The 71567-nt window shown below is 40.8% G+C and overlaps 1 protein-coding gene and 2 long non-coding RNA genes across 8 annotated transcripts; 1 reads left to right on the forward strand and 2 right to left on the reverse strand.

Moving 5' to 3' along the window:
- The first annotated feature begins 8812 nt into the window (after positions 1 to 8812).
- ranbp3b (RAN binding protein 3b) lies at positions 8813 to 22456 on the forward strand. Of its 6 annotated transcripts, none has more exons than XM_070448747.1 (16): positions 8813 to 8917; positions 10778 to 10833; positions 10982 to 11015; positions 13939 to 14025; positions 14158 to 14235; positions 14459 to 14524; positions 15221 to 15420; positions 15634 to 15729; positions 15872 to 15960; positions 16189 to 16264; positions 18099 to 18198; positions 18246 to 18355; positions 18569 to 18689; positions 20288 to 20430; positions 21042 to 21222; positions 21702 to 22456. In XM_070448747.1, the coding sequence occupies exons 1-16, from the start codon at positions 8839 to 8841 to the stop codon at positions 21743 to 21745; spliced, it is 1560 nt and encodes a 519-aa protein (XP_070304848.1). In that variant the 5' UTR covers positions 8813 to 8838; the 3' UTR covers positions 21746 to 22456. The 6 variants fall into 6 exon arrangements, with proteins under 6 accessions (XP_070304848.1, XP_070304846.1, XP_023865595.1 ...); XM_070448745.1 differs by having other exon boundaries at positions 8815 to 8917; positions 18246 to 18400; XM_024009827.2 differs by having other exon boundaries at positions 8815 to 8917; positions 18276 to 18355.
- Positions 22457 to 39914: 17458 nt separating this feature from the next.
- LOC139029263 (uncharacterized) lies at positions 39915 to 40401 on the reverse strand. The gene is made up of 3 exons (XR_011481553.1): positions 40272 to 40401; positions 40066 to 40177; positions 39915 to 39971 (listed from the first exon to the last, which is right to left on the reverse strand). It is a non-coding gene; the product is annotated as an uncharacterized lncRNA (long non-coding RNA).
- A 902-nt stretch (positions 40402 to 41303) lies between these two features.
- On the reverse strand, positions 41304 to 41973 carry LOC139029338 (uncharacterized). The gene is made up of 4 exons (XR_011481651.1): positions 41903 to 41973; positions 41755 to 41816; positions 41585 to 41671; positions 41304 to 41496 (listed from the first exon to the last, which is right to left on the reverse strand). It is a non-coding gene; the product is annotated as an uncharacterized lncRNA (long non-coding RNA).
- Between the last annotated feature and the right edge of the window lie 29594 nt (positions 41974 to 71567).

Here is a 71567-nt window from a genome sequence, read left to right on the forward strand (position 1 = left end):
TTCCGCCCTCATTGCAGGCGCTGTCTCGCTATAACGTAAGCTGTATGTCGTACTAAAGTTATTTAAAAAAATCTAACACAGCGGTTGCATTAAGAGGTGACTTCTAAATGAAAATATTTGCAGATCAAATAAAATGTCCCTGTAGATCTAATTAAATTTAGAGGATTGGAGGATTCTAAATAAATATCTAAGGGGCATTTTTCGTTAGGGCAAATCTGGTCTGTGATACACTCTGAAGTTTCTAAACTGTTGAAATAATGTCTGTGAGTATAACAGAACTGATATGGCATGCGAAAACCCGAGGAGAATCCATCCGTAAATGTTTGTTGTTGTTGAGGTGACCACCCATTGAAATGTCTGTCTATGGGGAAAATCAAAGGAAATTCTCCCAGATTGCAGTTCCTATGGCTTCCACTAGATGTCAGCAGTCTTTAGAAAGAGTTTCAGGCTTGTTTTTTGAAAAATTAGCTAGAATATGTAGTTTTTCAAGGTGGCTCTCATTTTGACTGTAGTCTTGTGGTGCGTTTGGATGAGGGCGTGCACGTCTTTATTTATCTCCGGTATTGAATACACTATTCTCCGTCTTAAATTTGATCATTTATTTACATATTAGGGTACCTGAGGATTGATGAGACATTTTCTTTGACTTGTTTGGACGAAGTTTATCGGTAACTTTTGGGATTCCTTTGTATGCATTTTGAACGAGTGGAACAGGTCGATTACTGAATCAAGGACTTTATCGAACAAAACAACCATTTGTTATGTAGCTGAGACCCTTGGGATTGCAAACAGAGGAAGATCTTCAAAGGTAAGTGATATATTTTATCGCTATTTCTGACTTTTGTGACACCTGTGCTGGTTTGGAAAATGTTTTTAATAATAATAAAATATTAATAATAATTGTTGGATAACAGATCGGCTCTCGGAACTCATTAAGAGGCGACCTCTATCTTCAATATAATCATTAACTAAGAAAGGTTAAACCCATAGGTTTAAGGCTTGCAGTAGTTTCTATTAAACTGAAAATTTTAAATTCATCAAAAATCTCTTCCCAACTATTTTGCAATCTGTCCATTTTTTGGTCCTTAAATGAAACTGGTATATATTTTTATTTATCACAAATTTTCTTTAACCAATTTTGGTCTTTACTGCAGGGCTGACAGACAAGTTCCTTACTTTTTCTCCCTTCCTTTTGATAAAGGTTCCAATTGATAAAGTTATTTTTATTATGAATTAGTATATTTTAGTTTAGCCTCAATATTTGTTGTATTATTTGTTCTGTCTTTTCTTTTGGATTGAACTGAAATTGCAACCAACTGTCTATAGGCTTGTTTAAAAAATAACGATATTTTGGAGATGATTTTGTTTTCAAATAGCTCGAAAGTGAGCGGTTGTAATCTGAATAAAGGGAAAAAGGCCATTCTTGAACATGGGGAGGACTCTAGTGCCAGAGAAGAGAGACTCTCAGACTGAAAAAAACTCCATTAATTTACGAAAATATTCTCAATTTGTGCCACAGTTTAGACTACCGATAGATCAACGTTCTAACTCCCCCTTTTGATAGTGTGGTGCAACGCCACCATCTACCACTAATGGTCGCGGCATAAGCTCTAAACTTTAAAAGGAAGAACCACTGTAGCAAGTGTGACTTTGAGCAAGCAGATCATCATTGGCTGAATCTGGCTGACAGTCCCTCCCTGGTGGTTTGGATATTGTGAATATCCTGCAAGTTACAAATCAACATAAAAATAATGACCACGTGATGTTCTGTTTGTAGATCATTGTTGCAGTCCCCCTCTGGTTAAACTTGGTAGGCTCTCTGGAAACTGGAAGATCTGGGCAGTAACTTAAGCAGTTGTTAACAATGCACACACACTCACGAAATATATAATTACATTAATTCCACAATGATTGGCATTGTGGCACTAAGTGATGGTTGTATGGGGACTTTGTTTGTGGCTCTATCACTTCCTAAGTGTCAAAGGAACTGAACCGAAAAGGAATGAAAGCATAAACAAAAGATAGACCAAATATAGTTATCACACCAAAATCATCCAATTGGACTGTTTCTATACACATCCAATGTCCTGGCAAAATGACTTTATCATGACATTGTCTCTAATGTCATGTCTACAGTTTTCCTACTTGATGTGTTGCTTAGGCACTATCCTAAGTTGATAACTATATGATAAGTCTACAGTTGTAAGGTACTAGTTTTGTGCAGTCTACAGGGATGACCTACAGGGGTTCCTCCTTTAAAAGTTGCAAGCTTGCACCGCGGGACTTAGAGGTACCCAGTGTCACGGCGTCATTGCTCCAGACCACCACACGGGGGAGTTAGAGCACTCATTATGCATTTGGGTCCCAAGGTTTTAATATGACCAATCATATCGAGTGGTTCCAATGATGAATTTTGACGCGAGCCACCCTTGCCTTGGGGCGTTCTTCAACAAAGATGGCTGACATAACATTACGGTCGAACCAGATGTAATTTGTTATAACGTCATAACAAGTCAAACAAAAAATGACAATTGAGAGGAATATGTCAGAGACAAACGTTTGTGCATATTTTTTGTTATAAAGTTAATTTACGAAAATCGCTATTTAGCAAGTTATATGACTAGCTAACATTAGCCAGCTAGCTAGTGTTAGGAGAATGAATTTGTAATTTGTGTTGCTTAATGTTTCAGGGACTCCAGCAAACCAGGCTGTCGTCTTGTGAAATAGTGAATGTAAAGAATCTAGCTAGCTAGAGCATTTACTGCAAATTGAATGTGCACACATTGGTAAGCTTGCCTTGCAATGCAGCTGAAATAACATAGCTAGCTAAATATTTACTTGCTTATTGTGTAGTGGAGGATAAAAATAACTGTATGCCTATGGATGTGTAGCTAGCTACAGTATGTAGCCGATCTGTTCATTCAAGTCTGAATGGCATTAATGAAGCCCATGGACAGAGTAGAATATAAGAACTTTATTGTGCCAAGGATGCAAGTCCTATAAACACATGTACTGTAGTTATTACCATGCATAAGATTCCCATATTGTAGCCTGTACATTGAATATATTCACTGACCATGTACAATTCCTTGGCAAATAAAGGTGCTGTTCAAGTATGAATCTCTGAAACATTCTTTTTCAGTCATATCAAACTCCATTATTTGAATGATGCTCTGTCTGCATGTTTGTATTACAATTATACACTTCAACAGTGTTTACTGCTCCTGGGACATCAATGATTACACATTGTAACTATGCAATTACTAGAAACATGGTTGATTTGTAATTCATATACACAGAAAAAAAACTATGCGTATCTAACTCCCTTCATCTGCATTAATCTGAGGACACAGGACAGTATTTCAATGTGATACTTAATTTCAACCAGTGGAGAATGTGAAACGCTTTATTGAAAGAAGATCATTATCCAAGTGTTATAAATACATACAGTTGAAGCCGGAAGTTTACATACACCTTAGCCAAATACATTTAAACTCAGTTTTCACAATTCCTGACATTTAATCCTAGTAAAGAATCCCTGTTTTAGGTCAGTTATGATAACCACTTTATTTTAAGAATGTGAAATGTCAGAATAAAAGTAGAAATAATTATTTATTTCAGCTTTTATTTCTTTCATCACATTCCCAGTGGGTCAGAAGTTTACATACACTCAATTAGTATTTGGTAGCATTGCCTTTAAATTGTTTAACTTGGGTCAAACGTTTCGGGTTAGCCTTCCACAAGCTTCCCACAATAAGTTAGGTGAATTTTGGCCCATTCCTCCCGACAGAGCTGGTGTAACTGAGTCAGGTTTGTAGGCCTCCTTGATCGCACACACTTTTTCAGTTATGTGCTCAAATGTTCTATAGGATTGAGGTCAGGGCTTTGTGATGGCCACTCCAATACCTTGACTTTGTCCTTAAAACCTGTTGAGGATAGAGGGCGCTATTTTCACTTTGGGGAAAAATCGTGCCCAATTTAAACGGCCTCGTACTCTATTCTTGCTCGTACAATATGCATATTATTATTACTATTGGATAGAAAACACTCTCAAGTTTCTAAAACTGTTTGAATTATATCTGTGAGTAAAACAGAACTCATTTTGCAGCAAACTTCCTGTCAGAAAGTGAAAAATCTGAAATCGAGGCTCTGTTCCAGGGCCTCCCTATCAATTTGCTTGAAATTTATGACTAATACATGCACTTCATACGCCTTCCACTAGATGTCAATAGGCAGTGAGAGGTGAAATGGGGATTCTAGCTATATCTATGGTCAAAAGAGAGGTCTTGGAATGACAGGACCCCAATTTCCTTTGTTCAGGAAGACGCGGGAAGGACATCAGCTTTGGCTTCTGAAAAGCTTTCCTTATAGACGGCWAATATCTCCGGCTTTGATTTTATTTGATAAATGTGATAATATCATCGTAAAGTATGTTTTTTCAATATAGTTTTATCAGATTATTGAAATTTTTTCGGGAGTTTTGGCGTGTTCCGTTCTCGGCGTTTGGTGACGATGGACAGCTTCGCGCCACTTGGCAAGTTTTGGTTGCTAATTCGAGAGGGAAAAAGGACATTCTAAAACCAAACAACGATTGTTCTGGACAAAGGACCCCTTGTGCAAGATTCTGATGGAAGCTCAACAAAAGTAGGACCCATTTATGATGTTATTTCATATTTCTGTCGAAAATGTCGTACTAAAGTTATTTTTAGAATTCTAACACGGCGATTGCGTTAAGAACTAGTGTATCTATCATTTCCTGTACAACATGTATTTTTTTGTAAAGTTTATGATTAGATATTGGTCAGAATAGGTGAGTGTCAGAAATATATCTGGAGATTCTGGAAAATATTTTCTACGTTTTCACAATGTATAACCACGGATTTCAGCTCTAAATATGCACATTTTCGAACAAACCATATATGTATTGTGTAATATGATGTTATAGGACTGTCATCTGATGAAGTTTATGAAGGTTAGTGAAATAATTAATATATTTTGCTGGTTTTGTCGCTATCGCTACTGTTGCCTTGAATCAATGCTGTTGTGTGGTTGGCTATTGTAGTAAGCTAATATAATGCTATATTGTGTTTTCGCTGTAAAACACTTAAAAAATCTGAAATATTGGCTGGATTCACAAGATGTTTGTCTTTCATTTGCTGTACACCATGTATTTTTCATAAATGTTTTATGATGAGTATTTAGGTATTTCACGTTGGTCTCTATAATTATTCTGGCTGCTTCGGTGCTATTTGTGATGGTAGCTGTGATGGTAGCTGCAATGTAAAACTATGATTTATACCTCAAATATGCACATTTTTCGAAGAAAACATAGATTTATTGTATAACATGTTATAAGACTGTCATCTGATGAAGTTGTTTCTTGGTTAGTTTGGTTGGTTCTTGGTTAGTTTGGTTGGTTTTGTGCAAGCTACCTGTGCTGTGAAAGAAATGTCTGTGCTTTTTTGTATTTGGTGGTGAGCTAACATAAATATACGTGGTGTTTTCGCTGTAAAACATTTAAAAAATCGGACATGTTGACTGGATTCACAAGATGTTTATCTTTCATTTGCTGTATTGGACTTGTTAATGTGTGAAAGTTAAATATTTCTCAAAAATATTTTTTGAATTTCGCGCTCTGCCTTTTCAGTGGAATGTGGGAGGAGTTCCGCTAGCGGAACCCCGGGGATAGACAGGTTAAGCCATTTTACCACAACTTTGGAAGTATGCTTGAGGTCATTGATCATTTGGAAGAACCATTTGCAACCAAGCTTTAACTTCCTGACTGATGTCTTGAGATGTTGCTTCAATATATCCACATAATTTTCCGTCTTCATGATGCCATCTATTTTGTGAAGTGCACCAGTCCCTCCTGCAGCAAAGCACCCCCACAACATGATGCTGCCACCCCTGTGCTTCACGTTAGGATGGTGTTCTTTGGCTTGCAAGCCTCCCCCTTTTTCCTCCAAACATAACGATGGTCATTATGGCCAAACAGTTCTATTTCTGTTTCATCAGACCAGAGGACATTTCTCCAAAAAGTACGATCTTTGTCCCCATGTGCAGTTGTAAACCAAAGTCTGGCTTTTTTATGGTGGTTTTGGAGCAGTGGCTTCTTCCTTGCTGAGCGGCCTTTCAGGTTATGTCGATTTAGGACTCGTTTTACTGTGGATATAGATACTTATGTACCTGTTTCCTCCAGCATCTTCACAAAGTCCTTTGCTGTTGTTCTGGGATTGATTTTACATTTCGCACCAAAGTACGTTAATCTCTAGGAGACAGAACACGTCTCCTTCTTGAGCGGTATGATAGCTGCGTGGTACCATGGTGTTTATACTTGCGTACTATTGTTGGAAATTGCTCCCAAGGATGAACCAGACTTGTGGAGGTCTGCAATTTTTCTTGGCTGATTTCTTTGGATTTTCCCATCATGTCAAGCAAAGAGGCTCCGAGTTTGAAGGTAGGCCTTGAAATACATCCACAGCTACACCTCCGATTGACTCAATTTATGTCAATTTCCGTATCAGAAGCTTCTAAAGCCATGACATACTTTTCTGGAATTTTCCAAGCTGTTTAAAGGCACAGTCAACTTAGTGTATGTAAACTTCTGACCCACTGGAATTGTGATACAGTGAATTATAATTGAAATAATCTGTCTGTAAACAATTGTTGGAAAAATTACTTGTGTTACCTTACACTCTATGTTGGCTGACAATTTGTTAGCTACGCTGTCCTTATGAACCACATAGCATATCATTACAGCAGTATGTACCAGTATGTTAGCTAGCTACCTAACGTCAGTAGTTATACATCAAACTTGCAAGTATATTATCTATAGGCTATCTAACTACTCAACGTTTATTGACTTGATTATTCCCGTCATTCTTAGTTTAGCTAAATGGTATAGTCGTTGTGCTTTGTCAATGGACATTCGGGTGCTTTTGTAAATTCGCTCTGGCTATCTATAGGCTGGACAACAGAACGAGTCAAAATTCACACAAGGCTGAAAAACGGCTTAAGAAAGTTGGCTAAATTGGAACACTAGCGCGAGCCCATTGGAAATTAAATCTTAGTCCTGTATAGCCGAGTTGTCGTCAAGTTGCATGCATTTGAGAAAAGCAATATCCAAAGCCATTCATCAGTGTTGCAGAATTAAACATTTATTTTAGCACAGAGAGAAGCCTCAGTATAGGTTCACATACTGACCCTTGTATTAAAGAATGAACTGTCTGTTACTCTTCATGACATCAGTGAAGCATCATGTTTGCCCTTGAATTTACAAGTATGTCTTGATTGACACTCCAAAACATTGCAAAAGAGCTTGAAATATGAAAAAGTAAATATTAAATTTTTTCACTGTTCTTGATGAGCTGTTTGGATTCTCCAACTGAAAATGTCAGGACAGGTATGATGGATAATGACACATGCAGAAAAACAGTACCTGCCATACAACATATTACAGTAGTCGTACATCACACAGTCAACAATTATTGTAAAAATAATAAAGTATGTAGGTAGGACTACTGTTTGAATATTTTCACATCGGGCTAGGCTAGGGCCTATCTCCCATAGCGGTGAAATTGACACTTTGAACTGCTGCTAATAAACTAAAAATCATAAGTTAATATCGAACATATTGAATAATGTTCTACATTACCAGTAGCAGTACTACTGGTAATTGAGACAGGCAAATTTATACTGAACAAAAATATAAACGCTACATCAAAATCTAATTGTATTTGTCACATGCGCCGAAAACAAGCCCTTAACCAACAATGCAGTTTTAAGAAAAAATAAGTTAAAATATTTACCATATAAACTGAAGTAAACAATTAACTAGAAAAATAACGAATAATTAAAGAGCAACAATACAATAACAGTAATGAGGCTATACAGGGGGTACCTGTACAGAGTCAATGTGCGGCGGTTAGTCGAGGTAATTGAGGTAATATGTACATGTAGGTAGAGGGTAAAATGCCTTTGTGTCACGCCCTGACCTTAGAGAGCCTTTTCATTTCTCTATTTGGTTAGGTCAGGGTGTGATTAGGGTGGGCATTCTTGGTTTTCTGTTTCTATGTTGATGTGTTTGATTCCCAATCGGAGGCAGCTGTCTATCGTTGTCTCTGATTGGGAGTCAGATATAAGTTGTTCGTTTCCGTTTGGGTTTTGTGGGATCTTGTCTTTGTTTGTTGCACTACGAAGCTTTACGTTCGTTGTATTGTTTATTGTTTTTGGTGGAACATTAATAAAGAAATTGTACGCCTACCACGCTGCACCTTGGTCCGGTCATTCTACCAACGAGAGCCGTAACACTATGCATAGAAATAAACAGAGGGTGCGTTCGTAAATTCCCTCTGAAGCGCTCAGAGGGCACTCTTCGCGATCGTAAATTCAGAATGTTGTCAGATTGTCTGTTCTCGGAACGTTCAGAGCGCACGCTGGACGCTATGGCCGAAGAGTAGGGTTGATCCGAGCGTTCTGGCCTCACAACGGCAGTCAAGCACCTAAGTTAACTCGCTTGTTAGCTACTTCCAGACAACATTGAGACAATGTTTGAGACAATGCAACACAGTTACAATCACCAACGATATGGATAACGAACGCCTAGCCAGTTGGTGATTGTAACTGTGTTGCTGGCAACAATTGAGTTACGTTTCTTTGCCGACGTTTACTGACACCGGCCATGTTCAAGGCGTATTGAACGTTCATAAATTCATCAGTTATTCTGCGCTTTTGCACACTCAGACGGGAGTCCTCTGAAATCGGAGTAGATAGCCAGAGTGAATTTACGAACGCGCCCAGAGAGTAGCAGCATTTTTTTACAGAAGATAAACTGTAGAAATGGGCGGCGTTTATCTATTTTGCGCGGTGGGTTATGGGTGTGAGCAGAGAAGTAAAATGGCGGAATTGGCAAACGAAGGTGAGCAGTGTCCGTGTGAGGAAACAAAGCAAAACTGTTGAATTATCTGCATGGACCTTTACGTATTTATTTATAAAATATATATATATATATATATATGTCATTGCAATGAACGTAATGGTTTACAGCCTTTAAATAAAATAGTGGAACCAATTGTTGTTTCAGACCGGCTACATAAGAAAGAACATGTTAATTTTCACAATATAGGTAGCTAGCTACCATAGCAAACCAGCCACATCTAACTTCGGCTATTTAGGCGGGGATGGGAAGCTGGCTAACGCTAGTTAATCAGATCTGTTTGCTAACGTTATTTTAACTACATTTAGCAAGGTATATTGTAGCTAATCAGTTAGCTAGTTAATGCACGTTAACGCACGTTTGCCACCTTGTTAGCTATACGAGTTCTTAATTTGTTAGTCACAGCTAGGTTGCTAACAATTTCCTCAGTTAACGTTAACCGGTGAAATGACACTTCATGGGGCTATAGCTAACTTAGCTAGCTAGCTACCTTCCTCTTAATGCTAACTTTCTATATCATGTATTGGTATTAGTGGTAACTAGCTATTTGTCAAGGACATTGATTTAGCTAATAAAATCATGAAGTCTCTTTAAAGGTAGCAAGCTATTTGTTCACACCCCACTTGCCAGCGAGGTAGTGTTAGCCAATTTAGCAAATGTTGCTAGCAATCTTAGCTAACGAATGCTGCACATTCTGAACTGGGTGACTAATTGATCAAGTCTTGTTGTTGCGCAAATCCTGTTAGCTAACTAGCTTGTAGTTGACCAGCGCTATATTGTGACTGCATTTATATTACCCAGACTATCCTAATTTTGTAGTTAGCTAGCTAGTAAGGTTGGATATGTGGATTGGAAACTAGGCTATGATGTCACTGTCGTACACCACTACTACTGTTTGAAACAACTGTTGTCATAAGTGACAATCAAGCTACACATTGTTGGATCATGTGCTTGTATTTATTTACAAAGTATCACAGTCCTTTCTCTGACCCTGGCCTGCTGAGGTGCTAGTTGTCCTGGCAGTTTGTTGGCTAGGCCATGAGTTTTGATGGTCTAAATCCAATGCTCTTGTCAATGTGGTGTCCATACATGTAGCCTATGTTTATAATGGCAATTATTTGATGCACACATTGTCCTATTTGAAATGCCTAGTTTGATTTAGATATATTTGTTTTAGTAAATATAATGTCCCTTACCAATTCTAGGCTAGTATGGTTGTGTTTGTTTTTAAACTGATTGTTTACTTCAACCTCTGAATGGAATAAAGGATTATATAACGCAAGTTGTTTATTCTCAAACCTTGCATCATGGTCATTTGGCATCTATTCAGAAGTATCTCAACTGAATGGGGAGAGTTGGAAGTCTGTGTGATTGACCCAGTTAGCAGAAAGTTGGAGGAAGGACAAAACAAACAGTCTGAATACATGTGTTGGGATTCTTTTTGGCAGAAATATTTTGTCTGTCTAGGTTTATGGTTTAGCCTTAGCTAAATATTCCTGCATTTCCTCAAGTGGCACTCTGAACATCTTTGTGAAATTAGAAACACATGCCTACGTTAAACAGAGAATCCAGAGTGCCAGACATGGAATTACACAGATGTAGGTCTTCTACCTTTCTGAAAAAACATTATGGCAGAACCTGTGTCAACTCAAAACTGCTGCAGGGTGTTTGCTCATGACAAATGCTCATGACAAATGACAATCACTGTGACAATGTTTTTCATTGTTGACACAAACAACTGATTCACGGGCTGTGATGTCTTGATATTAGGCCTACACTTCATACAAGTGACAAATGTACTCTTCTGTATGGTAAAGCATGATTTCCCTCTTCATTAAACAGAGAAGCCTGCCATAGCGCCACCAGTGTTTCTGTTCCAAAAAGATAAAGCACAGAAGGTAAGCTAGACAGTATTCTATTCTTTCCCCTCACATTGATGGAAATCAATGGGCCTTCATGGAAATTCACTGTAAAGCTTCATAATTTGACTCAGTTGTTTCTAGTCTGAGAAACAAACAGTTGACCTAGTGCTGCTCTCTATTACAGAGATCAGCTGATGGATCGAGTGCAGAAGATGAAGGTAGGGTATGCATACATCGCATCTGACTGTTAGCCTATTTCATCAAATGATTTCCATCTGACCTTATAATGCCCATAATAGTGTTGTAGTTAATTTCCCAGGGATCAAATTATACTGCGTAGTAGGGCTGACCCCATTTAGTCCACTGGTCGATAGGCTGTTGATCGACCGAGATTGATTTAGACGAGCCGTTGCAAATAGATAATTTCTTTCATGGCATGCAAGACACCTGTCAGATTTGCGCCTGTCTCAGTGGACTAATCCATTGACGAGGCTGCGGGCATGCCATAGTCCAAGAAGAAGGGGAGTGTCGCTAAGATGCACAAGGCACGTCCCTCTCCAGAATGCACTCTCTCCCACCATTTCGTGTGCATTCATTGTTTCATAACTTCATTGTGTGAATTGTTTGCCTTTTGATTGTTAGTGTCTATCAATTCCCCATAACATATCACCAGTAGTACATTTACCGTTAATTTCCATAATTTCTAATCTTCCATGCTTGTTTGGTAATGGTAATTTCTGTTAATGCATTCAATATATTATTATTAAAGTCGTTTACTGTTCTCATTGTTGGAGTGGACACGTTGTTTGCAAAGCTCAAAACATATGCTACACTTGTGAGAAACAAGTTTTAGTGTATTTCGAAATAAACCAAAACTTGATTACTTCTTATCCCTTGCACAAATAGCCTTACAGCTGTGTCTGTCCCAAGCTCACTGGAGCGGGAAACTCTGAGGACCCAGAATATTTTATAATATTTTGTAAGTTTGCTAGTAGTGGTCGACCGATTAATCGGAATGGCCGCTTAATTAGTGCCGATTTCAAGTTTTCATAACAATCGGTAATCGGCATTTTTGGACACCGATCATGGCCGATTACATTGCAATCCACGAGGACACTGCGTGGCAGGCTGACTACCTGTTATGCGAGTGCAGCAGGAGCCAAGGTAAGGTGCTACCTAGCATTAAACGTATCTTATAAAAAACAATCTTAACATAATCACTAGTTAACTACACATGGTTGATGATATTACTAGTTTATCTAGCTTGTCCTGCGTTGCATATAATCGATGCGGTGCCTGTTAATTTATCATTGAGTCATAGCCTACTTTGCCAAACGGGTGATTTAACAAGCGCATTCGCGAGAAAAGCACTGTCGTTGCACCAATGTGTACCTAAACATCAACGCCTTTCTTAAAATCAATACACAAGTATATATTTTTAAACCTGCATATTTAGTTAATATTGCCTGCTAACATTAATTTCTTTTAACTATGGAAATTGTGTCTCTTCTCTTGCGTTCTGTGCAACAGAGTCAGGGTATATGCAGCAGTTTGGGCTGCCTGGCTCGTTGCAAACTGTGTGAAGACCATTTCTTCCTAACAAAGACAGCCAACTTCGCCAAACGGGGGATGATTTAACAAAAGCGCATTTGCTAAAAAAAGCACAATCGTTGCACGAATGTACCTAACCATAAACATCTATGCCTTTCTTAAAATCAATACACAGAAGTATATATTTTTTTCAACCTGCATATTTATTTAAAAGAAATTCATGTTAGCAGGCAATATTAAACTATGCTTTAAGCATTGCGCTGTTTATGACTTCAAGCCTATCAACTCCCGAGATTAGGCTGGCAATACTAAAGTACCTATTAGAACATCCAATAGTCAAAGGTATATGAAATACAAATGGTATAGAGAGAAATAGTCCTATAATAACTACAACATAAAACTTATTACCTGGGAATATTAAAGACTCATGTTAAAAGGACCCACCAGCTTTTATATGTTCTCATGTTCTGAGCAAGGAACTTAAACCTTAGCTTTTTTACATGGCACATATTGCACTTTTACTTTCTTTTCCAACACTTTGTTTTTGCATTATTTAAACCAAATTGAACATGTTTCATTATTTATTTGAGACTAAATTGATTTTATTGATGTATTATATTAAGTTAAAATAAGTGTTCATTGTTCATTCAGTGTTTTTGTAATTGTCTTTATTATATATATATATTTGTAATAAAGACTATATATATATATATATATATATAAAATCGGCCAATTTAATCGGTATCAGCTTTTTTTGGTCCTCCAATAATCGGTATCGGCATTGAAAAATCATAATCGGTCGACCTCTATTTGCTAGTGCGAGCTTCGGGGCCGGACCCAGTTGATTATCAAGTTCGTTGCAAACAGGCCTTGTGTAGCCAATGTGTATATCCAATAGGATATACATTTTGATCAGGATATTTTCTACCTGCAAGCTGCAGTGTTTTATTTGTGTAGGCTATTTGTACATAGTTGGCAATAGTTGCTTTTAGATTTGTATCATTGTCGTTAAGATTGAGATAAAATGTTGATTGACCACATGACAATTATTTTGAGATATGAACACTTTATTATAAATTAAAAATGTTCCACAAAAATGTGCATATGAAAATCATAACTGGCACGCAGATCGGTAGAAATAGTAAGATAAATTGGCACTCCAACTGGTAAAGTTTGCTGACCCCTGGTGTAGCCTATTACCGGCAACTTCAGGAGCGTAGCGGCAGCAGGAGGGGGGGGTCAGGCACAGTTTTTTTCTCTCCTGGTTAGGCAATCTTGATCTCTGGCTCCCTCTTGAGTGATTTGTGTCTTAATTATTTAATCAAACGATGTGCTTAAAGCATCAGACATGTTCAGTAGCCTTTAAAATGCATCTAGTAGCTTATAGTTGATTTTATTAAAACACACAGGCTGTGCCTATATATGGAAAAATACAAATTAAAAATGTTTAACCAATCGATTAGTCGAAAGAACAGATGACTCTCGATCGACCAGTAGGACAGCCGTACTGCGTATCTTAGTGCCCAGGTAGAGCATTTTAATTGGTCATTTCAACAGAAGGCTAAAATAAGACAATTTGCTTATTTTCAGGTTCAGACAAAGAGGATGGTGGCTACTGTCCTCCATTAAAAAGAGAGAGGACTTCATCTTTAACACAGTTCCCACCTTCACATTCTGGTAATGAAACACATTAGATAAGTCATTCCCTGCTGAATGTATTTTCCTCGATTTTTACTTAATTGTTGGAAAATAATATATTTTCTAGATTTGGTGTTGTGTGTAATGCAGCCTCTCTCCTGCTCTCTGCAGGGTCTAGTAAGAACAATGTCTTCATGCCCTCAAGTTTCTGCCAGTCTCCAACTGGGAATTCAGAGGACTCAGAACCAGGTGAGACTTGTCTACTTCTTCTAGTAACTCCTCATCATGAAGGCTTCACTCATGAAGTCTCCAGTGGTTGACTTGTATGTAATATGTATTGTATGCTTAAACTGTAGTCCAGCTGTGTTTATTTAATGATAAAATGTACTGAGGATACAATAATACTATGAAAGCTGCCGTTATTGATTTTTTAAACAATTCTACATGTTCTGTTTTTTCTTCCTCTCGCCAGATGAGAAGCCTGTAGGGTTTCGTTTAAAACCACCTACTCTCATCCACGGCCAGGCGCCTAGTTCAGGTGGGTATTGATGCCTGTGTATGTGTGGTTCTGTAGAGGCTGGTGGGAGGAGCTATAGGTGGACGGCCTTATTGTAATGGCTGAAATGGAATAAATGGAACTGAGTCAAACATGTGGTTTCCATATATTTGATACCGCTCCATGTTTACCATTACAATGAGCACATCCTGCTATAGCTCCTTCCACCAGCCTCAACTGGTGTGGTCTGGTATGTGGGGTTCTGACTTGACTAGAAGGAGAAAAACTGGGCCCTTGTTATAGCCCATGACTAGGCCCTATAAGTTTTCCTGGTCAGGTCAAGTAGTCAGGATAAACTCCTGGTCCAAGTAAATGTATAAACATAGATGGCAGTACAGCATGTTAATATGGATGGAGGTGCATGGTGGTAGTTCTGATATAGTACATGGTGGTGCATGTTTATTGTGATATAGTGCTGATGTAGTACGTGGTGGTGCATGGTAGTTGTGATATAGTACATGGTGGTGCATGGTAGTTCTGATATAGTACATGGTTGTGCATGTTAGTTGTGTGGTAGTGCTGATGTAGCACGAGGTAGTGCATGGTAATTGTGATATAGTGCATGGTAATTGTGATATAGTGCATGGTAATTGTGATATAGTGCATGGTAGTTGTGATATAGTACATGGTTGTGCATGGGGTAGTTCTGTAAGGCATTCAGATCCAATCCATTAGCAGATTGTGTTCCAGGCGTCCCCAGTCAGAAACCCAAGGAGCAGCAGCGCAGTGTGCTCCGGCCAGCCTTGCTCCAGGCCCCACCAGTCAAGTCCAACTCAGAGTCCACTAACGGGGTGAAGAAGTCGTCCGACGGAACGTCAGAAGGGTCGAGCATCTTCCAGAACAATACTGAGCACTCAGACGTCCTCGCTAAGTCACCGGTGAGGACTACGATCATGGTCCTGTCTAATATACAGAGGCAGAAGTGTAGTAACTGCCCAGACCTACTTTTTGGAAATCATTTACTATCAGAATCGTGCAGTTGTTATTTATTTTCGGTTGCCCAATTATTATTACTATTATTTAACAATAAATGAAAGCTGAATTCCCCAAACCCATCATGATGACTGACTGCTGTATCTTGCCTCCTGTAGAAACATGAAAGGGAGGATGGCGTGAGCAGAGAGAAGAACGATTGTTCTGCAGAGTCTTCTTTCGTGTTTGGGCAAAATATCAAAGACAGAGCAAAGGTGGTTATTTCCCCTTTAAACAATCACTTCAAATTATTCAAGGGTGATGTTTAAATATCCAATTTACTTTTGTAAAAAAAAATCTTAGCAAGAAACGTCAAAATATTTATTTTACCTGACGGTTCTCTTTCTCTCTTTCTAGTTGGAAGAGAATAGTAAAGATGGCAAGTTGTTACCCCTGGATTCTCAGGAGGGAACAAACTATTTCTTACAGTACATCGCCACCCCCAGGTAACATTTTGTCACTGGCTTTTCAGACCTTTGCTCTGGCAGAGAATCTGCTTCTTTATGAGTTCAGATCAGACTTGTTTTTTTCAAAATTTAAGGTTTTGCAATAATCGTAATATGATTGTTTTAGCTACCTTAATTGAATGCATTAATTGTAAGTTGCGCTGGATAACTGTCTGTTAAATTACTAAAATGTGCTAATATCTTCTTGTTCTTCTTGATTCCTTTCAGTTCAAAGAACGCCATACACAATACCGACAAGGGGGCCAAATTTGTCTTTGGACAGAACATGTCAGAGAGAGTCCTAGTGAGTAGAGACTGTTCGTTTGATTAGTGGGGGCGTTGCCCTTTAGGCCATGACATAGACCATAGAGATGGTGATCGAGCAAACCCAGTTGAACCCAAATAGAGATGGCTCCTGAGAAATGCAACAACCTGGGACTGTTATGGAGACGAGAGAACTGTGTGTGTACTGTGCACACTTATTTTGACTTATAGTGCATTCGGAAAGTATTCCGACCGCCTAATTTTTTCCAAATTTTGTTACGTTACAGCCTTATTCTAAAATTGATTAGATTTTTATTTATTTAATCAATCTACACACAATACCCCATAACGACAAACCGAAAAGGTTTTTAGATTTTTTTGGGGCAAATTTATTACAAATTACAAATAAAAAACTGATGCATAATTATTCAGACCCTTTGCTATGAGACTTGAAATTGTACTCAGATGCATCCTGTTTCCCATGATCATCCTTGAGATGTTTCTACAACTTGATTGGAGTACACCTGTGGTAAATTCAATTGATTGGACATGATTTGGAAAGGCACATACCTGTCTATATAAGGTCCCACAGTTGACCGTTTGTCAGAGCAAAAACCAAGCCATGAGATTGAAGGAATTGTCCGTAGATCTCCTAGACAGGATTGTGTCGAGGCACAGATCTGGGGAAGGGTACCAAAACATTTCTGCAGCATTGAAGGTCCCCAGTGGCCTCGATCATTTTTATATGGACGAAGTTTGGAACCACCAAGACTCATCCTAGAGCTGGCCGCCCGGCCAAACTGAGCAATCGGGGGAGAAGGGCCTTGGTCAGGGAGGTGACCAAGAACCTGATGGTCACTCTAACAGAGCTCCACAGTTACTCTGTGGAGATGGGAGAACCTTTCAGATAGACAACCATCTCTACAGCACTCCACCAATCAGGCCATTATGGTCAAGTGGCCAGACAGAAGCCACTCTTCAGTAAAAGGCACATGACAGCGCGCATGGAGTTTGCCAAAAGGCACCTAAAGGACTGAGAAACAAGATTCTCTGGTCTGATGAAACCAACATTGAACTCTTTGGCCTGAATGCCAAGTGTAATGTTTGGAGGAAACCATGCACCGCTCATCACCTGGCCAATACTATCTCTACGGTGAAGCATGGTGGTGGTAGCATCATGCTGTGGGGATGTTTTTCAGCGGCAGTGACTAGGAGACTAGTCAGGATCGAGGGAAAGATGAACGGATTAAAGTTGAACAGAGCAAAGTACAGAAAGATCCTTGATGAAAACCTGCTCAGGACCTCAGACTGGGGCAAAGGTTCCCCTTCCAACAGGACAGGAACCCTAAGCACACAGCCAAGTCAATGCAGGAGTTGGTTCGGGACAAGTCTCTGAATGTCCTTGAGTGGCCCGGACTTGAACCTGATCAAACATCCGGCCTTGAACCCGATCAAACATCTCTGAAGAGACCTGAAAATAGCTGTGCAGCGACTCTCCCCATCCAACCTCAGAGCTTGAGATGATTTGCAGAGAAGAATTGGAGAAACTCCCCAAATACAGGTGTGCCAAGAAGACTCGAGGCTGTAATCGCTGCCAAAGGTGCTTCAGGAAAGTACTGAGTAAAGGCTCTGAATACTTAGGTAAATATAATATTTATTTTTAATACATTTGCAAAAATGTCTAAGCCTGTTTTCGCTTTGTCTTTATGGGGTATTGTGTGTAGATTGATGAGAAAAGGTTTTTAATTTTTGTAATCAATTTTTAGAATATTTTCCCGAATGCGCTGTATCAGGAGTGAACTGTAGGAATGTACTTTATTATTGCACTGTAGAGACAATGCATGGTTGGCTGACAGTGTACTGTGTGTTTTCAGAGCCCTTCCAAGGGAGGGGAGGCATCAGTGGAAGACTGTAAAGTCTTACCAGCTCCCTCTGTGTCTGAATCCTCTTCCAAGGAAAACATACCAGAGAAGGGTAAGACTCACGTACAGCCCAGTGCTGATCCCTGTGTATATTTCTAGTTAACTTGTTACGTGTGTGTGTAATCACAGGTAACAACGTGACAGAGTCACTGGAGGAATCTGCAGCAGCGTACACCAAAGCCACAGCCAAGAAGTGCATCTTGGAGAAGGTAGACGTCAAAACTGGAGAAGAATCAGAAAGTAACGTTTTGCAGGTCGGTGTCTAGTCTCTGGCTGACGATATACGAATACATCAGGACCCATATTCACATAGCGTCTCAGAGTAGGATTGCGGATGTAGGATCCGTTTTAAATATTTAGATTACAAGGACGGTGGTGAATGTCTCCCCCCCGATAAGTAATGTGTATGTCTCCCCCCTCAGGTCCAGTGCAAGTTGTTTGTGTTTGACAAGACAGCCCAGACGTGGATAGAGCGGGGTCGAGGGCTGCTCAGGCTTAATGACATGGCATCCACAGACGACGGATCACTACAATCACGTCTAGGTAGGTACACACTCACCTGGACATACACTGGCCTGTATACTCACCTGTACACATTTAATTTTGACTGATCAGTAAATAATATACTGAACAAAAATATAAATGCAACATTCAACAATTTCAAAGATTTTACCGAGTTACAGTTCATATAAGGAAATCAGTCTAAATAAATAAATTCATGAGGCTAGTCTATGGATTTCACATGACTTGGAATACAGATATGCATCTGTTGGTCATATTTACCTTAAAAAAAAAAAATGGGGCATGGATCAGAGAACCAGTCAGCATTTCCTTCGCATAGAGTTGATGGCTGTTGATTGTGGAATGTTGTCCCACTTTGATTCAATGGCTGTGCGAAGTTACTGGATATTGGCGGGAACTGGAACAACCTGTCGTACACATCTATCCAGAGCCATCCAAAACATACTCAATGGGTGACAGGCCATGGACAAACTGGGACATTTTCAGCTTCCAGGAATTGTGTACAGATCCTTGCGACATGGTGCTGTATATTAGCATGTTGAAACATGAGGTGATGGCTGCAGATGAATGGCACGACAATGGGTCTCAGGATCTCGTCACAGTATCTCTGTGCCTTTTAAAATGCCATCAATAAAATAGTGTTTGTTGTCCGTGGCTTATGCCTGCCTGCCAATACCATAACCCCAATGCCACCATGGGAAGCTCTGTTCAGGCGACTCCGGGATGCTTGCCTTCTAGTCAGAGTTCCTCTGTCCAGTGTCTGTGTTATTTTGCCCATCTTAATCTTTTCTTTTTATTGGCCAGTCTGAGATATGGCTTTTTCTTTGCAACTCTGCCTAGAAGGCCAGCATCCCGGAGTCGCCTCTTCACTGTTGACGTTGAGACTGGTGTTTTGCAAGTACTATTTAATGAAGCTTCCAGTTGAGGACTTGTGAGGCTTCTGTTTCTCAAACTAGACACTAATGTACTTGTCCTCTTGCTCAGTTGTGTCCCGGGGCCTCCCACTCTTTCTATTCTGGTTAGAGCCAGTTTGCGCTGTTATGTGAAGAGAGTAGTACACAGCGTTGTACGAGATCTTCAGTTTCTTGGGAATTTCTCGCATGGAATAGCCTGACGAGTTTCAGATGAAAGTTCTTTGTTTCTGGCCATTTTGAGCTTGAAATCGAACCCACAAATGCTGATGCTCCAGATACTCAACTTGTCTAAAGAAGGCCAGTTTTATTGCTTCTTTAATGAGAACAACAGTTTTCAGCTGTACCAACATAATTGCAAAAGGGTTTTCTAATGATCAATTAGCCTTTTAAAATGATCAACATAGATTAGCTAACACAACGTGCCATTGGAATGATGGTTTCTGATAATGGGCCTCTGTAGATATTCCATAAAAAATCTGCCGTTTCCATCTACAATAGTCATTTACAACATTAACAATGTCTATTAACAACTGTATTTCTGATCAATTTCATTTTATTTTAATGGACCAAAAATTTGTTTTTCTTTCAAAAACAAGGACATTTCTAAGTGCCCCCAAACTTTTTACCGGTAGTGTACCGATTTTTTTTCTGTTTACATTTTTTATCTAACGTCCTTGACCCATATACCTCTGTGTGTTCCTCAAGTGATGCGGACCCAGGGTAGCCTTAGATTGATCCTGAACACCAAACTGTGGCCTCAGATGCAGGTGGACAAGGCCAGCGAGAAGAGTGTCCGYGTCACCGCCATGGACACAGAGGACCAAGGGGTCAAGGTCTTCCTAATATCGGTATGACATCACCATTGCCCAGCGTTTAGCCTGCTTCATGTTAGTCGTATCACACGCTTTGTGTATAGTTTTTGCATTTTATCTGGGGTTGGGTGTTGGAAAAAAACTAAAGAGCTGTATACATCTGTCACACCTTTGGGGGGGGAACCTAACGAACCAAACGGAAGCCAACAGAATGAAATGGGAAGGGACCTACCTGGATTTGTCCAATAGACTCTTGATTTCGTTATAGAACATTTTCCATTTGGAGTAACCGGTTTCCGTTGCAAAACTTTTTGCAACTGCTTTCTTTGTCTAAATTAAAATACCCCTGTGTTTGTACCTGTCCCTATTTAAATAAATGAGTTTGAAATGTGGTGTAGTACTCAGTAGAGACACTAGAGGGTGTACAGGGATAAGGAAGTAGACAGGTGCTTGAATTCAACACCTCATCAGCACAACAGTGTTTCTGATAACTTCAGTGTCCCTGTAATTATGGTTCAATTGAGGCTAGTTTTTAGGACACAGTGCAGCAGTTGTCTGTCTGATGTGTTGTTTAATCCCTATTATTGTTGTGGTGTTTTTAATGACTTCGCTCTGTCCGTCCTTGCTGTTATTGTCATCATCTTCAGGCTAGTTCTAGGGAGGACACAGGTCAGCTGGCAGCAGCGCTGCACCATCGTATCCTGGCCCTGAAGAGCCGGGCGGACCAGGAGCCCCAGGAGGCCCCGGCTGCAGACTGCGCCCCCGAGGCTGACTTGCCCCACTCTGAAGGGGACAGCGATGAGGAAGATCAGGTCAACAATGCTGCAGGTCTGATCAATAACTAGATACATCTCTATTGGGCTTACTGTGTGCGTGCGTGCATCAGTCTCTGGTTTAGACCAGAGATTGACATGTGTGAGTGGCTTTGGTGTCTGTCTGGCATTCCAGCACTTAGTGTGACTTCAAGGTTCTTCAACTGCCTCTGTGGTACTCCCTGACGAAGGCCATGCAGCCGAAACGCGTCGGTTTTTAAACAACTTTGTTTCTATTGAACATGCCATACTAATAAAGGCATTTTAATTAATTATATGAAGAGTGCCTTGGTCCTCCTTTCTTTTTGATGCCTCTGTGGTATATTGTGAATAATTATTCCAAACTGTGCCCATTGCTCTAGTTGTTGTAGTCTTCTCCCTGCAGTTAGCAGCATGTCTTCATGTATCTTTCCAATCACTATTTATGTACTACTAGTCTTTCTGTCCATCATACAGTAATACAGGTATTAACATTGTTGTTGCTCTGTCCCGCAGTTAACTCAGAGGGAGGAGAGGCCCAGGCTGCTGGAAGCACATAGCGTTAGTCCCCCTAAAGGATTGCCTGCCAGGATACTGCTACTGCTGTTTGGTCATTTTACTGAGGGCATCCCAACGAACACCCTACCCTGACCAACATGGGTCCTTCAGACCAGTACTTTTGGATACTCAGAAGTCTAGCTCCAGTTATTTTTTTCTTTACATTCAATCAACATAAAAACATCTGGAGTTGTATTTTAATTTTTTTTCATTTTGTTATATTTTAGTTTTTTCTATATTTTGTTTTCTCAGCTGCAAAAATAAATACTTATTTTTGCAGCTGAGACAAATTGTTGGGTTTGGGACTTGGCTGCTCATCATATTGATGAGTGTGGGGGTGTTTTCCTCTCCAACATTTTAAGGTATGACTGCAGTTTCTACCTTGGGACTTTTTTACTCACTAGACCACCACCACACCTTTGGGACCCAACCAACCACCCCAGGCCCCAGAGGAACTCCTGTCTGTCACCGTATACTGACCTGTCTTATGGTCAGTCATATGACTGGTTTCTACATCATCCCCATCCATTCAGCTTTCACATGGGGGCTGATTCCGACCTAAGCGGGCGTAAATGGAACGTAATTCCCTTTTTATGCACTTTTCTCTCTGACCTTGAACTTAATCCACTAATAATTCCACCACCTTTACACGTGAGGAAACCATGCATATGGCAGAAAACTGAAGTATATAAAAATGTCCCACAGTAAAGTTTATGAAATGTTGTGTCGTTATGCAGAATTTAAATTGTACGGCCTTTTAACTTGCAGGGATGGGCACTCTCAAAAGTCTTAATTTTAGGCTACCCCAACTTTCACTGTTTCCTATTTCTATCATGTTAAATATTAGCCACTATCAGTATCGACTGTCAGTAGGCCTAATAACCACACTTATACCATGGCGTTGTTAAGTACTAGTTTCTGAAGGGCATTCTAACGCACGGTAGAATTCAGTGGCTATAGTTCATCCTTATGTTTGAGCTGCATTGAAAGCAAAAGTCGAATTGAGAACATTGGCATTGTTGAATTCGATTTTCATAATCGCAAGCTAGGTCTGATGGTTTGGTTAGCTAAACTAGAAAGTCTGTTTTGTTACCAAGGTAACTACCTTTGCTATCTAGTGAAGTACCTAGCTACCTTAGTGGATGTTGAACACATTTCTAGAGGCAAACGTGTTAAATTATTGGCATGGTATAAAAGGGATAATCAACTCGGGGCTCTATGCTTTCTCTGGAAAATAATGCAACTCGTGGAAGGTCAGTTCCACTCTAGTGCGTCGTGGAACACACCTTCCACGTCGTTCATTGTTTTCCATAGAACGCATAGCCCCTCGTTGATTATCCCTTACCTATTCGTTCTGCCAATTTACTGATCACTTTAGTTGTAGTCTACTTTATAATTTCATTTAATTACATTGTTTTATACTACCTTAATTTGCTTCCTCTGTAAATGCAGTCATGGCCATGTGGTTGTTGCTGAGGATCGTTAGTAACAGTTGATAATATATTTTTAAAACGTGTAGGCTAATTAAATCATGATGGAGTTGAGCGCGACACAATACTTGGCCGTGTCGTCACACAGTTTCATGGTTAGTGCATGCAATAGACGACGGCAGAGCCTACTATTGTACACTATTCTCCCTATTATAATTCAATATACGCTAATCTTCCAACATTGCCATGGGTAATTGAATGTGGCAATTTTTAGAATGAATTAAACCACAGTTTTCTTTCGTTCATAAAGGCTCGCTAAACCAGTTTTTTATGATTCATAAATACTTTCCTAAACCTGAATAATTGACAAGATCAGTATTTTTCAATCTACCGACTGGTGCTGAAACACAGACAAATATGCATATATTTAGATGGCTTTCTTTCATTGATCCATAATATTCTGAACTCGTTCTCAATATATTCTAGTGAGTCTGTCGGCAAAATTCAAACTAAAAGGTACACCGTATTGGAAGGGGTGGTTTAAGATAAATGTACTGAACCCTATTGGATGAAAACTCCATGAGAAAATCTGTTTGCCAGCAAATGGGAGGGTTTTTGTGGTTTAAGTTTTTTCAGAGCGCGCAACGTAGGCACATATGCAGAGCGTGTTACCGGATTAAGGTAAGTCTGAATACCAAATACTGAGAAGTGTGTAGGAAACGTATGCGTTTCCTAACTCTGAATCTGCACAATGTTGAATAGTTTCCAGACATGTCATTTATTTTTGGTCATGAATTTCATGAGGCATCTAACAAAAAAATATGTTTCTAATGCTAGGGCTGGTTAGCATCTCTGACTTCGATAGCAGTTTCTTAGTTTTCCTATTGACTTAGTACACAAAGTACTAAAACAAATACATAACTCTCTTATGGGTTAATGCTCCAAGCATAACCAACGAAGCGGGCAGCAAGGGGCTTAACCCCCAATATCTCCTGAAGTGTGCACTCATTCACTACCCTCAAAGCTAAAAGCAATGAATTGGAGGCATGGGTTTCCACCACGTCTGTTACACCAGTTATTTCTATTCAAATCAGTGAAAGGAAGTGAACAACTACACACTTAAGGATGAAAGAGAATTGAGACAAAGCCAAGCATACACCTGGAAAGTTTCTAAAGTTTATATGGCTGAGTTGTCTACTCATTGGCTGTTGTTTTTGTTAGTTTTATGTTTCTCTAAATTAACCTGACAAATCTCTATACTGAACAAATATTTATATGCAACATGCAGCGATTTCACTGAGTTACATGCAGTTCATATGATGAAATAAATAGATTAGGCCCTGATCTATGGATTTCACATAACTGGGAATACAGATCTGCATCTGTTGGTCACAGATACTTTAAAAAAAAATGGCCATCAGGATTTCGTCACGGTATTTTTGTGCATTCAAATTGCTATCGATAAAATGCAATTGTGTTCGTTGTTCTGCCCATACCATAACCACACCGCCGCCATGGTGCACTGTTCATAACTTGACATCAGCAAACCACTCGCACACACAACGCCGTTACACATGGTCTGCAGTTGTGAGGCCGGTCGGATGTACTGTCAAATTCTCTAAAACAACATTGGAGGCGGCTTTCGGTAGAGAAATTATCATTAAATTCTCTGGCAACAGCTCTGGTGGACATTCCTGCAGTCAACATGCCAATTGCACGCTCCCTCAGCTTGAGACATTGGTGGCATTGTGGACAAAACTGCACATTTTAGGGTGGCCTTTTATTGTCACCAGCACAAGTTGCACCCGTGTAATGATCATACTGTTTAATCAGCTTCTTGATATGCCACGTGGATAGATTATCTAGGCAAATGAGAAATGCTCACTAACATGGATGTAATCAAATTTGTGCACAAAATTTTAGAGAAATAAGCTTTTTGTGTGGACAATTTCTGGGATCATTTATTTCAGCTCATTAAATATGGGACCAACACTTTACATGTTTCTTTTATATTTTTGTTCAGTATACATACATTCTGCATGTCATTGTTTTAATTTCTGACATATTGAGGATTTATATTGTTATTTAAAAAAAAAAAAAATTGATATGAACTTTTTATCCATTTTCATTTGAGATAAATGTTGGAATAAAGATTGATTTTGTGTGATTTTTGTTGTGTGCATTCAAAAAACCGTACTACCCTTGTACTGCATGTACATTTGAATATATTTTCCTTTAGTAGAACACAATGTTAATCAACTCCTCGCCCTCTTTACAAAATAAAACATTTTGGACTGACTTTTGTATTTTTCATTTTGAAACCTGTGATCCTTCGTTAAATACTCTTCAATCATTTCTCCCAGATGTAAAATAACAAATAGAGACAGTAGATTACATTTACTACACTTGCAATGACATTCATTCACAATGGGCAGTGGAAAGGAAGCTTGAGAAGTTTCCACTAATTTGACAGAAGTTTGTGTTTTTTCTTCCTTTTGGTGAGATATAATTGGTTCTTAGTGCACAGTAAGTAATCTGTAAGGACGACTACTGCTATACACACAGATTGTGTCCTGTCGAGACGTTTACACCAGGGAATCTTAATATATTTTAGGGGGGAATTCTGACCCGAGTTAAGCTTGTGTAAATAGAATGTAATTCCCTTTTTATGCATATACACTACCTGTCAAAAGTATGGACACACTTACTCATTCCAGGGCTTTTCTTTATTTTTACTATTTTCTACATTGTAGAATAATAGTGAAGACATCAAAACTATGAAAAAACATGTAATCATTTAGTAACCAAAAAAGTGTTAAACAAATCAAAATATATTTTAGGTTCTTCAAAGTTGCCACCCTTTGCCTTGATGACAGCTTTGCACACTATTGGCATTCTCTCAACCTTCATGAGGTAGTCACCTGGAATGCATTTCAATTAGGTGTGCCTTGTTAAAAGTTCATTTGTGGAATTTCTTTCCTTAATGTGTTTGAGCCAATCAGTCGTGACAAGTTAGGGGTGGTATACAGAAGACAGCCCTATTTGGTAAAAGACCAAGTCCATATTATGTCAATAACAGCACAAACAACTTCCCAGCACAAATAAGCAAAGAGAAACGACAGTCAATCATTACTTTAAGACATGAAGGTCAGTCAATGTGGAACATTTCAAGAACTTTTAGAATTTCGTCCAAATGCAGTCCCAAAAAACATCAAACACTATGATGAAACTGGCTCTCTGCTGTAGAGGTAACCACTACTAAAGGACATGAATAATAAGAAGAGACTTGCTTGGGCCAAGAAACACGCTCAATGGACATTAGACCGGTGGAAATCTGAGGTTTTTGTTCCAACCACTGTGTCTTTGTGAGACGCAGAGTAGGTGCACGGATGTTCTCCGCATGTGTGGTTCCCACCATGAAGCATGGAGGAGGAGGTGGGATGGTGTGTGGGTGCTTTGGTGGTGACACTGTCAGTGATTTATTTAGAATTCAAGGCACACTTAACCAGCATGGCTACCACAGCATTCTGCAGCCATCCCATCTGGTTTGCGCTTAGTGGGACTATAATTTGTTTTTCAACAGGACAATGACCCAAAACATACCTCCAGGCTGTGTAAGGGCTATTTGACCAAGGAGAGTGATGGAGTGCTGCATCAGAAGACCTGGCCTCCACAATCACCCGACCTCAACCCAATTGAGATGGTTTGGGATGAGTTGGACTGCAGAGTCAAGGAACAGCAGCCAACAAGTACTCAAGACTGTTGGAGAAGCATTCCTCATTTTATTTTACATTTATTTAACTAGGCTAGTCAGTTAAGAACAAATTCTCATTTACAATTATTCTGCAATGTAGAAAATAGTCAAAATAAAGAAAAACCCTTGACTGAGTAGATGTGTACAAACTTTTGACTGGTACTGTAATAATACAAATTGAATGGTTTCCAATCTTCCCATTTAGAATTTCTAAATGGAAAGATTTAGAAATGCCCTTATCCAGATGGTGTGACAAAGCATTTCCCAACAGACCTGCTAACTTTCTTTATTTTTACTTTTAAGGTTGGAACCGATATGCATTACCTCCAGCAGGAAGAGAGACAATAACCATTTGTCTGCCAGCTCAGGGACAAGCTACACAATTCACTGCCCTGTTCAATGTAATTTCATTGCTAGAATTTTTTGAAATGTAATGTATTGTTTTAAAAATGTACAAATAAAATTAAATGTATATATACATTTTTTTTACATTTTAGTCATTTAGCAGACGCTCTTATCCAGAGCGACTTACAGTAGAGTGCATACATTTTATTACATTTTACATAGTGAGACAAGGATATCTCCTACCGGCCAAACCCTCCCTAACCCGGACGACGCTATGCCAATTGTGCGTCGCCCCACGGACCTCCCGGTTGCGGCCGGCTGCGACAGAGCCTGGGCGTGAACCCAGAGACTCTGGTGGCGCAGCTAGCACTGCGATGCAGGGCTCTAGACCACTGCGCCACCCGGGAGGCCGGGTATATAGTGTCATGTTGATTTGTTTTAGCTGTTGGTGATAATTCCCCAAGTGTTAATACATTTGTGTTTACATCATTAAACTTCTTGTCAATAGGGGGGCGCTGTATTCACTTTGGAAGAAATCGTGCCCAAATGAAACGGCCTCGTACTCTTTTCTAGATCATACAATATGCATATTATTATTACTATTGGATGGAAAACACTCTCAAGTTTCTAAAACTGTTTGAATTATATCTGTGAGTAAAACAGAACTCATTTTGCAGCAAACTTCCATACAGGAAGTGAAAAATCTGAAAACGAGGCTCTGTTTCAGGGCCTGCCTATTCAACTGGCTTTTATTTATCGATATGCATGCACTTCATACGCCTTCCACTAGATGTCAACCGGCAGTGGAAGGTGGAATGGGGTGTCTAGCTTGATCTGAGGCCGAACAAGAGCTTTTGGAGTGACAGGTCCGGAATATTCTTTTGTCTTCCAAGGCGCGCGGCGGAGCTCGACATTGTCTTCTGAAAAGCGTTCGGTTTACATGGCGAATATCTCCGGCTCTGATTTTATTTGATACATATGATAAWAACATCATAAAGTAGGTTTTTTCAACCGAGTTTTATCAGTTTATTCAACGTTTACTGGGACATTTGGAGTTTTCCATTCTTTGCGTCAAGAGAGGATGGGAATGTTAGCAACCTTGGCTAGCATTGTGGCGCGAATTTGACAGAAGAAATGGACATTCTAAAACCAAACAAAGATTTATTCTGGACCAAGGACTCCTTGTACAACATTCTGATGGAAGCTCAGCAAAAGTAAGAAAACATTTATGATGTTATTTCGTATTTCTGTGTAAAATGTTGAGTCCTATTCTCCGACGTTTTGGTGAGCGCTGTCTCGCAATAACGCAAGCTGTATGTTATGGTAAAGTTATTTTAAAAAATCTAACACAGCGGTTGCATTAAGAACCAGTGTATCTTTCATTTGCCATCAACAAGTATTTTTATGTAAAGTTTATGATGAGTTCTTTGGTCAGATTAGGTGAGTGTCCAAAATATCTCCGGAGATTCTGGTGAATCGATGCTACGTATTCACAATGTATAATCAGGATTTGTAGCTCTAAATATGCACATTTTCGAACAAAACAAAATTGTATTGTATAACATGATGTTATAAGACTGTCATCTGATGAATTTGTTCAAGGTTAGTGATTAATTTTATCTCTATTTTGTCGGTTTGTGCAAGCTATTTTTTGCGGGGAGTAAATTGCGTTGTGTGTTTGGCTACTGTAGTGAGCTAATAGAAATATATATTGTGTTTTCGCTGTAAAACACTTAAAAAATCGGAAATATTGGCTGGATTCACAAGATGTTTATCTTTCATTTGCTGTACACCATGTATTTTTCATAAATGTTTTATGATGAGTATTTATGTATTTCACGTTGCTCTCTGTAATTATTCTGGCTGCTTTGGTGCTATTTGTGATTGTGGCTGCAATGTAAAACTATGATTTATACCTCAAATAAGCACATTTTCGAACAAAACATAAATGTATTGTATAACATGTTATAAGACTGTCATCTGATGAAGTTGTTTCTTGGTTAGTGACTAATTTTATCTCTATTGTGTCGGTTTTGTGAAAGCTACCTATGCGGTGGAAACATGGTGAAAGTATGCGGTTGTGTGTTTGGCTATTGTGGTTAGCTAATAGAAATACATATTGTGTTTTCGCTGTAAAACATTTTAAAAATTGGAAATGATGGCTGGATTCACAAGATGTTTATCTTTCATTTGCTGTATTGGACTTGTGATTTCATGAAAATTATATTATATGATATCCCTGTCCCGTTAGGCTAGGCTATGCTAGTCAGCTTTTTTGATGAGGAGGATCCCGGATCCGGGATGGGTATTAAGTAAATGATGTGTTATGAATGACTAAAGGCGTCAGACTTCATAGTAAGTACAGTGTCATATGATAAGACATTTATGTTTGTGTTATAAATGACAACATTTAGTACATTTTATTTAAACCTTATTTAACTAGGCAAATAAGTTAAGAACAAATTCTTATTTACAATGACGGCCTACCGGGGAACAGTGGGTTAACTGCCTTGTTCAGAGGCAAAAGGTCAGATAATTACCATGTCAGCTCAGGGATTTGATCCAGTAACCTTTTGGTTACTGGCCCAACACTCTAACCACTAGGCTACCTGCCGCCCCAAAGGGATCAGACTTTAAATTAAGTACAGCTTCACGCAATATGAATGACTGATGGTGTCTCATTTCAAACTAAGTATTACAGGACACTACATAAAGTGCCAATAAATAGGTTATTAACATTCTGCTGTTTTGTGAAGGTTATTTCATGATCCACAGTTTACTGTAGGGTGTGAGATGTATTTAAATGGATTGATGGACCTCCAAAGCTTGCGTTTGTGTGGGTGTGTTTGTCAGAACCGAGATGATTTGGAGTAGTCCAACCTGAGACTACTGCACCAGGCATTCCTCTTCTGTTCCCATGCTGGAGACAAGGGCTTAATTACAACCTGTTATAATGGTGCCGACATTTTGTGGTTGATCTTTCAGCGGGGGAGTGTGTGAATGTGTCAAAGTGCTCTGTTGTCTCCACCAAGTCGGCCCCCAAACAATTTGATTTGCTGGTTTTAGACATTAAGTTTTCAAATATCTCTTTGTTGACTGTTGCTGGGTGTTATCGTCCACCATCAGAAACGGCCTGTACCCTACACTAAGTCTGACTTTTTCCTGTTGGTTGACCTAAACTGGGACATGCTTAAAAAACCCTTCTGGATATGACCCTTCATCTCAATTTCCACATAAATGACACACCCAAATCTAACTGCCTGTAGTTCAGGACCTGAAGCAAGGATATGCATATTCTTGATACTATTTCAAAGGAAACACTTTGAAGTTTGTGGAGATGTGAAATGAATTTAGGATAATAACACAATAGATCTGGTAAAAGATAAAACAAACAATGTAGCTTCCCTACATAAAAGGTACTAACACGAGACGAGAACGCTGATCCAATGCCTCACAACACAGATGTGAACTATTTAACTAAAATAAGGGCCAAATTAGCAGCAAACACTGATCTAATGTCATAAGTGCACAAACCACACACAAAGTGAAAAAAATATTTACACACTGTCGACAATTAGAGGATTTAGAGCACCCACTGTCCTCTACACAAGATTGTGCTGCTGATGCCAAGTCCCATAGCAGTCTCTTTCTGCTGTGAAGCAGAGGGTAACAGTGCAAGTAGTACAGGGGATGGGAGATGTCTTGAGGCACAGAGTACAATGACGTCTACCTCTTTTGGCACTGAGGCACATTCAGGTCTGCAGTTATGTATATTGGTCAGGCGGGGGTGGGTGTGGAGCCAGAGATAGCAGCATGGGTCAGACTGGAGGAACCAGTTCCTACGTTTGAATGAGTGAGGGATGGAGGACTTAATTGTGGTCTCTTTGGAGTTGGCTCCCAGAGGTCATCCGAGTCTCTACCTCTATTGAGAATTTAAAAAGTTTACTATTACTTATTTTATTGAACCTTTATTTTAGCAGGGAGTGAGCCCTGCATCAATATTTTTACGGATGAGCCTTGCATCAATACATCAAATACACAACACATATCTATAAACATATATTATATAGAATATTGGGAACACAATAATTCACTATAATGAAATATGTTAACCAATAGCCAACATCACATACACATAGGCTATGCTAATACATGGTATGCCTCAGGTCTATATATATATACATATATAATGCAAAACGCTGTATACAACATGGATCATGTTAGGATATAAAAAAATTATTTTATCAAACAAAACTATGCTATAAAAATTACAGACCTCTACATGCTTTGTAAGTAGGAAAACCTGCAAAATCGGCAGTGTATCAAATACTTGTTCTGTATATCAAGTATTTGATATACAGTGGGGAGAACAAGTATTTGATACACTGCCAATTTTGCAGGTTTTCCTACTTACAAAGCATGTAGATGTCTGTAATTTTTATCATAGGTACACTTCAACTGTGAGAGATGGAATCTAAAACAAAAATCCAGAAAATCACATTGTATGATTTTTAAGTAATTAATTTGCGCCCCCAGGTGGTAAATTGAGGTCATAGGAGAAAATACTTGAGGTCATAGGATTTTCCAATGGTTTTCTATGGGACTCCCTTATTATTTGGAACCTGGTTGCAGTTACTATGGCTTCCACTAGATGTCAACAGTCTTTAGAAATTGTTCGATGTTTTTCTTTTGAGAAATGAAGAAGTAGTGCTATTCATTGTAACTGTCACTCCAGCTGGACTCTACTGTTTTGGTGCCCGTGAACTGGAGCGTGTTTCACGTTGTTTTTATCCGGTATTAGAAACTGTTTATTCCGTCTTAAATTTGATCGATTATTTACGTTTTAAGGTACCTGAGGTTGGATTAGGAACGTTGTTTGAAATGTTTGGACCAACATTACAGGTAACTTATTCGATACTTTGTAGGCATGTTGGGCGAGTTGAAACCGGTGTATTTCTGAATCAAACGCGCCAAATAAATGGACATTTTTGGGACAGAAAGAAGGACATTATCGAACAAAAGGACCATTTGTGATGTTTCTGGGACATTTGAGTGCCAACAGAAGAAGATCTTCAAAGGTAAGGCATTAATTATATCGCTATTTCTGACTTTTGTGGCGCACCTGCCTGGTTGAAATATGATTTTCATGTGTTTGTATGCAGGGCGCTGTCCTCAGATAATCGCATGGTTTGCTTTCGCCGTAAAGCCTTTTTGAAATCTGACACAGAGGCTGGATTAACAAGAAGTTAAGCATTATTTTGATGTATAACACATATATTTTCAAGAATGTTAAATATTTGAATTTAGTATTTTTGAATTTCGTGCTCTGCTAGCGTCCCACCTACCCTAGAGAGGTTAATAAAATGTGCATTTCAAAAGACAGCCATGCATTTTAAAACACTCTTCATTAAGAATGTAAATTGATGATCGTGTTGTTGCTATTTCATTCACAGCCATCCAAATGAGGATGCTCCACAAGGATATCTCAACCTGTTACTTTCTGGACATGAGCCCTATTCGTCCTCACCCACCACCACCAGTGCCATCAGCTCTGAAAAGAAAGATAAGAGCTCAAGCATGTCTGTGAAGGACTCCAGAGGACCACCAGATTATACACCCTATCTTGATGGAACTCTGTCCCCATCAACAACCACAGCATCGACTGGCACATCCTTTGCTCATGAGGTACATTTTCCACTCACTCATGTAAAAAAATATTATGAACGCAATATGCATTATATATGAATGCAAATACAAGCAAGTTAAAAATCATCGCCAAGTAGCATTTCTGTAGCAACCTACAGGCAGAGTTTCTTCCACTGAAACTGATCACATCTTCTGCAGCAAAAATGATGACACTCCAACCCTGGTTTTTGAGACGACTGTCTATTTGAGTGACGAGTCTGTTGACGACAATGACCCTGCACTGACTAATAAGAAAGGAGAGGATGGAGAGGGGCAAGAGGAGGATGAAGAGAATCTAGAGGAGGATAGTTCAGATGAGTGGGTGCTGTCGGATGAGGAAGACATTTAATAGGATGTTGTAATGGGGTATTGTTCTGACAACCCACGTAACCCTGACGAACTACACCACTCTCACAACAAACCATCTCCCCCTCTGCCCAGACTGTGGCACATTCATTGTTCATACAAGGTACAACAAGGGGAAACGTCACGTTTGTGAGCACAAGATCAAGCCACACCGCTGTGTAGACTGTGGTCACTGTTGTAGTACTGAAATGGGTGTAGAGTTTGAGACGTCTCCACCACCAATACCATGTTTATCCCTGTAAGTTCTGCCTCCAGCCTTTCAAGACCAAGTTAGACAAACTGGCACATGAGGAGAGCCATCCAGGTGAGGTGTCCATATTAGTGCCCTGACTGCTCGGAGAGACTAAATTACATGAATGAAGGAATAGGCACTTTTGAAGCTATCGGGGGCCAAGGTACACTTTTCATGACTGTGGCACAGAGTTGCATCATTTTACTACATTGAAGACACAAATGTTGGTCCACACTGGGCAGAAGTCCTACTCTTGCCAAGTGTGCCAAACATCTTTCATCCAGAAGAGCCTCCTCAAGTCCCACATGCGCCTCCACAAAGGGAAATGGCCTTTAAAGTGCCGTCACTGTGAGAAGTGTTTAATTCACATCAGTCTGAAGAACCACATCAAACGCCATCATGGCCCCAGCTCTAAAGAGCAGAGAGAAAGAGAGAAGGAATTGGAGAGACAGGAGACAAACTCTAGGACAGAGCATGAGAGAGAGGAGAAGGAGAGAAAGAAGGAGCTGGAGAGTGAAAAGGTGCCAGAGAGCGAGGAGGGGGGAGGGTCTAGTATTACTAAGGAATAGAGGGAGGGTCAGGAACCAAACTCGGTGACAGAACAGGAAAAAGTGAAAGGGAAGCATTTGTTTTTTTTGACTTTCCCTCCTGGGTGAGGATCAGAGAGAGAGCCCCCTCCTTCCACCAGAGAGCAAGAGGGGGAAGTTGGCAAGTTTTATAAATACCTTGCAGGAACTCTCTTTCCCACTCTGCAGAAATGGAAGTTAAAAATCCCTTTGTTACAACAGAGAGAGACTTTTCAGTACTGTAACATCAAAAGGTTGGACATTGAGACAATATTTCCAACATGAAGAATGTGGGGATTGGTCGGGAGGGACCCATTTTCTCAAGTTTCGCCTAAAATGACATACCTAAATCTAACTGCCTGTAGCTCAGGACCTGAAGCAAGCGTATGCATATTTTTGATACCATTTGAAAGGAAACACTTTGAAGTTTGTGGAATTAATGTAGGAGAATATGACACATTAGATCTGGTAAAAGATAAAACAAACATTTTTGTTGTATCATCATCTTTGAAATGCAAGAGAAAGGCCAAAATGTAATATTCCAGGTTATGTGCAATTTAGATTTTGGCAACTACATGGCAGCAGTGTATGTGCGAAGTTTTAGACTAATTCAATGAACCATTGCATTTCTGTTCAAAATGTTGTATCAAGACTGCCCAAATGTGCCTAACTGGTTTATTAATAAATGTTGAAGTTCACAACTATGCACTCTCCTCAAATAATAGCATGGTATTTTTTCCCTGTAATAGCTCCAGTAAATTAACAGTGCAGTTAAATTAACAAGAATTTAAGCTTTCTGCCCATATCAGATATGTCTATGTCCTGGTAAATGTTCTTGTTACTTACAACCTCATGTTAATCACATTAGCCTATGCTAGCTCAACCGTCCTGTGGAAGGGACACCGATCCCTAAGTTAATGCAAGGAAACTCAAATTCATTTTACATAATTTCTAACAGCATGTTACAAATCAGGCAGTAGTCTACACAGGCAGCACATTTCTGCCAAAATTGGATCATGAATGAATGCGTTTGTGTACCTGGGCCTGCCCCTTTTGTGATGTGAAATGACACATTCATGACTAGCTGTGTTCATGTCGCGTACACAGAGTCATACTTGCCTAACAAAACCAATACACTTAGGAAGACTTCTTAAACCCTGTCTGAGGCAGCAATGTCAGAGAAATGATTTAACAGCTAATACGGTTTAGACACAGATCAAGAGTCAAACTTGTAGCTATCATCTATATCATCATCATTACTATCACTCTCATTGTATGTGAAAGTTCTCTGTCCATTACTTTACAACAAAAATGTAAAGATGCCATTAAACAATGCAAATAAGAAGAGGCAGGAGAGAGTCTGACCCCCTTGTCCTACAGTAAAGGGAGAAATAAAGAGAATATTCAGGCTAATTTCAGCAAACAGACGGTCATTATCATTGATTGTCTGTGATACAAGCCAACTTCTCCTCTTTAACGACAAATTGGGTTGGCAGAAACGCAGGCAAATATGGAAACAGACTACCAACATTATCTTAACAGACAACTGGTAAACAGTTTTGCGGAGGAAGTCCCGCCTCCATCTTGATCTTCATCTTCAGCATCTCAATTTTTATATTTTCAGTTGTATGGTCAGAGGGACTTGATACAAGCACTAACATTCAAACAAAAGGGCATTCGTCACAACATTATAAGATACTCTACAGAACAATTGTTTGAAGATGTCATTAAACAATGCAATCACACTGACCAACAGATGAGGCAGGACTTGATTTTCCTAGGGAGGGAGTCTGATCCCCTTGTCCTAAAGGGAGGTTAATGTGAGCCAACAGATGATTCATTACAGCAGGGATTCCCAACAACTTGCCCGAGGACTAGCCTGCCCTTTTTATAGTTTATAACCTGGCTGATGCACAGATCTGTGATACACACAAACAGGTCAGATAACCATTCTTTCTTCCACAATATTCAAATCATTCTTTCTTCCACAATATTCAAAACACAAACAATCAAGATGGAATTAGGGCCTAACTAACAACACATGTAAAACATGGGTTAGCCGTTGGTCTGTATGGGTCGATCTGTATTCACTGACCCATAGTCAGTAATGTCCAAGCGCAACAGCACTACTAGTGTGCTGAACCGGTCTTTTCCATGAACGGCCCTGCATGCTTACTGCCTGTGTCGCAGGTTTAGTATGAATGGGTCAGACACGGTTTAAACCCACTTCAAATATACAGGGTAAAACCCTGGTTATTGGTGTGAAAGGGGTATAAATATTAATATAGATGTTTTAGGGGGGTAGATCAGCTATAATATTAAAGATCTAATTGTCTGCATCATTTCCAATCCCCCATCTATAAATCAGTTTTTTTTTGGTAAATATATATTTTTACTACATATTACCAGTTAAAAGTTTGGACACACCTACTCATTCAAGGGTTTTTCTTATTTTTACTGTTTTCTACACTGTAGAATAATAGAGAAGACATCAAAACTATGAAATAACACATATGAAGTAACCAAAAAAAGTCAAAAAAAATCATATTTTTGGGATTTTAGATTATTCAAAGTAGCCACCATTTGACTTGATGACAGCTTTGCACACTCTTGGCATTCAACCAGCTTCACCTGGAATGCTTTTACAACAGTCTTGAAGGAGTTCCAATATATGCTGAGCACTTGTTGGCTGCTTTTCCTTCACTCTGCAGTCCAACTCATCCCAAACCATCTCAATTGGGTTGAGGTTGGGTGATTGTGCAAGCCAAGTCATCTGATGCAGTACTCCATCACTCTTCTTCTTGGTCAAATAGCCCTTACACAGCTTGGAGGTGTGTTGGGGCATAGTCCCACTAAGCGCAAACCAGATAGGATGGGGTATCGCTGCAGTATGCTGTGGTAGCCATGCTGGTAAAGTGTGCCTTGAATTCTAAATAAATCACAGACAGTATCACCAGCAAAGCACCCCCTCACCATCACACCTCCTCCTCCATGCTTCACGATGGGAACCACAGATGCAGAGATCATCCGTTTACCTACTCTGCGTCTCACAAAGACACGGTGGTTGGAAACAAAAATCTCAAATTTGGACTCATCAGACCAAAGGACAGATTTCCACCGGTCTAATTTCCATAAGACGTCTTTCTTGGCCCAAGCAGGTCTGAACTCTGTGACACATTTATTTGGGCTGCAATTTCTGAGGCTGGTAACTCTAATGAACTTAACCTCGGCCTCAGAGGTAACTCTGGTTCTTCCTTTCCTGTGGCAGTCCTCATGAGAGCCAGCACTTGATGAAACGTTCAAAGATCTTGAAATGTTCCGTATTGACTGACCTTCATGCCTTAAGGTAATGATCCGCTGTCATTTCTCTTTTCTTATTTGAGCTGTTCTTGCCATAATATGGACTTGGTATTTTACCAAATAGGGTTATCTTCTGTATACCACCCCTATCTTGTCACAACACAACTGATTATCTCAAATGCATTAAGGAGGAAAGAAATTCCACAAATTAGCTTGGCAGACCTGTTAATTGAAATGCATTCCTGGTGACTACCTCATAAAGCTGGTTGAGAGAATGCAAAGAGTGTGCAAAGCTGTCATCAAGGCAAAGGGTGGCTAATTTGAAGAATCTCAAATATAAAATATGTTTTGATTTGTTTAACACTTTTATGGTAATGGAATTGAACGTTAGCAGAGCCTGTTTTGACTGGAGTGATGCTTAGAATTCCATAGAAAAAAGTATCCCTTTTTATTTTACCACTACAATCTGTTTATCTGACAAAACTGGAAAAAAACAACTTGTGTAGAAAGTAAACATCCGCAACTGTCAACTGTGCTTATGTCTTTGTAATGAAAAAGTAGGGAAAAAATAAAAACGTTGACTATTTCTGGTCAAGCGATCGATAACAAACGAGCTCGCTGCCCAGACTTACATAATTACAAAGAGGATATTCTCCTGATTAAAATGGTGCCCGTGTAACAGTTTTGCTTCTGTCCCTTTCCTCGCCCCTACCTGGGCTCAAACCAGGGACCCTTTGCACACATAGACAACATCCACCCTCAAAGCATCGTTACCCATTGTTCCACAAAAGCCACGGCTCTTCTTCAAGGTCTCAGAGCGATTGACGTCACCGATTGAAACGTTATCAGCGCGCACCCCGCTAACTAGCTAGCCATTTCACACCGGTTAAACCCGACTTTATTTTTTTTTAAATATACACATTGCGAGATATTTGGCAAAATGGACAGACATGCCTATATTTCCCCCATAGGAAACAATGTGAAGACCGCAGAGTTCCAATATTATTTTTGTTGTTTACATTTTGTTGTTTACATTTTAACTATAAAACAATGTGAGCAGGGGCCTGTTGCACAAAACTAGGATAAGGGATTAAGCCAGGATATCTTGGTGATCCTGGCTCAATTGATCCGTAATCCGGTTGCACTAAAGATGGATAGGGGGCAGGAGGATATGTTATGGTATAAATTACCATGGAGATTTATTCTGTGGAGCTAGCCTGCTCCAGACCAGGCTAAATTCCAGGATCTATTTAATCTCATCCCTAATGTCAGTCAGCAGTCACCACAAATGGAAACCAATAGTTATTTCACTGCTCACTATACATTGTTATCACATATAACTAGACCCACTGTTATTATTTAAACGTTTGTGATCATTAATTTCAATGATTTTGGATAAAAATGATTTTTAGATGATGTTGCTATCATTAGATAATTTACAGTTTCCCATAGACTATAAGGCTATATATAAATGATAGAATATTAGGGCCACAGAGGGGAAAAAAACACAAGTCATAATATTGTAACCAGTTGTTTTAAAGGAGGACAGTTGTTAAAATGACAGATGTGGGGCATTTCGTGAAATTGTACTTCAGTATGGTTTCATAAACAAAGACATGCTGATGTGCCAGAATATTAAGTATCACATTGTCATAAGTATCAAAACTGTAAAACAATATGTAGCTTTTCTGCAGAAAGAACCAGCCTCATAAATTTATGACTTTATCCTTTTTCTTCAGTGTGGCCCTAGTACTCTGTCATATAAACAAATACACATTCCATATGAATATAAAACACACAATGTGTAACATTATGTTCCTTTATTGAATAAGGACAAAACAAAGCAGGTAAACCATCAGCTCCTTTCGAAACTGAAGTCACAGTGACTCTACAAGATGGAAAGCACAGAATCCAAGCATATTATACAAAATGATACATACACATTCAAAGGTCTGTATATAACACACCCTGCAGTCTGCCCACTAAAATAAATGCAGGACAAATCCATACACATCAACTGAACAGACAATGAATGGATGCAGTAGCCTCCCTGCAGCCTTGTATTACACACAGTATACCGCACAAACATCATAAGAGGCCAAATTCGTCAAAAAAACGAACCCAAAAAAACTCAAATTACTCTGCCACCGCAGGACATATTTAACCAAAATTGAAAGCACACATACTAACTAAAATAATTCACACATATTGGTCCCTCAGCAGCCGACCACTGTCGTCATCAGGGAAGATTGCCGGATTGTCCAGTCCATGGCTGGTGGCACTCTGGGGCCCTCTCCTTCCTCAGGCAGGCCACATTGTGGAGGACAGCACAAGCCACAGTAATATCACATGCCCTAACAGGGCTGACCCTTAATTTGTGAAGGCAGTGAAAGCGTGCCTTCAGGAGGCCAAAGGTCATTTCAACTCTGGCCCTGGTCCTGGCATGGGCATGGTTGTAGCCTGCTGTGCTTCCTGGGGGTCTGTGAAAGGTGTCAGGAGAAAGGCTGGCAGCCATACCCCCTGTCTCCAGCAACACACCAGAGAATTCACCTGTCAACACAAAATCTCATCATTACTACCTCATAAACACAGTGATATTCTTGACACAGCCATGATGGTTATAAATAGGGGTTGTGTGGCTTACCTTGTGATAGGCACTGATAGATTTCAGAGTCCCGAAAGATTCTGGAGTCATGGACTGAGCCAGGCCATTTTGCCACAACATTGCTGATCACACAGTCAGCATTGCAGACCATCTGAAATCATAAGATGAGGAATATTACACCAATCAATGCACATCACTGGCAATGCAGAGTGTTCGTAATGACAATATCAAAAAGTTATGTTCACCTGAACATTAATGCTGTGAAAGGATTTCCTATTCACAAAATCGGCCTCATGGGCACCTGAGGGGGCTTTTATCCTTATGTGTGTGCAGTCCACTGCACCAATGACATTGGGAAACCTGTCACACAAAGTAATGAGTATCCTACTATGTGTTAACAGTTGTCCTGTAATTTGTAGATCCTCTTACTGCAATCCTATAGAACTCCTCTTTGATGTCACAGAGTCTTCTGTGGCCAGGGAAGGAGATGAAGACATCTGCTAATGCTTTGATAGCCAGACACACACTCCTTATTGTGCGGCAAATTGTGGCCTTGTTCAGCTGTTCTGCATCCCCCACTGAGTACAGGAAGGCTCCACTAGCAAAAAAGCGCAAGGCACACAAACCATTTGCTCCACACTCAGTGCATGGCTCCGTGCAGTGCGGTGCTTAATCCTGGGACCCAGTAGTCTGCATAGATACCTGATGCCATCTGCAGAAAACCTGTATCTTTCATATAGATGGTCATCAGGGAAGGCCAGTGGGTCCAACCGGTCCCTGAAGACCCTTTCTCGCCTGAAGGCTCTCCTCAGCAAAGTGCTTCTTCATCCACCACATCTCGCACGAATGGGCATGCCATTGTCAGAGCAGAAAGGAACACACAATTTTGGGCCTTCATATAGGCTAGTGGCCACACCTGGTGCTGGGGGGGTGGCAAAAGAGGGCGATGCCTTATAACGATGACTTGGTTGTACTGATTGCTGGGAAAATAAAAAAAACTTAGAAAGATGCCACCGTCCTGTGTGCTCACAATAAGAGCTCATATGTCATGGCTCACTTGACTTTACGAGAATATACTCATTTTTATTTTGAGCTGTGTCATCTTCTTGGAGCTGGGGGAGGAAAGAAATAATGATTAATACATTTGTGTTACAGTTAGCATACAGTGTACATTGAAGGCATATCTCACCTCCCTCTCAAGTTTTTTTTATTTAAGGTCCAGTTTCCTAATTGTCCTCTTTTTATTTCGGACTCCAGTGCAAGATTTTCCATCTTTTTCTTCTTGTACTGAATGTCTTGTCTGCCAGTTCTATTTGGCGCCGGAGGTGGTTGCCATACAACTTTCTGATAGCTTGTGAGCTCTGTGAACACAATACAATTAGCGCAGCTGGAATTTGGCAGGATGTGGTGTCCTTTTATTAATACGCACTATGTTGCCAGGCTGTTTTCCCACTGTATAGCATCTGGGTCCTGTAAAAGAAATTAGATTTTTTGATTTTGATGAGGACTCCTCACCATTGTAAGAGTAAATAGTACTTTCACAGTCTTAACATGATACCTCATGCCTTCTGGAATCCAGAGAGATGGTCTCCTCCTCATCATCGTCTCCATCATGTGCTGTTGCTGCTGCACTGGGGCCTTCACCCTATCACATTTAATCGGATTCATATTGAAGCTAGTAGACAAAGACATGCCAGGCCTACAGTATGCCTTTGATGGAGTACTCACTGGATCAGCATCGTCTGGGGCTTGTGCTGGTGGCCCTAACAGGAACACAGTGCTGCCAGACACTGCAAGGCAATAGGTAAACCAAGTCAGACAGTCCAAATTGATTCATATGAATTGGTTGTATCCATGTAGAGATGGAAGGACATACCTTGAATGAAGCGGGTGGCATCTTGGGAGGAACCTATGCTCGTCTCTTTCCCCCCAGGGATCCCCTCTAGACGGGCCTGCCTTTATTTAGCTCCAAGGCCATGTCTCTGCTGGGGTAAGGTCAGCCTTTGGTGACCCACCACCCGTGCTTGTCTGTGGGTATTCTTTTTCACTGCTAAAACAGTACAGACAATGTGTGAGCAGGCACCTTCTGGGTACATATTATGCTTGTGCTTTGTTAAATATTAGTCAGGGACCATACCATTCTGCAGAATGTTCTTGTATTTGATTTTGACCTGCTGCCAATGTCCGTTTGGCCCGTTCATGTTTAATCTACACACACACACACACACACACACACACAACACACACAACACAACACACACACACACACACACATTTAATGGAGTCACACTGCAAAAAATTACTTGGTATTTTTGTCTTGTTTTCAGTAAAAATATCAAAAAATGTATCATAGCTTTATACAGTGTGATGGAGTTACTTTACACAATTTCACTCATATCTGCAGTGCATTTCAATAAAACATTTAACCGTTTCATAATTACAGTACAACTGCATTTTTGGAGATGTGAATTAAATATTTGAATTGTAATTGTGATGTTTCAGCGGAGCGGTGAGTGTGTAATTGTGCACTACTTACGCATTCAGGCGGTCTGCAATACTTTGCCACGCTTTTTCTCTTTGCTTTATCACTGTGGCGGTGTTGCCTTTCTTCTTAATTATATCTTTTACCTCCTCGTATGCCTCCATGAGGATTTGTGCTTCCGACGGKGAAAAGTACGCGGCTCTAGTTGCCATGGTAAATCAGTTAATCTGTGATCTGTGGCGGGGTCTATTTGAGTGAGCCGTGAGCGCGCACCTATCCAGGATTGGTTTCACCTGGCTTAATGAATCCGTGTCTGCTCATCCTGGCTTGGTCTTTGTGCAACCAATTAAGCCTGGACGCACATGTTTTGGCTTCATTGAGCTCAGCTGAGTCATTTATCCCGGATGTCTTAATTCTACTTTTGTGCAACAGGCCCCAGGTCTCATTGCCAACAATAGCGAAGCAGGCATTGTGACGTTGAATAATAAGCTGGGAACATAACGTTCGGAAGGTGAGTTGGTGCCACTGTGCTCCAGCTAATAGGAACTGGCAGGGTGAAAAATGCACTAGAATAAGGCCTGTGTTTTCGCGATTATTTCAAAACGACGGCAAGCTTGACTGCTGTTGCAAGGCCAGAACGCTCAAATCAATCCTACTCCTCGGCCGAACGTCCGGTGTGCGCTCCGAGAGCGAAACGGTCTGAATTTACAAACTGAGAATTTTTCTCTGAATGGAAACACCATAATATTAATCAAATGAATTAAGACAAATTCTTAAAATCAATCCCAAATACTGTGTTATTACAAAAAAAAAAAAAAAACTCTGGTAATGCCAATACAGAATACTATCAAATGCTTCTCAAAGATGTCCTCTGGTGGTCAAACTAGCAATAACTTGCAGTAACAGAAAAAATGGCTGAGAATTAAATGACGTGCCACAGAATGCTGCAGCAGCACGCAGGGTGTGCCGCAGTATGATGCAACTTTTAAAGGAGGAACCACTGCATGGGCTTCTGGGAAGAAAACTGGTGAGTACTGTAGCTGTAGAGTCTAAGGCCTCAAAGTAAATGTTCAACTTTACTAAGGCTGGTATTTTGCTCGAACCCTTAAGTGATCCTAGCCTAAATCCGTATTGGATGTTCCATTGTACATGTGCGTTTATGCTTACACAAGCAAGCATGTCAAGGGAAGAAAACCAAGTATCCTGGCAGACTACAACTTGTTCAGAATGAGTCTGAGGTAATCAGGTAATTTTCAGTTCAATGCCAATGTCAATGTCAGTCAGAATTGTTGTTGAGTTAGTCTGTAATGGTTTTATTACGAGTCACTGCGTCTTCCACTATTGTAGTGGCGATAGGTATGAAGAAGTCTATTTCATAGCTATGTTATCCATGGAGGAGCTAACCTCACAATGGAAGTACTCTATAAGCACTGGACCAGTCGTACACGGTGTGATCATGGTTCATGGCTTCTAATAGCTTTCCTCCTGATTGGAGGGTTCTATTTATTTGTGTCATGTGTGTTAACCATTGGAAGAGTGCTCTGGAGATTCCCTTCCCCGTGTTGCACTCTGAGTGACTCCTAACTACTATGTCGCTGTTGTCAAGGGTAATTTAATTGGTTAGGTCTCTAACCTTCTTACTGATTGTAGCTGGACTGACTGTTGCTGGCATTGGTACTGGTACTCAAGGGGACCAGTTATCCTACCGATTTATTCTGAAATATTATCCTACAGGAACACATGATTAGAGCATTTTACTAGTTGTATTGTAGTTGAACCTACACATGGCAAGGATTTACTATTGTTGCCATTTGTTTGAGGTGGAAGTCCACTGGAAATGTTATTTGTCACATACACATGGTTAGCAGATGTTAATGCTAGTGTAGCGAAATGCTTGTGCTTCTAGTTCCGACAATGCAGTAATAACCAACGAGTAATCTAACCTAACAGTTCCACAACTACTACCTTATACACACAAGTGTAAAGGGATAAAGAATATGTACATAAAGATATATGAATGAGTGATGGTACAGAACGGCAAAGGCAAGATGCGGAAGATGGTATAGAGTACAGTATATACATATGAGATGAGTAATGTAGGGTATGTAAACATTATATTAAGTGGCATTGTTTAAAGTGGCTAGTGATACATTTTTACATAAATTTCCATCAATTCCCATTATTAAAGTGGCTGGAGTTGAGTCAGTATGTTGGCAGCAGCCACTAAATGTTAGTGGTGGCTGTTTAACAGTCTGATGGCCTTGAGATAGAAGCTGTTTTTCAGTCTCTCGGTCCCTGCTTTGATGCACCTGTACTGACCTCGCTTCTGGATGTATAGCGGGGTGAACAGGCAGTGGCTCGGGTGGTTGTTGTCCTTGATGATCTTTATGGCTTTCCTGTGACATCGGGTTTGTGAGGAGTCCTGGAGGGCAGGTAGTTTGCCCCGGTGATGCGTTGTGCAGACCTCACTACCCTCTGGAGAGCCTTACGGTTGTGGCGGAGCAGTTGCCATACCAGCGGTGATACAGCCCGACAGGATGCCTCCGATTGTGCATCGGTAGAAGTTTGTGAGTGCTTTTGGTGACAAGCCGAATTTCTTCAGCCTCCTGAGGTTGAAGAGGCGCTGCTGCGCCTTCTTCACAACGCTGTCTGTGTGGGTGGACCAATTCAGTTTGTCCGTGATGTGTACGCCGAGGAACTTAAAACTTACTACCCTCTCCACTACTGTCCCGTCGATGTGGATAGGGGGGTGCTCCCTCTGCTGTTTCCTGAAGTCCACAATCATCTCCTTTGTTTTGTTGACGTTGAGTGTGAGGTTATTTTCCTGACACCACACTCCGAGGGGCCTCACCTCTCCCTGTAGGCCGTCTCGTCGTTGTTGGTAATCAAGCCTACCACTGTAGTGTCGTCCGCAAACTTGATGATTGAGTTGGAGGCGTGCATGGCCACGCATCGTGGGTGAACAGGGAGTACAGGAGAGGGCTCAGAATGCACCCCTTGTGGTGCCCCAGTGTTGAGATCAGCGGGTGGTGAGATGGTGTTACCTACCCTCACCACCTTGGGGCGCCCGTCAGGAAATCCAGTACCAGCCTTGCACAGGGTGGGGTCGAGACCCAGGTGCTCGAGCTTGATGACGAGTTTGGAGGGTACTATGGTGTTAAATGCTGAGCTGTAGTCGATTAACAGCATTCTCACATAGGTATTCCTCTTGTCCAGATGGGTTAGGGCAGTGTGCAGTGTGGTTGCGATTGCGTCGTCTGGGACCTATTGGGTCGGTAAGCAAATTGGAGTGGGTCTAGGGTGTCAGGTAGGTGTGAGGTGTGATTGCCGTCCTGACTAGTCTCTCAAAGCACTTCATGATGACGGAAGTGAGTGCTACGGGCGGTAGGCGTTTTAGCTCAGTTACCTTAGCTTCTTGGGAACAGGAACAATGGTGGCCTTCTTGAAGCATGTGGGAACAGCAGACTGGGATAAGGATTGGTTGAATATGTCCGTAAACCAACCAGCCAGCTGGTCTGCGCACTGCTCTGAGGACCGCGAGCTGGATGCCCGTCTGGGCCTGCAGCCTGCGAGGTTAACACGTTTAAATGTTTACTCACCTCGGCTGCAGTGAAAGGAGAGCCCGCAGGTTTTGGTAGAAGGACTCTTTTTACGACCAGTGTGGTACACCTCAGTAATCTCTTAGATGTGTTTCTAAGATTATCCCCTTCTAGGCGCCTGTCTGCTCCTCACTGTTCTCACAGGGAATTATTAAACTAGATTTGTATTCTGCTCTGGCGGCCTCGTACGGTGTTGCATTGTAGTCTCGCCCCCCACCGGCCTCGATGAGGCTCATCATGGGTGCTGGCTACTATTCCCCCTTTTGTGTCTGGGCCCCCACCAGCGGTGGTGTGGTATCGGAGGCACAAAACTAAAAGGTCGCCCTAAGTACGAGTTGTCAGGGGCCGCCGTTGTTATGAGAATGGCTGTAACCTTTCAACCAAATCTCCTGGTGTTTGTGCTTCAAAACGCTCAGTGGCTGTCGAGGCCTGTCAGTCACCACTGCGTCTGCGTGTGGCAACCTCTTCAATACCTGCGATCTGAGATGAGGATATCTGTCTGTGATATCACAAAGTGTCACCGGGTCAGTTGCTGGACTGACGCCATTAGTGCCATTGTAAGGGGTGACAGTCCCCCACAAAGTGAAAGGTGTATCATCGGAAGCAGAGTACAGTCTGCACAACAATGTTTTTCTTTCTGAGACGTCCACAGTGCTTGTGGAAGTGTCCGACGGGCAAGAGAAGTTCATCTTAACTACCGTAATGCACAACTGCAAGGAGGAGGGAAGTTGCTCATTCACAGAGACAGCTGGCTCGAAATCATGAAAAGAATGGTCAATCAGGTTTGCTGATGGAATGTGTCGAGATATCATAATATCTCTTTGGATCGGATTCTGCACCAAGAGGTTTCGAAACATATTTTTCCAAAGGGGTGCTTTCAACAGACACCCCTCGTGAATGACTGCGTTGTAGATAACATTAGGGGAAGACAGACAGTGTGGTCAGTGGAGAAGCCATCAGTGGGAGTAATCGAACCATCAAGTCTGCTCCGAGTAGCAGGGGTACAGATTTGAGGCTGGTAACATACACAGGGTGAACGAGCGATACGTCCTGGAAGTGTAGTTTCAGCATGACTCTCAATGTGAGAGGCGAGGTAGTCTGATTGAAACTGAGTGAAAGTGTAGTGTCACATCGTTCCACTTTTAAAGCCCTTTTGAGATCATCGAACAATGTTTGAGAGATGAGCGATATTGTCGCGCCCGAATCAATTAGCACATGACAAGTTAAGCAGTCCTCCAGGACTGTTTCCTGGTATGACCGTTTAGAGTTGCGTTTGGTGGACATATTCCCCACAAAGTGGAGTGGTCGTTCGCAACGACGTGATGTGCCATTTCTGTTCAAGGTGGAAGCAGATCGACTTTTTGGGTTTTGATTGGGCTTAGCTTTAACAAAGCTTTTGACCTTTTTCTTCACAACCTTTGTATCAGAGTCTATAGACAAAGCCTGTGGGCTTGTTTCTTGATCAAGCGGGCCCTGGATAGGGTTTCAAGTGAGGGCGGGAGAAATTAGAATTTCAACGTCCTTGCTATGGGTGTTAATTCCTGTAGACCTGGTGTCCGGTAAATCCCCATCTAGTTCTTGTGACTTATCTTTAATCCTTTACTCACATTCTTCTCACTTTAGTTCTTCACGTAGTGGAACTTCTAGAGAACATTGGTCTACGTTTTGATCGTCCTTTAACTTCTAACGAGTCAGAAACCCGGATCCGGGAGCACCCCCCACCAGTAAAAAAGCTGAATAGCATAGCTAGCATAGCGTCACAAGTAAATAGTAGCATCTAAATATCATTCAATCACAAGTCCAAGATACCAGATGAAAGATCCACTTCTTGTGAATCCAGCAATCATTTCTGATTTTTAAAATGTTTTACAGGGAAGACACAATATGTAAATCTATTAGCTAACCACGTTAGCAAAAGACACCATTTTTCTTTGTCCACCATTTTTTCTCTCCACCAGTAGCTATCACCAATTCGGCCAAATAAAGATATTGATAGCCACTAACCAAGAAAAAACCTCATCAGATGACAGTCTGAGAAACATATTATTTATAGGATAGTTTTTTTAGAAAAATTTGCATATTTCAGGTAGAAAAAATCAAGTTTACAATTGCACCCACCATCACAACTCGACTAGAATAAATACAGAGAGCAACGTGTATTACCAATTTACTCATCATAAACATTCATAAAAATAGACAAAGCATAGCAATGGAAAGACACAGATCTTGTGAATTCAGACAATATTTCAGATTTTCTAAGCGTTTTACAGCGAAAAACACAAAAACGTTATATTAGCATACAATGTGCAAACGTTACCCCAGCATGAATCAAAGGCAAGGGGAGCGATAACGTTATGATCACCAAAATATATTAATTTTTTCACTAACCTTCTCAGAATTCTTCCGATGACACTCCTGTAACATCATATTACAAAATACATATAGAGTTTGTTCGAAAATGTGCATATTTAGCCACAAAAAAACGTGGTTATACAATGAGAATACTAGCAAAACTGCCCTGAAAATGTCGGGCGCTATATTTGAGAGTGATCTAGTCTAATCGATAGCTAATCATAAACTTGACTAAAAAATACAGGGTTGACAGGAATCGAAAGACAAATTAGTTCTTATTAATGCAATCGCTGACTTACATTTGTAAAATTATCCTTACTGTGCAATACCGGGTCCGCCAAGCGAAGCTACACATAACAAAATGGCGACATATGCGTTTAAAATTTTTCTACAGAACAGCGATTTATCATCATAAATAGTTCTTACTGTGAGCTGTTCTTCCATCAGTATCTTGGGCAATGTATCCTTTCTTGGGTCTAATCTTCTTTTGGTCGAAAGCTGTCCTCTTGTCCGTCGAAATGCCCACTAACGTTCGACCGGGACCCCGAAACGTGCCCGGTGCTTCAATGTGCATCACAAAGCAATGCCTCAAAATCGCACTAAACGGATATAAATTGCTATAAAACGGTTTAAATTAACTACCTTATGATGTTTTTAACACCTATAACGAGTAAAAACATGACCGGCGATATATAAGTGGCTAAACCAACGCTTGGAAAGAGAGAGAGTCCGACGTCCATCTTGCGTGAGGCGCAGCAGGAAAAGAACGGTACATCCGGTCTTTTCTGTTTTATACTGGCCCTGATTGCGCAATCGACTCCATTCAAATTGTCACCTCTTACTGACATCTAGAGGAAGGCATGGGCAGTKTTTGTATCCTCATAGGATTTACAGGGACTTTAAAACTGACCTGGGACCAGAGGCCAAAATGTCTGAAATCTCACTCCATATCAGGAAAAGTGCTGTAGAATGAGTTCTGTTTCACTCAGAGACATAATTCAAATGGCTATAGAAACTAGAGAGTGTTTTCTATCCAATAATAACTATAATATGCATATTGTACGAGCAAGAATTGAGTATGAGGCAGTTTAATTTGGAGACGATAAATGCTAATGTTGAAACAGCACCCCCTATATTGAGAAAAGGTTAACCCTTTGTTACCCTTGTGCTCTGACACTTTTTTGGGGTTGGATGCAGGAACGTAGCAAACAGGTCGATTGTAGCGGTAGTCGTTTTGATGGTGACGTACTTTACAGTTATTTTGACCAGAATTGGAATCGTGGTTTCGTGGTAGAAACTGTTGTTGTGCGTCATCTCTCAATGCTCCAATACCTGATAATGCACCCTCTAACTGGAGTGAGTGCTCCCGGTCAAACTTCAAAACTGAGTGGTCAGGGCTCCTAGCATTGTGAGCTTTTGATGCCTCAAAATCTGTGCTTGCAAGCTCTCTGAATTGTAAGATAGGCAAGACAACATGGGCTGCAAGTAGGTACTGAAGGTGAGATACATGTTTGACAGAAACATTTGTTTGAATGGTAACAGCTCTTCCATTCCTGTTTCAGTGAGTAGGCTAAAGTAAGCTGAACAAAGCCTATGATAGTAAGCTTGTGGGTGTTCGTTCCAAGCTTTTTTGACGGTGTTAGCCAGTGAGCTATCGTGTTTGTGAGTCGCAGAACCACTGCATTCTAATTTCAAAGCTGTGGCAAGTTTAGCATGGTCTTCTTTTAGCACGTTTTGCTGTTGTAGACAACTGAACCTCGTCACGTGTCTATTTGACATTCGCTTCAACAGGTAAACCCTGTCATAACCCATAGCGTTCAGGTAGCCATCCAATGCGTCCTCTATGTCAGATAGGAACGTTTCAGTATTGTTTGGCTGACCTGGAACGGGGTCAAAGGTGGGGAAATTCTTGACGAGTTTGTCAAGTTATTCTGCGGCAAGCGGACGGAGAGGGTTGGCTTCATCCTGTGGGGAAATTGGAAATTGGAAGGCCAAGAGGAGAAGCCAAGCTATGGCTTTGTTGGCCAAGAGGCACCATATTACTCAGTGCCAAATGGACAAGAGGAAAAGACTGAGGGACACATGAGGGAGGCAAAGTCTGAAACCTATCGTCTTTACTCCTTTGAGTACAGGGCTCCGGTTGCTTGGATTGGTAGTCACGCTGCAGAGCATGACCATTCTGGACTTCCCCAAGATGGTACCTAATGGTGGTATTCTGCTGCATTGCAGAGTTCACTTGAGTGCTGAGAGTACTGATTTTGGACAAATGAGTGTCGCACTTGCTCCTTTCGGCCTTATCTGTCATGGTTTGCAGATAAAGGTCTAGAGTACGGAGCAAGAGATTCATTGATAAGATTTCCTCCGCTTGCTTAGAAATCAATATTTCCATCTTCATCACCTGATTTCTCTCATCATTTATTTGGTCAGCGACTTCAATGAGTTCTGCTGATCTGTCATCCAACTTAGTTATTGTGTTCATTAACTGATAGTCTTTGGTCTGCTGCATTTTGAGTAGAACCGTGTTACTTTGAGAAACGTTCAACAAAATTGCATGAATGTTGTCACGTTCGTTGTAACATTGAAGAGAGGAGGACCAAGGCGCAGCGTGAAATGAATACATATTTAAATAAACGAAGACGAAGAACACTTGACAAACTATACAAAACAACAAACGAACGTGAAGCTATATAACAAATAGTGCTGACACTAAACACTACACATAGACAATCACCCACAAACTACCTAATGAATATGGCTGCCTAAATATGGTTCCCAATCAGAGACAACGATAGACAGCTGTCTCTAATTGAGAACCAATCTAGGCAACCATAGACATACATACACCTAGACTGAACACTGCCCCATAAACATACAAAAAACCCATAAACATACAAAAAAAAAACTAGACAATACAAAACACATACATCCCCCAGACGGGCGGCTTTGAAGGCTCAGGACAGACGGGCAGCTCAGACGGCGCTGGGCAGACGGGCAGCTCAGACGGCGCTGGGCAGACGGGCAGCTCAGACGGCGCTGGGCAGACGGGCAGCGCAGGCGGCGCTGGGCAGACGGGCAGCGCAGGGCAGACAGCAGATTCTGGCCTGCTGAGGCGCACAGTAGGCCTGGTGCGTGGTGCCGGAACTGGTGGTACCGGGCTGGGGACACTCACCTCAAGGCTAGTGCGGGGAGGAGGAACAGGGCATACTGGACCCTGGAGGCGCACAGTGGGCCTGGTGCGTGGTGCCGGAACTGGTGGTACCGGGCTGGGGACACGCACCTCAAGGCTAGTGCGGGGAGGAGGAACAGGGCTCTGGAGACGCACTGGAAGCCTGGTGCGTGGTGTAGGCACTGGTGGTACTGGGCTGGGGACACGCACTTCAGGGCGAGTGCGGGGAGCAGGCACAGGACGTACTGGGCTATGGATGCGTAATGGAGGTCTGGAGTGTAGAGCTGACACAACCTGTCCTGGCTGGATGTTTCTACTTACCCTGCAAATGCAGGGCGCTGGCACAGGACGCACCGGGCTGTACGCAGTACGCAGATCCGGCGAAGGATATCCTGTTCCAAGTAGGTACACTGGAGACCAGGAGCGCTGAGCCGGCACTCTCCTACCTGGCTGGATGCCCATTCTAGCCCGGCCAATGCGAGGAGCTGGAATAGAGCGCACCGGGCTAGAATAGCGCACTGGAGACACCGTGCGCATCTCTGCATGACACGGTGCCTGACCAGTTACACGCTCCCCACGGTAAGCACGAGGAGTTGGCTTAGGTCTCCTACCTGACTCAGCCAATCTCCTCGTGTGCCCCCTCCCAAAAGATTATTGGGGCTGCCTCTCGGGCTTCCGTGCTAGCCGCGTACCTTTATAACGTCTCCTTTCCTCCATTCTCCTGTATCCCTCCTCGCACTGTTCCATTGAATCCCAGGCGGGCTCCGGCACTCACTCTGGATCGATCGACCAGTGCTCTATTTCCTCCCAGGTTGTATAGCCCAGATCCTTCTCCCAAGTCCGTTTTCCCACAACGCGCTGTTCCTCTCTTTCACGCTGCTTGGTCCGATCTTGGTGGGTGATTCTGTCACGTTCGTCGTAACATTGAAGAGAGGAGGACCAAGGCGCAGCGTGAAATGAATACATATTTAAATAAACGAAGACGAAGAACACTTGACAAACTATACAAAACAACAAATGAACGTGAAGCTATATAACAAATAGTGCTGACACTAAACACTACACATAGACAATCATTCACAAACTACCTAATGAATATAGCTGCCTAAATATGGTTCCCAATCAGAGACAACGATAGACAGCTGTCTCTAATTGAGAACCAATCTAGGCAACCATAGACATACATACACCAAGACTGAACACTGCCCCATAAACATACAACAACCCCTAGACAATACAAAACACATACATCCCCCATGTCACACCCTGACCTAACAAAGATAACTAAGGCCAGGGTGTGACAAATGTTATCAAGTTGAGCGCTCCTGTTTGTAGATAACTCATCAGATTTATCTAGTTTGGCGTGGACATCATCGTATTTAGTTTTGGCTTCCTGTAGAAGGCGATTTTGTTCCTGAAGAAGACGATTTTGTTGAAGAGTTTGTGCGAGTTCATCGTCATAAGTTTTTTTCCAATCTCAGATGGCAAGACATCAGGTCTAGACTGGTTGATTTTTGAGAGAGTTGTTCGCCATGTCTGCTGTTTTTCCGCTAATGGCATAATTAGGGTTGGTATCGCGGCTGAGGTCAGAGATCAATCCATTCATGGGTGGAGGTTCACTAATTAGCGGGCGAGTGGGGACTTCCCCCTCTGATAGCCTGCACATTATTAGAACATTTGAAAGGAAAAATGTTTTCCCTAATTTTCCAAAGTTCGGTTTTGGAATATGTTGGAAGCTGCAAAGACGATTTTAATCTATTTATAGACGTTAATGAACTATCAGTACTGTACCAGTACTGTGGGAGTTGGACGTGAATGAATTTGCAAAAGCAAATGATACTGATTAATCATACCTGGATAGGATATCTGGGAATTAAACTTTAATTAACCTGTGAAGTTGGTTCATCTAGGTTACTATTGCAAAGTTTAAAATGTCTCATTTATTTGGAAGAACTTAATTATGTATGTTCAACAAGTTAACTTACTAAATTGAATTAAACGATGATATCCAAGCAATTGAGATTGTCACCAATAGTTTAATTGTTAGGGTACATTCACCACTAGGTTCACTTCTCCCTAAGGCCGAAGCCACATGGGATTCCTGCTGGAGGCGGGACTTCCGTCAGTACTGGGGTTTACTGATCATGTTTTGCAAAAACAATTGATTTTGTTTTCAGCAGAAAGCAGAAATCAAACGGCAGTACCAAGTGCGGGACTTCCGTCCCGCAAGGCCAAGAATTTCAACGTGACACAGGAAAACCAAAATGTCTGCTTTCCCTTTGTTAGCTTAGCCTATCGTGCTAAACTAATCATATTTGTACAGAAATCTCACGTCCAAGCACAAAATAGGGTGGGTTTACTTATAAAGTCATTACGTCCAAACCATTTCCCGGCATTATTTTTGCGATGTTTTAACTGCAACGAGCGGCAAACAACAAAATGCACTGTGTTCTGCTCGCGTGGAAATGCACGAGAGAAAGATAATTATCGCTAGTCAAGCTAATATCTACTCAATTTCAATCGGCTGGCTCTTTGTCCTCGCTCGAGAAATTAATAATCACTGAGCCTACCCGGTTCTGAAGCACGGGAGGCAGAAATAGCACACGTTTGGCCAAACGCTCTATTTCTCACATTTCTGTAAGTAGCTGGATTGTATCCTAGCACTATAAATGTATTGCTAACGTTACCCACTGGCTACATCAGAAACCACAGCTATTCTTATACAGCACAAGGGATTCAATACCACATTGAGCGCGGTTTTTACTAGTGACGTCTCACATTAACCCATTCGGCATACTTTGCTAGCATTATGTTGACCGGAGCGACACATGAAAACAGATACGCCTGTGGTCTACCCGCACTGGCAAAGTGCGGTAGGCGGACAGATAATACTTTGGCTCAGTCACCGAACAGATCTATCCTCTAATTCTAACCTTACTGACTCTGTCACGCCCTGACCTTAGAGAGCCTTTTTATATCTCTATTTGATTTGGTCAGGGTGTGATTTGGGGTGGGCATTCTATGTTTTTGTTTTCTATGATTTTGTATTTCTATGTTTTGGCCGGGTATGGTTCTCAATCAGGGACAGCTGTCTATCTTTGTCTCTGATTGGGAACCATACTTAGGTAGCCCTTTCCCTACCTTTCATTGTGGGAAGTTGTTAGTGGAATTAAATAATTCCTACAATATACTCATTAATTAAATTCAATCTGTCTATTTATAAGAATTTGTAAGATACTTATTAACATAAAATAGACAGGATACAGTCATATTAAAATTAGATAATAGTGTTTATTCTCGGAGCACGCTCCCATTTGATCATAAACACAGGTTTATATACAAGATTTGACGTCATAGGTTACAGAATGAGTCTCATTGTCCTGACAAATAGAAAACAGGTTCAAAAGTTCATTCTAACCTCACAGGACACTCACATGAAACACCATATAATCATTTATCCTGAAGGCTCACTATAATTGATTACCACTTTAGCAGACAACTCAAGATAATGAAAGACCTAAAAAGTGACCCACAGCCTTATCTAAACATCTCAGGGCTAAGTTGGGTCAGTTCAACCATAGTTTAACGACCCTTTCTGCTTATTTTATGACCCACAACACAAATCTCTTTTCACCAGGCATGCAGAGTTCAATTTGTTATAGTTTTATCTAAAGCTAGAATTTGTTTTAACTATTTATTAACAAAATTCCTAACAATCCACCCTAAATAACAAAACAATTCATAGCTACATATCAAATATCATATAGAAACATAAATGTTATACAAGWATAAAAYCACATCAATACWTGTATTTACACTCCATCAACATCAATGACTGTTCTAACCTTCATCAGAAACATAACTCTATATTTAGGATTTTCGTTACAATCTTCATTAAAGAAACAGTCTATACATTGAAACATGTAACCGTCTAAATTCTCTAAACGTCAAATACAGTTTCATCCAATCTCGGTTCCTCATAATTAAAAGATCCGGARTCGTTYTCCACTAGATCCGGSCCCATACATTCATCCTTCCACYGGTCARAGCTTAGAATTGATCCGTACTTCATCATCTGTTGTGTCATYGATTTCTCCAGAATCCTGGAAATGAGAACTTTCACACACGGAATCAAACCACATCCACACAAAACTAATACAGTCACACATGTGAAGGTAGCCCATAACACAGTAATCATGACATTTTTCCATTTCCCAAACATACTGTCAAACCAATTAGTCAGAAAAGTATCCACCCCTGAGGTCACTGCCAACTCGTGAGCTAGGGTGGTTAAACCTGCCAAGGCCTTGGTCACTGATCCATCCAGAGCTGTGTTACTTGGGATAAAYGTACAGCACATCGACCCGAATAACACACAAACCCCACCCTTTTCTGCCAATAACATATCTATCTCGATTCTATTCTATTCTGCCAAGCCATTCATTACATCTCTGGTATAATTGATCTAGTCCACATTYTTATTGAGAGTGGACCACTAGAAAATACTTGACTCTAATCCTGCTAAGATCTAATTCCTCGCTTTGAATTGGATCTGAGTAAGGGTAAAGAGCATGCCTAACTGCACTAGTGCACAACTACCATTCCAATTGGTAGGCAGGTTAGGTCACAGCTTCATACCTCCACACTCTAAACCTTTTCATCTGCCARTCAKGTCYCTCATTGTCTTCTCGGTTGTAACATTCTCAGTCCTMTTGCATGTACTGACTTCCCCTACTTCCCATCCGTGTGTTATGTAKCGATCCATAAAATCCTGTCACTGTGAAAGAGAAAATCTGGATGTAATCGGCACCTGGGGACACATATCACAGATCAATGCAACTGTCATAGTTCAGCTTCCTGCCCTCTTGAACCGCTTTATCATACAGGCCATTCCATGGGTGTAKYAATTCCATCAAATGGAAAGGAAATGAGTATGAACTGAGGTTTTGCTGAGGCATGCCTAACCATAGGTTAGAATCCCATAACAGTTTCCACCTCAATCACTTCCTTAAAATCTTTCATCTGAACCATTTATGAGATTTATGTAGCCCTCTCTCATGATGTGAGCTATAACCTGTTTCCATGAGCTACACAGGGACTTGCATAGATGTCTTCCACAATGGCTGCTCTTAGTCCTAAACTGCCAAGGAGTCAGAGGCCCCATTTGGTCTACATAGAACTCCACAGAGACATCCTTCCCAATCTCTACTCTAACTTCCTGTCAATCCAGATCAAGTGATCTCTTATGCTTGGTTAATACAAAATCCTCATTGTCTAACTATGTGTCAATATTACCCTCTGGCCTTCTTGGGGTTCATGGTGTATCAGGAATATGGCTCCCACAACCAGACAGCTCAGGATGGACCGCCCACCTATAAAGCCCCACCCTCTCCCAGAGAAAACATCATCAGCAAGAAGCCAGACACACTTTCACTTCTATGAACAAACACAGGGATGAAATGACGGGAAAAGGAAATTTTCATCCGAGAGATGGCCCCCAGAATTCTGTTAATTCCAGTTCTCCTCTCGGACACTGTGCTTGTTCGACAGTGTCAATGTGTCTTACCCCTCCCTCAGTGTGATATGAATCCTGGTAGCTCTTTCAGCTAGCTGTTACCAGGAGTCCTTGGTATGGTCCCCTCAACAGGCCTCAGGGACTGGATTGAGTGACTTCACCTGTAATTCACCTGTAGTGCATAAAATCTTGGACATACAGGTTTGGTTAAACAAACAACCTTTTCATGTAATTAACAATACTTCTTTCTATTTCTATATCTGCTTGTTTAGCTAGATTTTTTTTATTTATTAGTTTATCATCCAATAGGCCACATCCTATCCTAGACCAACACTTACCCATCCCCCCTTTGTTACCTGGCTCTGCCAGGTAACAACCTTGCCTAACCTAACCAATGACTTAGGTAAAATTAGTGTAAATTATCCTTATGTCTGACATTATCATGTAGGAACGCCCCTTTCATTCGCCGCATGTCCAATTCTCTCTTGGGCGTCCATTCATATCTATCCTTTTCCAATTCTCTGTCAAGTGACTTATCTACTTTAAAAGGTATCTGTGCTGCTTATATATGTTCTTAAATATATATATTTATTGATTTAAACCGTATCCTTTTTCTCACCTATCTTATTTCACAGCCTACCTTGCTCATGTCCTGGTCCCCCCTCTCCACTCTGCTCTCAAACCTTCAAGATCTCAACAGTGCGTGGCAGACCCCTCTGTATGCCTTTTTCTCATAATAGTCAATAACAACTATGTGTTCCATCCAAATATTAACTAAGTGTCTCACTGTTTTGGCTTTATCTAAAATCATGGACTTAAAAAAACAACATGTCTTATAGTGTCAATCTCTAAAGCCCTTACATAACCTTAATCAAAACTAAACCCATCCTATCAATAATCCCAAATCATCACATATGCCATATACCCCCTGTCAATTTTAATACTATTTAAATAAAAATCTTCTAATGGCCAAAACAAATGGTAACCATATCAAATCCHTTCTTTACTAATAAGCTCTCTCCCCCAGGAGTCCACTGTTTTTTATTAAATAATAACATTGGTTAACCTTAAACTCAGTCCCATAACTAATTAATATATGTTTTACAGTGTGGATACCTTATCCACAGTAAATTACCACTCCTAAGAACTAAAACTTATTTCTTCTCATAAATAATTTTTATGCTTATGCATTTTCCTGCCATATTAGCTTAAAATATCTCCTGCCCAAACCTAAATGTATCATATCTTCCCTCATTTATTATTGACGACAAAGGAGATTTTTCCTGTTGTAATACCAAATCAATAATAGCCAATTAATGTACCTCAAAACTAGTATCCCAAATGACCACAAATGCATTATCTTCATGGCCCTCCCCTGAAGCTGATCAGACCTCAAGAGACAGCCATGATAAAGGTCAAAGGTTATACCACCCCTGTATACCATGTTCCTAGACATTTTAAAGAACCCTTTATCCTTTAAATAAAAAAAAWTCACTTGTGTAATTAAAACTCAGAAGATAAAAACTCATAAAACTCCATATGTGAGCATGCCCCTTTAAAATACCTTTGCACTAAAACAAATAGTCCTAACAAATGTTTTATGTGTGTATATTTGCAAACCTTAATGAAAAAACAAAAACCTTTCAGGCCCTTTCCAATTTGGTCGTTTATGGCCTCAATCTCAAACTCAATCTCTCCCCAAGATAATAGTCCCTTTAAACATTCAAGAAGACAATAAAACTCGCACTCTCCCAGGAAAAACACCAAAGCGCCTAACTAGCATTCACTGTGCTACATCGAATCAGAAACTCAAAAGTGAACTATTAACCAAACTTATGATAATTTCCAATTTACCTCAAATCATTAATCATAAGTTTTAAACAACGTCCATGTATATGCCTACTAAGTGAACATGCTAGCCTTAGATGCAATTAACCTGATATTTATTATCTAACCGTATTACTTTTTCCTCTGTCGCAAATGTCGTACATTTCTCAGTGTAAGAAATCAGTAATTTAATCCCAGGTATTTAATAAAAATGTAAACGTATTTTCCCATGGCCCTTCAACTTACATATTTTAGATAACTTCCATCCGTCCCGGAAGAAGGAATCCTACTTAAACACACCAGAATACAATGTTTATAATCAAAAACCATCAGAATCCATTATTACTTATGTCTTTTACGATTCAGACATTCAGATCTCCCTTCACACAGGTGAATATAGTCCAATAAACACCATAAATCAATGATGCCCACCTAGCGAATCTGTTGCTAGTTTTTAGCATCTTTCCTAACTACCCTGACGATTTACAGCTACTTTTAAAAATGTATCTGGAAATGTTTATCAACTTCTGAAAAGTGACTCAAAACCATAATGGACGCATTTCCCTTCTAAATGTCACAAACACTTTTCTCTGCCACACCCCAGTCACAACATCATTGCCGTGGCGACAAAAGTGCCTTGTGAGTGATGTCATCAACAGGCGCTCAACCCAGACCCAACCCGCAACGACTTTCAATGAATTGTAAATAATTGTTGGCTGTCTGCAGCAACAGTAGTACGGGTTCGATCAACCAAACCTAATTTATCACATCTGTTGAATCAGAACTTACAACATCTCTCAATCAAAATTGTACTGCCAGAAGTACAGAAAAGAGTGTATCTGAACAACGGTCAAACCAATTTAAATAACGTTATTGTTTATCAAACGTAATGATGCAGTTTTACGTTATTCCATAACGAACCTCTAACAACTTACTCTGAAAATTAGTAGCCTACACAGCAACTAACTCTCTTCCTTACTCACACCTAAATCACTGTCAACTTTACATATTCTATTCCTTTTTCCCAATGGGCAAAAATATATATAACCCCTCTCATTTCCACTTTTTTTCCTTACCCCTATCGTAAGCTTAAAAAAACCAAACTTTATAACTTCCTCTTCTCTTTGCTCTTCACACTTATGAAATGTATCCTATTTCTTTAAAAATAACACACGCAGCGCCAAAATTATAACATATGTCAGTCAATCTATAAGAATGAAAACATTTCGGTAATCACTTTCTATCGCCATTATCTCTCCGCTATGGTTTAGAATTTCTTTAATTTAGGCAACTGTCTCTTCCTTGATTCAGCATTTTAATTACRACTATMTTCCCAATACATTATTCAAACATATAATTTAGGCAACAGACATCGTCTTGCATCGAAATTCGCTTCGTTATTATTTTAAGTGGAACGAATTAGTCTATTAATTTAATCTGTACAATCTATTAAAACGTTCAGTTTATATCTTATACAAACACTAGCAACTATAACTTTCTAGGCAAAACATACAAATAGTTTAATTAGAATCAAAAACTCTCATTCTAGTCAAAGCATTTACCGGGAACCGAACCCGAGACTCTCGCGTTCCAGGCGAGAATTCTACCACTGATCCACCAAAGCCATGTAAATAACAAAAACGTATTCGCGTTTAAGCCCACTTTACACGTATCTGTATTCGTAATTCCAATCCCAAGTCAACAAAATATCCTAATTTAAAAGCTCAAGCCTTTCCTCAGTGAGAATTCCCATTTTTCTCGCTTTCGTTGTTTCTCGACTCTCTCTTATTCTCCCGATAGTCGCGCCTTACCTTTCCCTTAGTTAAATTACAATCTCGGTGATTGTGTCCAATCCTGTCACAATGTTTGCAGGGAGTGTTACACTCCCGGGCGAAATGTCCAGTTTCATTACAATTAAAACATTTTCTATTTTTCTTTTGACTCACATTACTATTACCCACTTTTCTCGACTTCTGTTATCACCCTCTACTCTTTTCCTAGCTTCCGAAAGCCAGACTCTAGCTGTGTACAACCCCTGTTTATTCTGCTTCTTCTCATCCTCACCACACTCCTCATGTATCTGTTTGATAAGCAATTCTAGTTTCTCAACATTTAGCCTTCCATCAAATTCATAACGCTTACCCCATTTTGGACAAAATTCTAAATTTCTCTTATCTTTCAGTTCCATAAAACGCTGGTCTCCCGTTAATACCGGGACCTCCTTGGAGGATTTACTACCCATGTTTGATAATCCTTTCCTTTACTAGTAGTTATGGTATTATCACCTATCTATGTCTTTCTATTTATTTATTTATTTCTCTATGTGTGTGTTACTACTTCCTACCGCTCTCACAATTTAGGTGAATATATTTATATTTTATGTGCGTTTTACCATTACCTAGTTATAATCTCTATGTGTATGAATTTATATGATTCTCTTCACTGGAAACTTTATCTATAGCGTTGTTATTGATCGGACATTAGATCTCACTTTAAACTATCAGTTATTAGCCAGGGGACTTACTTCCCTGGTCAAACTCTGGTTGTATTTATCCAATCTCACTTCGCTATATTAAGTTTCCCTCCCACTCTTTTGGATATTCCCTTTCAGTATTGAATAGGATCAGTTATTCCGTTCGCCTAGGATTACCCTGCCTTCTCACCAAACCGAATTTATCCTCACCTGTTTTAATATCCCTATCCGCATTCTTTCATAGTCAGACTACGTCCCCCAGACAGATAGACTATTTAGGTTAAAACTTTATTTAGGTATGTCTTTTGAATTAATGGYTGTCCTATTTGTACAAAACGACCGTCCTATCTAACAACACTTACTATATCCTCCCTAAATAATCCTTACGGCTTGCAAGGCCAGGATCATTTAAGGCAATATATTTTTTTCGGTTATGCACCCACCATAGGTCTTTTCGGACCTATAACAACTTCCTTGTATTTCGGTCATACAAGTAACCCACAATATGTTTGGAATAGAGAAGCTACTATTATTGATAAATGCTAAACACGTTTAGAAYTTAAAATCAAAGATAACTTACATCATACCCCCCACATTCGAGAATAAAGACTATTTACCTTCGTCTTGCAGACTGGGAAAAGCAATGCCGGTTTGATTCCGTCACCGTCTCTGTCTACCTCAGATATATAAATACCGGCCTGTTGTTTAACCTCAATTCAGAGGCCAGGACTTTAACTAACGGGTCTTGACCCGCCCGTGCACGGTTTTCGGCTAATATCTTCGGATGACAGAGGCAAAGTTTGGAAATCCACTCGAAGGACCAATTGTTAGTGGAATTAAATAATTCCTACAATATACTCATTAATTAAATTCAATCTGTCTATTTATAAGAATTTGTAAGATACTTATTAACATAAAATAGACAGGATACAGTCATATTAAAATTAGATAATAGTGTTTATTCTCGGAGCACGCTACCATTTGATCATAAACACAGGTTTATATACAAGATTTGACGTCATAGGTTACAGAATGAGTCTCATTGTCCTGACAAATAGAAAACAGGTTCAAAAGTTCATTCTAACCTCACAGGACACTCACATGAAACACCATATAATCATTTATCCTGAAGGCTCACTATAATTGATTACCACTTTAGCAGACAACTCAAGATAATGAAAGACCTAAAAAGTGACCCACAGCCTTATCTAAACATCTCAGGGCTAAGTTGGGTCAGTTCAACCATAGTTTAACGACCCTTTCTGCTTATTTTATGACCCACAACACAAATCTCTTTTCACCAGGCATGCAGAGTTCAATTTGTTATAGTTTTATATAAAGCTAGAATTTGTTTTAACTATTTATTAACAAAATTCCTAACAGAAGTTAACTTTGTTTGTGGCACATAGCTTAAGCTTCACAGTCGTGTTGTATTGTTTATTGTTGGCGTCATTCTTAATAAAAGGAATATGTACGCTCACCACGCTGCGCTTTTGTCCTCTTCATTTGACGGCCGTGACAGACTCTATGCCCTTTCTCTAGAAATTAATATTGACCGACAGAAATCTTACCTTTTGGCCTAAAGAACTAAATCTGGAATTTACAACTAATTGCTCTGACGCTATCGACACACGACCGGAGGTGCTTCCACATAGCTTGTTCAAATGGAAACACACACGCAACCAATATCTTTCTCTATTCGCATACAACAGTCTGTTTGCACAATTCTGTTCGCACAATTGATATATACATAATTCAACAGCAAAGTCTCGTTCTATCTTAGATTCCTCGCACAGGGCGTCATAAAATGTTGTGTCTTTGGCATCATTAAAGGTGAAGACTGTATTTTATCAAATCAATTCTCTGTAATTATTATGTGGTTAAACTAATCATGTACATTTAATTAACTAGGAAGTTGGGGCACTAAGAAAAATCTTCAGATTACAAAGTTATACTTTTCAGAATATAACTCTTCAGATATTTTAATATCTGATCAATTAGTCTTCTATTGATGAAATATTCTTTACCTCACGTCAGTCTCATCTGAACGTCGTAAATTGTTGGTTATCTGCATGAACCCAGCCTTTACTATAAATCATCCATACACCAATTGGCTTAATCATTTATTTACTAACTAACTAAATAATCACAGAAATGTACAAACAAACAAACAGTAGATATTGGTTACTAACAATGATAGGGAAGATTCCCTATTGGGCTAAACCGATATGACGGCTTGGTGGACAAAGGGAAGGGGGTGTGGACTCAGAAAGAGTGGGAAAGACCAAATAGATTCATTACACATTGTATAATTAGATACATTGAGATGCTAATCCTTCGCACATGAACGGCCGCTCATTCGAGAATAATTGCAAGTACATATTTACGGTGTATGTCATTGTTGTCTTCTCTGTTGGAATCCGGTCTGTCTGCTGGAGAGTTCATCCAAGTCTGTCTCTCTCTTTCTGTTTCCCTGAAGATCAAAGTTAGAATCATGGTTAGAATGGATACTTCAGCGTACCATTCGGAAATGTTCTCATAGAATAAATGTTTTAGCGGTATTCGCATCCCAGGTTTACATAATATTCTAGCTGCAGACTAGTAATTCGTATCTAAGATTTGCTCTTATTCTGTAGGGATCGATAGTCTCAGAGTAACCATTTCCAGCCGTGAAGCCAATGCTCCACGTGGTATGGTTTTCTAGTCTTAGTACTCAAACCTGTGCCACCTCAGCTTACACCGAGGTATGCATGGTCTCAACTATTCGTAATCACAGCTCACGCTTAGTCTGAAGAGGATTTTCTTAGGAGGGGATTTTATTCGTAACAGCAGAAGAGGGCGGTTCCATGATGCCTGATCATGTCTGTGCTCACTGGGGCGGGCCGATGACTAGTTAAACTTTAAAGGGAATACAATTCTCTCACATTAAAGGTTTAACTTCATATTACATAATTTCACAAATAGTTGTCTTTACTCATTAATTTTATATAAGAATTAGATGCAAACACCATAATTGAGAAATGTACACATTCAGAGACAGAGTTGTGTCCTTATATGTCCTTTGTGAGGTCAACAAATGAAACACATTCAACATAAGTGTCCACGGATCATTCCCACACTCTCGTAGGTGGACATATTGTTTAAAACTCCTATTTTGGGGATTTAGGAGTTTGGCCAAGTGAAATCCCTTGTTCACTCTGTGGTCTCTCTCTGCATGAAAAGGGGAAGAGAGTCTCAGCCAGGAATTAATGACCTGAGATAACAGAACCTGGGTGTAGCAGAGAGTGAGAGAGGGGGAAGCCACAATCTACACCCAGAAAGGGCCACGTCATGACACCATGGATGAGAGGATCATCGTCGACCAGGTGGTCGGTTGGTGACGGCCACGTTGTGGGGGAAGAAATTGTTGAAGTGGCGGTAGGTTTTGGTTTGATTGACCTGAACAGTTTGCCAGAGGGGGTAGAAGGGGTCAGCGATGATCTTTCCTGCATGCTTCCTAGCCTTGGTGTCATGCCTGACCTTGATGGAGAGCAGGTGGCAGCCAATGACCCTTTCAGCAGACCGGACAATCCGTTGCGGTGATCAAGCTGGTGATGGACTCCATGATGGTCGTTTAGGACTGAATTACACATAGCATTCAAAAGAGGACTGAGGACAAAAAAATTCCATGCATTCCCCAAACATTAAACTGAGGAAAACAGATTTGTTTTATAGTGATTGTCTGATTAGGAACTACCATTGTCTATCAATTACAGAATCTGATATTATGTCAATTTGGCATTGTAAGTTTTATTAAATACAGTCAGTAATACAGGAGTCAAATCGCAAAAAGAGTCATCAGATCAGATGTTATCAGCAAGCCAGAGCCATCTTTGGAAAGAGCCCAAGTGGAACTAATATATAAGTGTAAACAGATAATAAATGTACTGTTCACATAAAGCAATGACATAATCTCTGTACAACTGAATCTCTGCTCAGCTCCTCACTTCCTCTCTACTTGTATCCTTCTCAAAACCGATTTGAGGAGGTCTGAGGCGAGGAACCGTGGTTTGTCTCCTCCAATGGGGCTTTAGAAGGCTTGATGGTCAGTCCTTGCATCCGTAGCTCTGTCAATTAATTGTAGTGTGGTTACATTTCTCCAGCGCCATCCCTCAGCTTTTTACCAAAACAGGGGCGGGTAGAACACATTCTTATTGTTTCAACTGCTAAATGCCACTTTAAGAAACACAGTAGTGACCAAACAAGTATATTTAACCGTACATTACTTTTGATAGTGCTGTGTCATACCTTTAGCTCCCAGGTGCAGCAGTGCTAACACACTAAAGATGAAGTTGCGGTAGATATCTTGATCATCCTGGCTCTTCTCAAGACAGCAGTAGTACTAGATGTTGTCCGAGGCTGTTTGCGGCCACAACACCTGCCTCAGAACCAGTGAAGTTCTTACAGTGCTGCATCAGCATTATCTATAGAGAGGGCAGAACTATACAGGAGATTAAATTAGTATCACTCTGCTCTGCTCTGCTCTGCTCGCTTAACCCTGAAGCCAGCCGCACCGATGTGTCAGAGGAAACACCGCACAACTGGCGATCCCGCCAGGCCCGCCACAGGAGTCGATAGAGCACGATGGGACAAGGACATCCCTTCCGGCCAGACTCTCACTTAACCCGGACGACACTGGGACAATAATACGCCAATTCATGGGTCCTCCGGTCGCGACTGGCTGCAACACAGCCCGGGATCAAACCCGGGTCTGTAGTGACACCTCAAGCACTGTGATGCAGTGCCTTAGACCGCTGACCCACTCGGGAAGCCCCTTACTGCTCCAACCTTGGCGTCCTCTGCCTCGTTGGTGTAGTGTTACAGGGCGTTGAAGTAAAAACATGACTCCACCTGGACAAACGTGTTCTCTCTACACACACTGACCTGTCTACTGAAAACAACTTGAGTGAGAGAGAGGAAAATAAGAAGTCAGGAGTTCAATTGGAGTTTAAATGTTTTAACATCTTTAATTTTAAGACTGCTGTGGCTTTATCAAAAGAGCCAATTATGGATACCCAGCTAACAATTTATAGGGAGAACATATTAATGTTGTACACACGTTATGTTTGAGACAAATCCAACACAACACATCACTAAATACCACCCTTCATATTTTCAAGGATGGTGGTTGATTGGTGGTTACCTGCAAGAAGTCCCCAGAATGCTGTGCATAGAGGAGAGCCAAGGTAACCTACTGAAGAGGGAGAGGAGACATCTGTGTGGGGACATGGCATATTTGTGAGTGCAGAAATGTTTGCCTTGACATGTAATAAGTATATCTTCAGGGGAACAAAAATCTCTACTCTCAAATGAATTTACTGCTTGCGGCAATGCAGTTCTGCTCGCTCAAAGTCCCACTAGCAAGCTCTCAAGTTTAATTTGCGCTCACCATGCTAGCCTGCCCTCGTGGGACCTGCCCTGTGCTGACTCGAACACATTTCTTCTCTCTCGACAATGATATCTCATCTTGCTCATGTGCGTCATCTCGCGCCCGTTTGACTTTTGAATCGGCTTTGACTCCGTACAGCCTCAGAATTTTTTTCCAGACAATCCACACTTTCTTTTTCCTGGCCTTTTTCATGTCCAACACATTGTTAAAACCTTTCTGGACTACCCATCCCGGATCCGGGATCATTCTCATCAGAAACGCTGACTAGCATAGCATAGCCTAGCGCCACAGGGATATAATATAATATAATTTCATGAAATCACAAGTCCAATACGGCAATGAAAGATAAACATCTTGTGAATCCAGCCAACATGTCCGATCTTTAAAATATTTTACAGCGAAAACACAACATATATTTATGTTAGCTCACCACAATATCCAAAAATATCCCGCCATTTTTTCACAGAAAAGATAGCTTTCACAAAACCCACAAATAGAGATAAAATTAATCACTAACCTTTGAACAACTTCATCAGATGACAGTCATATGACATCATGTTATACAATACATTTATGTTTTGTTCGATTATGTGCATATTTATAGCCACAAAACGTGGTTTTACATTGGCGCCATGTTCAGAAATGGCTCCAAAATCGCGAAAGTAATTACAGAAAGCAACGTGAAATACAGAAATACTCATCATTTGATGAAAGATACATGTTGTACATATAATTAAAGATACACTGGTTCTTAATGCAACTGCTGTGTTAGATTTAAAAAATAACTTTAGTAAAAAGCACAGCATGCAATAATCTGAGACAGCGCTCAGCCATTCTCCGCCATGTTGGAGTCAACAGAAATACGAAATTACATCATAAATATTCCCTTACCTTTGATGATCTTTCATCAGAATGCAGTGCCAGGAATCCTAGTTCCACAATAAATCGTTTTTTTGTTTTATAATGTCAATTACTTCTGTCGAATTAGCAACTTTGGCTAGCATATGTAGTTCACGTGTCCATCGAACTTTACGCAAATGAACGAAAACTTCAAAAAGTGATATTACAAATAGAATAAACTGGTCAAACTCAGTTGAGAATCAATCTTCAGGATGTTTTGCTCATATCTATCCAATAACGTCCCAAACGGAGCATTTCTTCATGTCTATCTAACGCAGTGCAGACAAAGACATCACATGCCCTCTGTGCGTGGCCACGAACTGGCAATCTGCCTGACCTGTCACTCCAAAGGCTCTCATCCGGTCCCACATGAAGCTATATGCTTCATTCCACGTTCTACTGCCTGTTGACATCTAGTGGAAGGCGTATGAAGTGCATACAGATCCATAAATATAAGTCAATTGAATAGGCGATGCCTTTCACAGCGACCCATTTCAGAATTTTCACTTCCTGTTTGGAAGTTTGCCTGCCATATGAGTTCTGTTTTACTCACAGATATAATTCAAACAGTTTTAGAAACTTCAGAGTGTTTTCTATCCAATAGTAATAATAATATGCATATGATCTAGGACAGAGTACGAGGCCGTTTAATTTGGGCATAAATTCATCCAAAAGTGAAAATGTCGCCCCCTATCCCTAAGAAGTTTTAAACAGAAGCATAATGTACAGTGTTGACATATGGATTGTTGACATACAATCTCATCTGACAGCAAACTGCTAATTTGATTTTTATTTTTTTTTTTTATTTTTTTTTCACCTTTATTTAAGTTGAGAACAAGTTCTCATTTGCAACTGCGACCTGGCCAAGATAAAGCATAGCAGTGTGAACAGACAACACAGAGTTACACATGGAGTAAACAATAAACAAGTCAATAACATGGTAGAAAAAAAGAGAATCTATATACAATGTGTGCAAAAGGCATGAGGTAGGCAATAAATCGAATAATTACAATTTAGCAGATTAACACTGGAGTGATAAATCATCAGATGATCATGTGCAAGAAGAGATTACTGGTGTGCAAAAGAGCAGAAAAGTAAATAAATAAAAGCAGTATGGGGGGTGAGGTAGGTAAATTGGGTGGGTAGTTTACAGATGGACTATGTACAGCTGCAGCGATCGGTTAGCTGTTCGGATAGCAGATTTTTAAAGTTGTTGAGGGAGATAAAAGTCTCCAACTTCAGAGATTTTTGCAATTCGTTCCAGTCCGCAGGCAGCAGAGAACTGGAAGGAAAGGCGTCCAAATGAGGTTTTGGCTTAGGGATGATCAGTGAGATACACCTGCTGGAGCGCGTGTTGCGGGTGGGTGTAGCCATCGTGACCAGTGAACTGAGATAAGGCGGCACTTTACCTAGCATAGCCTTGTAGATGACCTGGAGCCAGTGGGTCTGACGACGAACATGTAGCGAGGGCCAGCCGACTAGGGCATACAGGTCGCAGTGTGGGTCGAATAAGGTGCTTTAGTAACAAAACGAATGGCACTGTGATAAACTGCATCCAGTTTGCTGAGTAGAGTATGGAAGCTATTTTGTAGATGACATCGCCGAAGTCGAGGATCGGTAGGATAGTCAGTTTTACTAGGGTAAGTTTGGCGGCGTGAGTGAAGGAGGCTTTGTTACGGAATAGAAAGCCGATTCTTGCTTTGATTTTGGATTGGAGATGTTTGATATGAGTCTGGAAGGAGAGTTTGCAGTCTAGCCAGACACCTAGGTACTTATAGATGTCCACATAGTCTAGGTCGGAACCGTCCAGGGTGGTGATGCTAGTCGGGCGTGCGGGTGCAGGCAGCGAACCGTTGAAAAGCATGCATTTGGTTTTACTAGCGTTTAAGAGCAGTTGGAGGCCACGGAAGGAGTGTTGTATGGCATTGAAGCTCGTTTGGAGGTTAGATAGCACAGTGTCCAAGGAAGGGCCGGAAGTATATAGAATGGTGTCGTCTGCGTAGAGGTGGATCAGGGAATCGCCCGCAGCAAGAGCAACATCATTGATGTATACAGAGAAAAGAGTCGGCCCGAGAATTGAACCCTGTGGTACCCCCATAGAGACTGCCAGAGGACCGGACAACATGCCCTCCGATTTGACACACTGAACTCTGTCTGCAAAGTAGTTGGTGAACCAGGCAGGCAGTCATTAGAAAAAACCGAGGCTACTGAGTCTGCCGATAAGAATATGGTGATTGACAGAGTCGAAAGCCTTGGCCAGGTCGATGAAGACGGGCGCACAGTAATGTCTTTTATCGATGGCGGTTATGATATCGTTTAGTACCTTGAGCGTGGCTGAGGTGCACCCGTGACCGGCTCGGAAACCGGATTGCACAGCGGAGAAGGTACGGTGGGATTCGAGATGGTCAGTGATCTGTTTGTTGACTTGGCTTTCGAAGACCTTAGATAGGCAGGGCAGGATGGATATAGGTCTGTAACAGTTTGGGTCCAGGGTGTCTCCCCTTTGAAGAGGGGATGACGCGCGCAGCTTTCCAATCCTTGGGGATCTCAGATGAACGAAGGAGAGGTTGAACAGGCTGGTAATAGGGGGTGCGACAATGGCGGCGGACAGTTTCAGAAATAGGGGGTCCAGATTGTCAAGCCCAGCTGATTTTATGGGTCCAGGTTTTCCAGCTCTTTCAGAACATCTGCTATCTGGATTTGGGTAAAGGAGAAGCTGGGGAGGCTTGGGCGAGTAGCAGCGGGGCTGTTTGGCCAAGGTTGGAGCCAGGAGGAAGGCATGGCCAGCCATTGAGAAATGCTTGTTGAAGTCTTCGATTATCACGGATTTATCGTGTGACCGTGTTACCTAGCCTCATGTGCAGTGGGCAGCTGGGAGGAGTGCTCTTTTCTCCATGGACTTTACAGTATCCCAGAACTTTTTGAGTTAGAGCTACAGGATGCGAATTTCTGCTTGAAAAAAGCTGGCCTTTGCTTTCCTGACTGACTGCGTGTATTGGTTCCTGACTTCCCTGAACAGTTGCATATCGCGGGGCTCTTCGATGCTATTGCAGTTCGCCACAGGATGTTTTGTGTGCTGGTCGAGGGCAGTCAGGTCTGGAGTGAACCAAGGGCATATCTGTTCTTGGTTCTGCATTTTTTGAACGGAGCATGCTTGTCTAATATGGTGAAGAAGTAACATTTAAAGAATGACCAGGCATCCTCAACTGACGGGATGAGGTCAATATCCTTCCAGGGTACCCGGGCCGGTCGATTAGAAACCGGCTGCTCGCAGAAGTGTTTGAGGGGGCAGTGCGTAGCAGTGATGACGGAGCTCGTTGACACGTCGATACAGCAATGAGGCAGTGATCGCTGAGATCTTGATTGAAGACAGCAGAGGTGTATTTTGAGGGCAGGTTGGTCAGGATAATGTCTATATAGGTGCCCATGTTTACGGATTTAGGGTTGTACCTGGTGGGTTCCTTGATGATTTGGTGTGAGATTGAGGGCATCAAGCTTGGATTGTAGGATGCCGGGTGTTAAGCATATCCCAGTTTAGGTCACCTAACAGAACAAACTCTGAAGCTAGATGGGGAGCGATCAATTCACAGATGGTGTCCAGGGCACAGCTGGGAGCTGAGGGGGTGGTAGCAGGCGGCAACAGTGAGAGACTTATTTCTGGAGAGATTAATTTTTAAAATTAGAAGTTCGAACTGTTTGGGCATAGACCTGGAAAGTATGACAGAACTTTGCAGGCTATCTCTGCAGTAGATTGCAACTCCTCCCCTTTGGCAGTTCTATCTTGACGGATCTCCTCCTC

Source organism: Salvelinus sp. IW2-2015, linkage group LG19 (genome assembly GCF_002910315.2).
Source record: "Salvelinus sp. IW2-2015 linkage group LG19, ASM291031v2, whole genome shotgun sequence".
Lineage (NCBI taxonomy): Eukaryota > Metazoa > Chordata > Actinopteri > Salmoniformes > Salmonidae > Salvelinus > Salvelinus sp. IW2-2015.